Below are 72,089 nucleotides of genomic sequence, written 5' to 3' on the forward strand. Positions count from 1 at the left end.
CACAACTTTTCCATCAATATTTTTTAACTATTTTGCCCAATTTTTATTGAAATATTTTACAATGTTGAAATGTGCATATAAAAAAATACATTTGTCAAGTCTACATCCTTTTTCTACATTCGTAGTTAAACTAGTTCACTACAAAATTAAAACTTGAAAGACTGAGTCCTTTGAAAACATTCATGTACATAAACTTAGATGCATGTATTCTTATTATCTTAGAGATATAGTTTAGCAATTAAATCTGAGCTTAAATCTCAAACAGAGTAATTGTGTGCTTGAATATCCTTTGCTGTAAATAAGACTCTTATTTACAGCAAAGGCATAAACAAACTTCTGGCACCTTAAAGACTGACAGCAGTATTACAGCAGAAAAAATATTGCTATTTTTCTTGCCATTTCAAATTAATATCCCAATATATGTGCGCTAATTTTATGGATGGCTTTTTTTTTCTTTTCTGACCCGACAATATCCCTCTTTATGATTATCCAAAGGTTGGAAGAACAAGTGATCTGACTACATTTACATTCTTCACTGATCTACATAGTGCCGAAGAACCAGATCTATATTGAGTTTGATGGCCTCATTATGCCTACCTCCATATATTATGAGGCATTGGAAGGAAAGAAAGAAAAGAGGAAGGGAATTTAAATTAAAGGAACTGGATAACCTTTTACAGCTGTCAGGTAGCAGTAATTTTACTTGTTGTGGTCTGCACAGGATTTTTAGAAGAATTGCAAGATTTTATATATATAAAATCAGCTGCTTGGCTGAGATGATATTTCACATTATATCATTGACAAGCAAGTCCTTATTGGACCAATTGCAAAAAGCAGATCTGAAGTGAAACATGACAAAATCTTCCTTTTTAAGTAAGAACGATTGACAACAGGCATTGTACATTGCTGAAAATTCTTTTTGACTGGATCTTAGAGATGGACAAGGGCACTGAGCCTGACTTCCTGCTTAGTGATGAAAACCAAATTAAACATTTGACAACTCCAGTGAAGAACGCTCTGGACTTCCTTTGAAAATTCATGGTACTGTAAATTAGTTTTTACTCATTGAAGGTTTCCCCCCCTCCACTCAATATATATAAAGATTTACAGAAAAAGCACATTCTTCCATTTACATTTAGCTATATACACAATTGTTACAATGTTTATAGAATACAGAACACAGAATAATAAAGTTGGAAGAGACCCTGGAGATCTTCTAGTCCAACTGCCTGCTCAACCAGGAGATCCTATACCATTTCAGACAAGTGGCTGTCTAGTCTCTTCTTAAAAGCCTCCAGTGTTGGAGCACCCACAACTTCTGAAGGCAAGCCCTTCCATGGTTAAATGTTCTCACTATTAGGAAGTTTCTTCTTAGTTCTAGACTGGTTCTCTTCTTGATTAGTTTCCATCCATTGTTTCTTTTCTTGCCTTCTGGTGCTCTGAAAAATAGGTTGACCCTCACTTCAAAAGAGAAATGGGTAAGAATCTGTAGGCTTGATTATTATTGTAAGATTCTCAGCTACATCTTTGATTTTTGCTCCAGGGAGACCCTGTACTTCCCTAGATTGAATATCTGATCTGCAGACTGCTGGTTCTGTTCCCCTGAGAATTGAATCTCCTATCACCAACACTCACTTTTTTTTGGTCAGCTAAGGAAAATATACAGCTACTTTCCTTTTAAGAAGTGATAATCTGTATTTGAGATGTTTTTTTAAAAAAAAACCTTAGTTAATGTTTTAGTCCCCTAATGTGGCTTAAAATTAAAAAAAATATATTTCTTGAAAAACAGCACTAAACCCGAGAGAGAGAGAGAGAGAGAGAGAGAGAGAGAGAGAGAGAGAGAGAGAGAGAGAGAGAGAGAGAGGATAGATAGATAGATAGATAGATAGATAGATAGATAGATAGATAGATAGATAGATAGAAATAAAGGTTAAATACAGGTATATAGATTTGAGATCAAATTCTGTGAGTCAGACTCTATCAATGAGAAGATATGCCATATTTGGGAAAGGACTAAATATAGCTTTCACAAATTATTAGAAAGAAGTATTCTGGACCCTGCAAGAATATAGCACTTCACTACTGTTCATTAATACAGCCATCTATGTGCAAGCTGAAAAAAAGAGATATTGGTATAATTAAAGACTTTTTAAAAAGCAACCTCTTTTTTTTCCAGAGTCATGAGTGCTTCAATGAATAGCAGAAAGTGCTGTGTACGCATGAGATCTGAAACACTTCCTCAAATCCATCTTCAAAGTATACATAGTCCTAAGTTTATCTACTTACCTGCAGAACATTGGCACATATCTGAGTACCATGACAAGAAAGGAACCGTTATTTGAATAGCTAATGCAATAAGAAGATGTGTCCTAGTAATGTAATATTGGTCAGATTTTCTAACTCAAAGACATTTCCCCACATTAAGAGAAAAATGTTATGCTTTATTTATATCCCCACATTTTCTGCTCAGTTGACATTTTTGAAATGCACACTAAATATTATTAGTATTAAAAAGTCTTCAGTCAAGCAGGTTTCCTAATAACTGCATGGAGACATCTAGGTTTTTGCTTTTTTGGTAGTAGCCCCAAGTGATTTGCCAATGCTTTCTTCTGCAGATTTGGAATTCCCTTGTGGTTTTTCCTCTAAGTGCCAACATGTTTGATTCTACTTGGTGTAGCAACGTATTAAGACATTAGTATCAAAACAATTAGCAAGGAAAAATGAGAAGACAAAGCTACATCTTTTCAGATTTTCAAAATGGCGAGAGAATGGGGTCAATTCATGATCAAGGAACAATGGAAGAATGTGCAAAATAGATAAACCTCTGCCTTCAGGGCTATTTTCGAACAAAATATTCCTTGCAGTCTTAAAACCCAAACAGGTTTGTAAGAGGATGCAGTTAAGGAGATGGTTAACTGCTTCCTATTAATAGTAGATTTTTTGACTTCCTGGTTCCACCAAGTCCTTCTCTCACTATTAGATACAATCTGCCTCAAGAAACAAGTATTGAGGAGTTAAATAGTTGATTGTACCTTACTAAGCATCTTGTCCACATTTTAGCTCATAAAAAACTGAGTCATGCAGTAATATCCAACAAATCCTGGAGCACTGTGGAAGTACCTGAGGATTGGAAAAGAGCTAATGTGGTTCCCATCTTCAAGAAAGGGAAAAAAACAGACCCAGGAAACTACAGACCAATCAATTTAACATCAATACCTGGGAAGATCCTATAGAAGATAATCAAAAAACAGATCTGCGAACAACTAGAGCAAAAAAAGTTATAACTAGTAGCCAGCATGGGTTTGTTAAAAACATGCCAAACCAATCTTATTTCATTCTTTGATAAAGCGACTAACCTAGTAGACCAGTGAAATGCTGTGGACGTAGTCTACTTAGACTTTATCAAATACCTTCAGTAAGGTATTTGATAAAGTAGATAACAACCTATTCCTTGATAAGCTAGAAAAAGGTGGAATAGACAACATCATTACCAGATGGATTGGTAGCTGGCTGGCAAACCATACTCAATGAGTAGTCCTCAATGGCACTTACCTGCATGGAGAGAAGTAAGCAGAGGGGCACCACAAGGTTCTGTGTTAGGCCCAGTACTCTTCAATATCTTCATCAATGACTTAGATGAGGGAATTGAAGGGGAACTCATCAAATTTGCAGATGACACCAAACTGGCAGGAATATCCAACACCCCTGAAGACAAACTCAAGATCTAAAAAGATCTTGACAAACTTAAACAATGGGCTCTATTCAACAAAATGAGTTTCAATGTGGAGAAAAACAAAGTCTTACATTTAGGCAGGAAAAATCAAAGGGACAAGTACAGATTAGGTGAGACCTGGCTTAAAAACAGTAACTGTGAGAGGGACCTTGGAGTCCTAGTGGACAATCACCTGACTATGAGCCAGCAGTGTGCAGCAGCAGCCAAAAAAGCTAATACAAACCTGGGTTGTATAAACAGAAGCATAGAATCAAGAACACACAAAGTATTAGTACCGCTTTGTAAAACCCTAGCAAGACCACACCTGGAATACTGCAGCCAGTTTTGGTCACCATATCACAGAAAAGATGTTGAGAGTCTGGAAAAAATTCAGAGAAGAGCAACTAAGCCGTTCTTCATATGTTTTAGTCTCCAGACCTTGGGTTTGGCTAGTCTAAAGAAAAGAAGGAATATGGGTGACATGGTAACAGTATTCCAGTATTTGAGGGGCTGCTACAAAGAAGAGGGTGTCATGTTATTCACCAAAACAGCAGAGAGCAGGCCAAGAAACAATGGTTGGAAACTGATCAAAGAGAGAAGCAACCTGGAATTAAGGAGGCACTTCCTGACATTGAGGACAATTAACCAGTGGAACAGCTTGCCTCCAGAAACCGTGGGCACTCCATCACTGGAGATTTTCAAGAAAAGGCTAGACAGTCACTTGTCTGAAATGGTATAGGTTCTCCTGCTTGAGCTGGACTAGAAGACCTCCAAGGTCCCTTCCAGCTCTATTCTATTCTAAATAACATATTCAAAACGGCTAGAGATTGAGCTGCCTGAACTGTGAAATCTAAGTCATGATATAGGGTTTCTCCTGTACCAGAACTGGAATGACTTGGAAAAATTCTACTGTATTGCTTGGAAGTCACTGAAGGGACATTGTGATGGTGGTGGGACTTTATTTTTAATTTTACCATAGAGCAGGTATGCTAATACCTGTTGCCCAATCCCTAATTGTTTATTCTGTGAGATTTGACATGCATTTTGATACACTTTCATTCAACTTCCAGCTTTTCATGCTCTAGCTTCTGCTCATTAAGCTTCTGCTCTGTAGTCTAAGTAGGGAAAATCTTGTGAAGCAAAGATTTCATCTCTGTTTAATTTCAGAAAGATGTAGCTGATGAGACATTTTCTCAAACTTCAACCAATAAAACACCATACTTTTGTAACCAGTTTCTGAATGTCAAACACTCATATTCCCAATGACATAGCTAGACCCTGAACATTTTACTTAAGAATCCACATGATTGTTTCCTAGAGTCTTGTTGGATAAATGCCACAGTTTTATCAATATAATCATGGAAATCATTATTGTCTCAGGATTAAGTGGCAAAATGGACAAATCAAGAAATAAAGTGTGCCAATAAAAATGGAAATGGCACTGAGTATAAAAACAGCACAAATATCCCAATAAATTAAAATCTAATCTAAAGAACTATAAGCAGTAACAGCTGCTTCATGTTTGATAGATACTGGGAGTTCTGTTTTTGAGTCAGGATATATAATGTCCCTACTTGCAAATGAGTTTGTTAGGATATGTCTTAATTTATACATAGAAATGTGTGTGTATGTGCATATATATATATAAAGGGGAAAATAGATCATATTACTTCCCCTTAGACAACCAATATCTTCTGTGTTTGAAGAAAGGTTTTTCACTTTCTTGATGTGCTGGAAAATGAATGATCATAAATGGCACATAAAACAGTGCTGCAAGGCTGTTTTGAAGTACCTGGAACTTACAACCACCCCAACTATTTTTATCAGCTCCATAAGTATACACAGGCAAATAATATATCCATGATTCACCAGTCAATCCAAGCCAAATGACATTGGCTTTAAAAACAAATGTCCCAATCAAAGCAATACTAAAGTCTGGACAATAAATATGAGGTGTGTCACAGCTTAAGAACATTGAAGTCTTTAGACACCACCAAAGATCTTACGATTGTAGCAAGAAAAACAGACCAAATACCAACCAACAAGTTCTGTTCAGAGAACAAAACTTCAAATTATGTCTCTCTCTTCTTATGTTTTATTGTTGAAACTTTGCTTCATGCACAGAATAATAGACGGAACAGAAATTTCCCTAAAGATTTATACTCAGTAAGAGCAATCTAAACTTGCAAAATTACTGAAATTTCACACTCCTTGAGTTTATGCATCTACAAGATGGTGATGATGATGATGATGATGATGATGTGTCATCAAGCCATTGTCAACTCCTAGCAACCTTATTTTCTTCATAAGGATATACCCCTCTCCTTCTCTTTGCTTTCACCTTTCCCAGCAACAAAGCCTTTACCAGAAAGCCAGATCTTTGCATAATGTGTCCAAAGTAGGATAATTTGAGCCTGTTTATTTGTACCTTGAGTGAGAACTCTGGGTTAATTTGTTCAATGATCCATTCACTTGTTTTATTGGCTGTTCACAGTATTCTCTAGATTCTTTTCCAACACCAAAGTTCAAAACCATGAATAACTCTTCCAATCCTACATCTTTAAAGTTCAGGTTTTGCTTCCATAGAGTATCATAGGGAAGACCATGATTATACCATCAGAATACAAATTTTGATTTTGTAGATATAGACACATGACAACATTTGAATATCTTTTCTAAGGCTTTTGTAGCTGCTCTCTCAAGTAGTACCCTAAAACATATTCCTGACTGTGTTCCTTCACTGTTGATGGCAGAAGTTATCCAACACTTTGATATCTCTATTGTCAGTTTTAATTAACAATATGACTAAAGCTTAAATAACATTTTTGATCAAGAAAGTGAAAGGCATGCATCTCTACATGAAAACATGCCATACTTTGGTTTAATGAAATGGAATGTTAACATTGTAACAAGGAAATTTACTTCATTATTCAAGGGTCCTTGAACGCAGGCTAGCCAAAGATTGTAAAATAGCATCAATCCATGGATGGAAAGAAGAAAAAAGTTAATTCATTCATTCAGCACACCGACTGATAATGAGTCATCAAAAGTCATTTGCAACCCAAGAGGATACATGTCACTAGGTTAATGAAGCTACCTCATTCAATAACACTTATTCCCAGACAAGTGACCTATGCCTGAGACCTATGTATTGTGCATGTAAGATAAGGAAAAAAGCAGAATTGCCATATTCTTGCTAACTTCATATCTGGCTTCCACAAAGACACCCTTGGGTTTAATTTGCATCATAATGCCCTATACCTATGAAAGAGTACCTGTGCTTGACAGATAGAACATGCTAAGCCTGCATTTTCTTTCAGCTGAATAAAAAATGGTCACGAACTAAAGCAGAGGCAAGGTTTAACAACAGACACAGGGGATAAAGCAAAGGCAAAGTCCAGAAGTCAATCAAAGTAGCAATGAGAAGTGCCAATTAAGACTAGAGGTTATGCACAATCTGAGGTCATGTTACAAATTTCATTTTTACATATTTGCATCTCTATATCTTATTTGAGTACTGAGTTGTGTTTTTTGCATCATGACCTCATGACAGCAGGGCATAGGTTGGATACAAGTAAACATCCATAAGGTTTGAGGCAATGGATCCAGCATCTATCTGTAGGAGTATATACAGTGAAGATGCCATTCATAGCAATAGGTTACCATATGATGATGAATTTTATCCCAGAAACCACAGATGATATGAATCTCTTCCTTCATACAGTTGGCTTTCATTATCTCTATCAAAAAACAAGCCCACCCAGAATCAGCATTGATCTTTATTCCCAGAAAATACTGTCTTGCAAATGTATACTTCAGCATCCTTCAGTATTTTGATTTTCTATCCCACAAAGATTGTTCTCATAGGCTTATACCTGAATCAAAATTTTCCTCGTCATATTTTGGAGTGGCCAGGTCCATCCTAGTAGGAATCCAGCTGTTCTATACTGGCAGTGTTGGATTAGGTTTCTTGAAGATTAGTCAAGATTGAGAGCTTTGGGACACTCCTCAAGATTAACCTCATTATGTCAATGTTGAGTCTACCATCAAGTTCTACTGTCTACCGGCCATGATGAATGCAACAAAAACAAGAGTCCCAACAAAAAGTAATGAAGGTTATTAAACATTAAAACAAATTAAACTTTCTGTGTTGTTCTCACGACATACCACTCAGCCAGTACAGTATTTTCTTTCATCATTTTTTCCAAGGCTGTCTCATTATATGAAAGAAAAGAAGCAAAGGTTTCACAGTGTAGGCTATCAGTGGTCTTATTTTAGCAACAACCCACAACAGTTCTCTTAAGCTGCTAAATCCAAGGTTCCTGTCTGCCAGCGCATTGTAATACGTAGCTTTAACCTGAACAATTCTACTTTTACTAGGAATATTGTGTTCAGAAAAAAACTTATTGCATTGGTTGTTGTAACAAGACTATTTCCATCAGTTACTGTTATCACTGTTAGGCAAGGGAAGTTATCCAGAAGTATTGTTTTAATAGGACCATGCCAGAGATGGAGAATGACATTACTTCAACTGGAGAATGCTTCAGTCAATCTACTTTCATTTTCTTGTATACTGTAATAAATCCTGATGTTAATGCCACATATAAGTCTTGGTTCAGGTGAGCAATGTACAGCATATGTCAAATATATGCATAGAAGTTCAGCGGAGTACTTGATAAAATCAGAAATTTGGAAAAAACAAAAATCAGTAGGCCCCATATTTTCTTTGGGCACTTTTTTTTCCTTTTTCTAACATGATGATGAAGTGTGTGTGTGTACGTGTGTGTGTAACTCCTAAGGGTTTTGCAAGCTGTGTGAAAAATCTTACATAGCAACCCTGTATTATGATTTTCTACTTCAGCTATGGTTCACCAGGGTAAAACTCTAATCCAAAACCAACAACACCACCGTGATAAAGAAAAGTTTGTTTTACACATAAAGGTCTCACACTGTAGTACCCAAGGAAGAGTTGTGGAAGAGATTACAAGGAAATCTCTAAAGCCATCTAAAGCCCGAAGGAAGAATATACACAAAAACTCATATCAGATTTCTGAGGTCTGTCAGAAGAATGTAAAATAAATATAGATATACTTGCTCCCCTCTAAAAGCGCAGCTTATGCTTTTCCTTATACATTGAGAGGTTGTAGGATTGATGCAGGCGTAAGCCTGGTAGAGGTAATTACATTAATGTCATCAGTTAGTTTTAGGATGCTGCAATGACTCGCATCTCCCATCTCTCTCTTGATTACAGTGTTTTCAAACTTTGGCTGTGGATGAGGAATTTCACCATTGCATAAATAAAACTTTCCATTGCATATTATTATACAATTATTATTATAGGCAGGGAAGGTATGCTACAGATTCCATCAATCAAAAAATTTTGATTGCCAGAGTCTATAAACAGGATCTTTTCTACCACTACCCCTGCACTGTGGAACATCTTGCCCTCAGAGGTGAGGAAAGTCACTGATCTTTTGACCTTCTGCAAAGGGATCAAAACCAGGCTGCATAGCTTTGAGTGGGAGACCCAGAGGGCATGACAATCACCACCACCCTGCCTGTATTAACAAATGTTAATCTTGGAATTCTTCATCTTTCTTCTTCTTTTGAAATGTTTACAATGTTGTTTTATAATTTTAAAATCTTCAATTGTTCTGGTTTTAATGTTCAATTTTACTGAGTCTCTCTCCGGGGGACATGGGGGTTAAGAAATATAAAATATAAATAAATAAATTGTTTTTAATAAGCTATTGGAATGGCAATTAAGTCTAAGTCAGCACTGGTTTAATGTCACCTGGACCACTATCTGCTGAGCCAGACGTGAATTACAAACCTGGAAACTAAAACATATGAAGAACTGTTGCAGGATCTGGGTGTGACCAATCTAGAGAAAAGAAGGACTAGGGATGACATGATAATGCTATTCCAGTAATTTGTCGGCTGCTACAAAAAGACTGGGTCAACTTATTTTCCAAAACACTGGATGCAGGACAAGAAACAATGGATGGAAACTAATCAAGGAGAGAAGCAATCTGGAATTAAGGAGAAACTTTCTAACAGTGAGAACAATTAACCAATGGAAATTGTGGGTGCTTCATCACTTAAGGTTTTTAAGAAGAGTCTGAACAGCCATTTGTCTGAAATGGTATAGGCCAGGGTCTCCTGCTTGAGCACAGAGTTGGACTAGAAGACCCCCAAAGTCAATTCCAGCTCTATTCTGATTGTTTGTTTGTTTGATTGATTGATTGAAGAAGATTCTTCTATTGCTCTGTTAAAAGAGTTCCTGAATCAGCTACAAGTCTTAAAGCCAATCCAACAAGATCTGGCAGAGCTCAAATATAATTTAAAACTAATGCAAGAAAAAAAAATGTTGCTGTAAGGAACAGTTGGCAATTACTCAAGCCCATCATAATATTTTGGATAAATGAATTGCTTTCTTAGAGTCACAGCAGCACAGGCAAAAATTACAGTACATGTGATTGATATTGATGATTCCCTAAGTCAATCAAACCTGGCTGAATTTATGGAAGATTTTTTTTTTTCAAAAAGTTTCTTTGGGGGTGGTTTTTCCAGTTGAGATTCATCCTGTGATTTAACAAGAAGAAAGACTGGAACTATTATTATTGTACTACACAAGAGATGAGATTTTATGTCTATTTCTCCAGGATTCCATGAAGTTTCCTTTGAAGTGGAGTTCTAGTCAAACCAAGCTATCAATTTATCCTGATTTCATCAAAGAGGTTGCAGGAAAAAAAAATTACAAAAGTTTACAAAATCTTCAACCTCATCAGATCAATACAACTTCAATCGTCTTCTGCATTAATTATCAAGATCAGATCCACAGATATTTCTGCAGATGTAGAGGCCTTTAGTCTATCTTTAAAATTTGCTGATGAACCAGCCTGACTGTGTTGTTTTTTATGGAATATACTGTGCGAGAAGTCTGTTTGCCTACAGCTCTGTTGTAAAAAGGCCCAATTTTAAAAGGTTTATTCCTCTACTATACTCTTCTTAGTTTATGTTTTGGCTATATTCAAGATAAAGAATCTACTGGTTATTTTTAACACACAGTACATTTTTTTCCAACTTATAGTGTTTGGAATTGTGTAATTTTCATTGTATGAAGAGAGAATAAATCACCATACCACCCCCTTTGGGAAGTCATAAAGTTCATTTTTCTTGCTTTTATTCTCATACATGTATTTCTCATACTTTTTAAAAATCTTTTTATTAATGACACTTGTCTTTTTTAATTTTTACACACATAATTATGTTTTCTTTCAATATATGTGTGTACATATATGTAATAGAAAGTTATTTAATGTTAAACTGAGTCTTTATGAAGATTCTACATCTGTGAGCAATACTAAAATATGTTAAAATGTTTAAACATAGAAAAATTCATTATTATATATTTGTTAAAAGGAACAAATCATAACATTAATTGGTATTCAGAGAACATTGATAAGTGGTCCAAAATAAAATGTATGGATGACGTTAGTCTTAATGTAAAAGAGTTGCAAGAATCCAAGAAACAAAATATAATTTTAGCATATTTAAAATCATTAGTAATAATAATAATAATAATAATAATAATAATAATAATAGACCAAATGAAGAACAGAATAGAGGCATGGGAAGACAAAGCACTACATGGCCAATACATAAAAAAAAAAAATAGCTGGGAAAGCAGATAATAACAAGACCTGGCAATGGCTAAGAGCAGGAAAATTGAAGAAAGAGACCGAGGGACTGGCTGCACAAACCAAGCCTTAAGGACAAATGCATATAAAGTCAAAATTGAGAAGACAGCAACAGACAGTAAGTGCCACCTATGCAAAGAAGCTGAAGAAATAGTGGACCACCTGGTAAGCTGTTGCAAGAAGATTGCACAGACTGACTACAAGCAGTGGCATGACAAATTTTTAAAACTTTTAATTAAAAAAAAACTTCCAATGTTGGAGCATTCACCATTTCTGGAGGCAGGTTGTTCCACTGATTAATTATTCTAACTGTCAGGAAATTTCTCCTTAGTTCTAGGTTACTTCTCTCTTTGGTTAGTTTCTCCATTGCTTCTTGTCTTGCCTTCAGGTGCTTTGGAGAATAACTTGACTCCCTCTTCTTTGTGGCAATCCCTGAGTTATTGGAACACTGCTATCATGTCATCCTCGTCCTTCTCTTCATTAAACTAGACATAACCAATTCCAGCAACAGTTCCATATATGATTTAGCTTCCAGTCCCCTAATCATCTTTGTTGCTCTTCTCTATACTCTTTCTAGAGGCTCAACATCATTTTTACATTGTGGTGACCAAAACTGGATGCAGTATTCCAAGTGTGACCTTACCAGGACATTGTAAAGTGGTATTAACACTTCATGTGATCTTCATTCTATCCCTCTGTTAATGCAGCCTAGCACTGTGTTGGCTTTTTTGGCAGCTGCAGCACACTACTGGCTCATATTTAAGTGATTGTCCATTAGGACTCCAAAATCCCTCTCACAGTTACTACTACTGAGCAAGGTTCCACCTATATGAAATCTGTGGTTTTTCTTGCCTTAGGACAGAATTGATTATTTATAGGAGACTCATTTAATGGAGACTCCTTCCATTTCTTTTTTAAAAAAATATATTTTATTAATTTTTTACAATAACAATCTTTAATGCTTGATAAACAACGTGTTGTCTGGGTTCATATATTTAGCAACAATCAGTAGTTGTTAATTTATATGATTCCATAATCAACATACTAGCTAGTGATACATTTCCTTAATTTTCTCTTCTTCCAATAATTTTTTCCCTTTTGCCAACATTGAGTAAGTACAGTTCTTAATATTTTCGATACATACAATGAATGAAAACATTTTCTAGTGCTTATACAAATAACATTAACATCAACGTATAACATCCTTTCTAATCAGCTTATGTTTCAGTTGTATTTACAAAGAGTTATTAAATTACTATAGATCCTGCTTTCAAAGTTCTTATTTAAACTTAATTTCCTCTCAATATTCAAAACATTCCTGTCAATTATAATTTTCTCAAAATTACATTTAAATGTCCAGACATTTCATTGACATAAGCCATCCCAGTATTTTTATATTATTCATCTCATAAAAAAATGCTATACTGCTTATAAATCACATCCCTCTTACTATAGGACTCATTTCTATGCAAAATTTATCTATTTTTTTAGCCATATTCAAACAAGTGTTTAGTCATGAAGTACTCCATCTGATAAGTCAAGTCATCTGATCTCTTGAATCTAAGTCTAGCCTTCTTCTTTTGCCAAACAACTTTCTGAGTCAATGTGTTCAGCTTCCCAGGGAATTCTTCCTGTATTTTTATAAATCTTATTAGGAATGGGGAAGACAGATTAGGGTATGTTGCCCATTTATATTTTATATTAAAAAGTTTCCGCATTCCTTTTCCCTCAGTTTCTCTTTTCATTTTTTGTCTCCCAAACTCTGGTGGTTCTCCTGGTGTCTCTATAATCCATTTTGTTGGATCTTGTTTCTTCTCCTCTAGTTTATTTTGAAGTCCTGAAAGATAAGATGCTTTTTCCTTTTCCAATGTTATAACAGAATCTTGCAGATTTTTCTTTGGCTGTGTTAAGCTGTAACTCCTTTTATTTGTAGCCTCCATCTTTGGGTCACTTTCCTCTGATTTGTGTTTTATTGTCTGATGTATTTGTTCATTTTTTATCATCATTTTCTGAGAATTTTTTAGTTGTGAGCTTAAGTTAAAGATGTGCTCATTTATGTCATCTAAATTATTTTTAATCTCATCATAATTTGAATTAATTGTGTTTTGAATTAGTTGTGACATAGCATGCATTTCCTCCTGGAAGATATTTGCCTTGTCTTGAAGTATTACTCCTGCAGATCTCTGATGTTTCAGGCTGGGAGTTTCAGAAAAGAATCTTGGGTGTGGTTTCCTATCACTTTTAGTTAGGTATGAAACATCCATTTTATCTCCCCCCTCCAAATGATCTTTCACAGGTACCATTATCCCCGTATATTAGTTTCATCCAACCAACCAATCTTAAAATCCAAACAACAAAGTCTTGTATAATTCTTATCTTTATATATGTATGGTCTTTATAGTCCAATGTGTTTCCAATTGTCAATCCACTACTGAAAGCAATATTTTATAACAGTTCTTCTGCTCAGAGGTCTTACAATTATCACTCAGCCAATATTTGCAGTCCAGAATGCTCAACCACCTAAGAGCAATTCAGGAGCTTCTCCCCCTAGAAGAATACCCAAAAGTCTAAGTTTTCCTTTCTCTGCAAACAATGCTTGAGCCTAAAGATCATAGCTCAGTAAGTGTTTATAATCCAAAAAGGTCAGCAATTTTTATAGTTCTCAGTCTGTAGTAAATAGCCCAGTATATTTTCTCTCCTCTATTCCCAGTGTTCTTTGTTTAGCTGAAAGTCACTGAAAATCAAAGGGACAGGTTGTTATCTGTTTCTGGGCATCTTGCCAGTTTCTGAGCCAAAACAGATATAATTTTATATTCTAATCCACCACTAGATATCAGTAGCTAATCATTTTCCAACTTTTAAAACAAAAAATTGTTTTCTTGTAATTTCATCAATACTCTTTCAAAGGGAAGATCTTAACAATTTCCACAATTTTCAGGTTTATTCAGACTATAGCTTTATATTAAATTCTATTTCAATATATTTCTGTTCCTCATACAAAATTAGAGCCACTTCTATCTATGGAAGGGTGGGGCGATCCCCTTCCTACTCACTTTCAGAGGATTTTTGCTTCTTGGGGAACTTTTCCAGGAAATCAGTTGCAAGATAGAAGAGACAAGATCAATATTCTCACCCAGTTTCCAACACGCTGTTCACAGTCTGTTCTAGTTGGTGCTTTTGGATTTCGGCTGCCAGTAGCTTGGGCTAGTCACCGAGGTGCAGATAGCTTTTCTCCTGTTGGTTTGGAGGGCTTCCCCCAGATCAAACTGATCGACTGCTGTCTTTCCGTGATCAACAGGGGCTCTCTCCTTCTTTGTCACCTTTCCAGGGTGATTTTAGACCCATTTAGGGTCCCCAGGCAGGATAAATTCAGTCATGGGGTGTGGAGTTCCACAATCCCTCAGCTGCATCACTACAACACAAAAGCAGAAATCCTTCCATTTCTTCTTACAATAGAACTAATGTAAATATGAAGACCAGCAGATCCATGGCTAATCTTATAAACACCTACTTTGATAGGCTGTATTTGAATATGATTTTTGAGCAAGGTATGTATCCACTTAATATCATCCAATCTGCACTTAACAAGCTTGCTAATCAAGATACCATTTTATTAAAAGCTCTCCTGAAATGAAGATATATTACTGTATATCTATAGCATTTCCATAGCCTAATGAAAAACCTATCTAATTAAAAATAAGAGAAGATTAGTCTGTCAAGATTTATTCTTGAGAGATCCATGCTGACTTTTCATAATTCTCTTTGTGTTCAAGGTGCTTTCAGACACATTATCCACTCTAGAAACTTCCCAAATGTCTGTGTCAGATTAACTGATCTTTAGTTTGCTGAATCATCTTTTTTCCCCCCTTTTTGAAGGTAGAGACAACATTGGCCTTCTCCAATTATCTGGCACTTTACCAATTCTCCCAGAATTTTGAAATTTTTCACCAGATCATTATGCAGTACCACTAAAAGAATGTCCTTCATCTGGTTTGGTCTGGGAGATTTAAACACATTCAACATAAAGATGTCTTCTGACTTTGTTTCAATCTCTCTCAAATGTCAGTCATGCTCCTTCAGTTCTGTCACTCACAATTTTCTATGACATACCTTTTTGTTGGAGAAGACAGAACTAATAAATAAACTAGAAGAGTTGTTTTTTTTTTTAAAGTTCCAAGAATAGAGGTGGGAAAGAGAAGGAAAAAATCTTCCTTTTAAATCAATGAAGTTCAAAACAGAAGTATACCATGAAAGGGGATATGGCTACAAATAAATGTGGATCCTGATATATCACACAGGTATTGTATTTTAGACTGTCTCACTTTCATTCCTGACTTTGTCCTATTCTAGCCATTCTTCTGGAACATCTGATATTCTACATATCTTCTTCTACTACTGTAGCAAATAGTTTCCATTAAATATTGTTATCTCTTCATCTGAATAACAGAGTTGGAAGGGACCTTGGAGGTCTCCTAATCCAACCCCATGCTCAAACAGGAGACCCTGGTAATACTGTAATACTGCTGGTAACACTGTATTCAAGTATGGGTCTGAGAGAAGAGTTACTCTGTAGAAAGATGAACATGATTTTCCATGTAACCCAGGTTTGTTTCACTTTCTAATAAGAAAAGATATGCTTGACATTTCTGGATATGCAATATTCTCCATATATGAAATTAATAAAGATGGGATGTGACTTGCTACAATTTGTTTGTTAGCATGCCTGCAATTACTCCTGGTTCTCCAAGGACATGGCCTGATAGATGGTGCTTCAGGGGAAAGAAATGTAAGTTTTGTTACTCTCAGCATCTTTTTGCATCTTAATGAGCCTGAGAAAAGGAAGGTGGGGGAGGAAGGAAAGAAGGTGGAAAGGCAGGGAGATAGAGACAAGTGGGAAGGTTAAGCTGAAACTGGAGTGTAAGATTTGCCTCCAGGCCACTCATCAGGAACCTAAGCCCATAACAATTATATTGTTTGTTATGGAAATAATGAAAGAAAGTAATTAGGGCGATGCTGCTAAAATTACCTGCTCTATGTAATATATGTTTCCTAAATTAGTTTGGCAAGTGTGCTTTGTAATAATCTGAGTCTGTACTAAAAACAACCAAACAGTGGTAATTAGGTAACAGGCCAACGATATTGACAGCTTTTTAGTGGGGCTTTTATTTTTAATTTGAAACTGGACAGGTCCCACAGTGAACAATAATCTTGTTTAGTGATTTTGGAGAATGTGATGACGTTTAGCAATTAATTAAACAAAAAATCTTTTTCTCCCCCTCTCCTGGAATCAAGAGTTATAAATGCCACTTTTAAGTGGAGTCCTTTGTGTAATTAATACAGTCATCAACTGAAGAATTTATCAAGGAGTAATTAAAAAAACACACACCTTCTTGTTATCATTTTCACTGTGCTCCCTTTGAAAATGGGTGTGTGTCGGGAGAATTCAATGAAACTATTATGCATATAAAATACATACAAAAAATAATTTAGGGATTGCACATCAAAACTCTGTAGATTTTGTACATTTGGTGTCACTGACCCTACACTTATAAAAGCTACACTAAAAATGTTCTCTTCAAAACTCCCTTTTCATTTTGCCAGGTATAGTAATACTTATACATATTGTGGTATTGTAAACTGCATTTCCCCAGATGCTGTAGACCAGTGGTGGCGAACCTATGGCACGGTACCAGAGGCGGCACTCAGAGCCCTATCAGAGCCCCAATCCTAGGCCTTCAGCTGGGTTTTATAAAACCTTTTTGCTCTAGGCCACCGCTGCCATGTGCAAAAAGAAAAAAAAGGTTCAATCAATCAGTCAATTTCAACTTTTTGCGGCGGAAAAAAAAGATCTTGCAAAGTTGGAATTGATTGATTGAACATTTTATCCCACCCAGTTCTGCCATTACCACTGCAGCCATGCCCACTCAATGGGCCACACCTACCCAATGGGCCACGCCCACCCAGCACTCAACGATGCATAAGTGGATTTTGGGTTGCAGTTTGGGCACTCGGTCTCTAAAAGGTTCACCATCACTGCTGTAGACTATAATCACACCTTCTGTTGTAAATTTCTGTTGCAAATTGTGATAAAGATAATGATGCCCATAAGTCTAGATTAACTCCTATGACTTGCCTGAACAGGTTTATTTTCTTAGCACAGTATGGACGTAGCTTGCCATTGCCTCGTGGAATTAGTTTTCAGCTTGCCAGTCTAGCCAACAATCCAGAAAACCTGATCCAATTTAACTTCTTAATCCAGAGAAATGCCTTCTATATATTCTCACCTACTGAGACAACTATAAGAACTTTAAGAACTAACTATAACAAATGCTGAATGGAATAACTTAAAAAAGGAAAAAAATACAGAAGCACAACAATTTCTATTTTGCATAGAACTAGATAACACTTGGAGATAGTTGTGTCCTGCCTGCTAAGATAAACAGTATGGATAGGTAAATGGATAAATTCAGTGATCCTGTTATATAAGCACTATTCATGAAATGATCTCAAAAAAATAAAAATTCACCTGAGAAAAGGCGTTCGATTTGAAAAGATTACCCAGAGTCTTCCACTGTATCTGTCACTGTAGGATGTATGAAGGAGCTTTGTTGGCATGGTGTAAATCAGACATGTCAAACCCACAACGTCACGTCACATCACGCAACGTATCAGGACGGTTTTGCCATTGCCAGCAATGGGGTGGGTGCGGCTTCCGGATTATGCATCCAGCCCCTGGTGTAAGTGTAGATTTGTGGTTAGCATTATTGTTTGCTTTTGTCTTACTGTTACACTACAAACTGCCCAGGTTCACAGAGTTATTGTATATAAGTTGGGGGATATATAATTATGAATAAAAAGTCAGCCATTCAATTCTTCTTTCTTTTCTATAATGTTTTACAGGTCATAACAATTGGTTGTATTCTTTTTCCAAACATGTGGCCTATATTTAGCACTCAGAAGTACCAAAGTATCCATGAAGTCTTTGATACCTTCACAGAAACTTTTCATGGACTCTGAGTTCAATTAAGACTGATGTATATCCCAAATTGGTCTCTATATGAGACCATTGCAAAACCAGCTCAACAGGTCTCATTTGAATACATTAAAAAATGTAGTGATGCATGACCCCCAGCATGATGTCCTAGAAAAATAGTATGAATTTTATTAGAAATATATCATGTTTCTGTGAAATTCCATGGATGTTTTGTTTCTGCCAAAGAATTTACAAATCAGTTCTGACTTTCCCTTCAAGTGAGGGTCAGCTGGAATCCAAAAAATATTGATAATCTTGCTGAAGTGGTATGTCTTGCTGACAAACTTTCAGATATATGTTGCCAAAGTGATATAGATGAAAAGCAATTTTGCTTGTAAGCTCACTATTTCTCAATCAATACTTGATTCTGGTTTTATGTTCCCTTTGATCATGTTTTACATTTTTATGATATAAATGGAGTTATGGTGTTGTTTTGGAATCTAAAATCTAAACAGAAAGAAATTAATAATAAATGATTAACACATCAGAGAAACACTAAATGGTGGTGGGAACTGACAATACCTTTTGAGACAGTCTGCTTTTATGAAAATCTCTTCCAAACTAAGTGGCAAGGTGTGCCAGTTGGTTCAGTGATGCCAGGTTTTTCTCCTCGGTCAATACTACATTTTGTTGTTTGTTCTGGCAACACTATTGTTGTCCTTTAAAGGGCAGCTTTAAAGATACATTGTTGACATTATTTTTAGATTTAATGTTGGCTTTATGTGGGTAGGAAACTTAGCCCATTTTCTGATGATCACCCATTGGTATCTTAAATCAATAGTTTTGAAATATTTGAGTCTTAATTCGGTTTTTTCTGTTTTTTTTTTTCTCCTTTCTATTGTGAGGTTATTTGTTCTGATTTTGGAAATAAGTATATTATTTAGCAACTTTGGAGAAGTAAAAGAAGATAGTTTTGTATTTAATCACAATCAATAATTTCCCAAATGGGTGAAAGAAGAAAATGAGCATCTATACTTTCCATTGCAATTGCCTTTAAACTTGTGGCATCTTAAACAGAAAAAAGGAAAGCTTGCGGGACAACAAGGTCAAACTGTATTCCATAGTTGCATCATCTCTGAATATATGCATGTACTGTACATAAACACTATTTATACCCTTCTGTTGTTCAGGGACCAAGAGGCAAGCTAGATCTTTTCAGTAAAAAGTGCTAAAGTAAAAGGACAGGAGAAGTGAGAAAGAAAAAGGAAGACAAATAACAAAAGGAAGGAGATGATAACACACACACTATTAAGACAAGTTATAAAATAGCAGAGCAGTGGCATGCAGAGAAGATGAAGGACTGCTGAATATTTAGTTTGCATAGTTAGATTCTCGTGAAGTTCACAGAATTAAAAGAAGGAAGGAAGGAAAGAAGGAAGGAAGGAAAGAAGGAATAGAATAGAGCTGAAAGGGACCTTGGAGGTCTTCTAATCCATCCCCCTGCTCAAGTAGGATAACCTATACCATTTCAGACAAGTTACTGTCTAGCATCTTCTTAAAAACCAGTGATGGAGCACCTATGATTTCTAAAGGCAAGCTGTTCCACTGGTTAAGGAAGGAAGGAGTCAATAGCTATTTGTTTAGTGGTTTTGATTTTGATTGGGTCAACTCAGTCCACTCCTTGGCTTTGTGAAGTCACTTGGTTCCAATTCAGAGGACAGGGGCTGATATACTGTTATTTGCCTGATTTAAACCCAACTAACCAGGCTCTTCTACTGCTGTGAAATGCAAAGTGCAGGAATGCAGAGGAGCTATGCTCCTGAGTTTAAAAGCATAACACACTACTGGGTCTAAATTTGTTCTGATCAAATTGAGAACTTCATTACTATTCCTTTTCTAGAAAAGCAGACACAGTAATAGAGTTGGAAGACATCTTGGACGTCATCTAGTCCAGGACTTTTCAACCTTTTCCCTCATTGTACCACTTTTAGGATATGGCAACATCCAAGTACCACCAGCAAAGTATCAAAAACTTGAGGACCAAAAAAAAAAAAAAAAAAAAGGAAAAAAAGTAATAAAGTGCAGGTAGTCCTCGACTTACAACAGTTCGCTTAGTGACTGTTTGAAGTTACAATGGCACTGAAAAAAGTGCCCCCCAAGCCACAGCTGAGCAAGACACCTGCCTGCCCGCCCGGCGGCGCTCTTCCTCCTGTCCATGGTTTTTATTGTTGTGAGCATTTCTGTTGAGGATTGGCAGCAGGGGTGGGGTGGGGGTGTTTGGTTTTTATTCCCCCCCCTCCCATCTGCTGGGTGGTTGCAGCAGGTTTTGGTCACTTCACATGACTCTGGGACATTGTGACTATCATAAATATGAATCAGTTGCCAAGCATCTGAATGTAAATCACAAGACCCTGGAGATGCTGCAACATTCCAGCTGATTGGTGCTTCTTCAGGGCTCAGCAGAAGCACCAGGATCAGTGCTGAGCTTCAGCTGGAGTCTGGCTCTGATCCTGGTGCTTCCACTGAGCCCTGACAACCCCAAAGAAGTGCCAATCAGCTGGAAAGCCGCACTGATCCTGGCGCTTCCGCTGAGCCCTGACAGCCCTGCAGTTCCAGCCTTCTCTCGCTCAGGCTTGTGCAGTGCTGTCACCGGTTCAGCTCATTCCCCTCCCCCACTACCACTTTTCTAGGATGGTCGCGTACCACCTGCCAGGTGCCAATGTACCACAGTTGGTACCCATACCACTGGTTGAAAAGCATTGATCTGGTCCAACTCCCTGCTCTCACAGGAGACCTATACTATTTTTGACAAATGGCTGTCCAGTCTCTTCTTAAAAGCCTTCAGTGAAGGGCACCCACAACTTTTGAAGGCAATTTGTTCTACTAGTTAATTGCTCTCAATGTTAGGAAATTTCTTCTTAGTTCTAGGTTGCTTCTCTCCTTGACTAGTTTCCAAGAGCAGCAACTGTATGCAAGTAATTTTGATGAGGGGAAAAAAGAAGATCAGTTTGTAACTGTTGTAAAGAAGATCGGAAGTTGATTCTTTCTGTATCTTTTCTATTGATATTTCTTTTTGCACTTTTATTATTTTTTCCCTTCACATTACTCTTTCTTTTTCTTGTCTTTCACCTTAATACAAAGGGAGATTTCATATTTATCTTTTATCTCTCATTTTAAAAAAAAATGTTAAAAAGAAAATCAATTGTATGCAAAGCACAGAAAAAAAAATGGACAGTAGAGACCAAAGAAGTTAAAAGCAAAAAATCAAAAGAAAGAAAATCTTACTAAAGCTAATTTATACCAATACTATTCATCATAATTTATCCAACTCCTTTTCTCCTTCCAAACCATTCAGCTTCTACCATGTATGTCCATATGCTACTTCAAACATCACCATTTCATTGATTCTGGATAATAAGATGCATTTTCTATTTTGCACACTTTTGAGGTTCCTTGACAGAATGTGTGTCAGTCACACATAGAGAAAAATCCCTCATTTATGACAAATTTGCAAATTCGACAAAAACAAATGTGAGGTTTCAGCTGCAACTAAAACTCACTCTTTCAGTCAGATTCCTGTGATATGAATGCTTGTTACATGATTAGATGTGTATCACGTATAATGAAAAAAAGTCCTGCATTTATAGAGATATACTGAACCAATCAGTTCAGGAAAGATTGGAAGTTTTTTTTTTTTTTTAAAAAAAATATTACTAATGATTACTGATAGTTTGTGCCAAGAAAAGCCTTAATGGCTCTAATGAGGTTTTACGCATTGAACCTGTTCCCATAATATCTCTGAAAAATCCCAAAATCAGATTATTTGACATTACTTATAGTGGCTATTTTTTGCATTGTGATAGTGTATGTTCACTGCAATGCCCTCATGTTTCACTCAGCCATAATTTTCTGGTCTCCAGACTTAGTATCCTATTCAAGAATTGGTTTACCTGACTGAAGACTGATTGATTTGACTCAACAAAATAGATCTCCTATTGTAGAGGATTATACCATATCTAATCTACACTAAATATAGGCACCATGCCAGAATAGGTGATTGATGATAGATAGATAGATAGATAGATAGATAGATAGATAGATAGAGACAGACAGACAGAGAGACAGACAGACAGACAGACAGACAGACAGAGCTATAATCTGCACTTCACATATCCAGATTGCTAAGAGATCAACCCTTAGCATTGGTGGTAAAGCTTTTCACATATTTATAGCAGATGGGCATTTGAATATGTATACATCTTATCAACATCTTGTTATCTCCAATTTCATTATCTTTAGCTGACTGTGTTCAGCAGGTCAGCGGTTCGAATCTCACTGGCTCAAGGTTGACTCAGCCTTCCATCCTTCCGAGGTCAGTAAAATGAGGACCCAGATTGTTGGGGGCAATGTAAAATATATATACATTGCTTACTGGTGTACACCGCTTAGAGAGTGCTTGCACTTAAAGCGGTATATAAGTCTCATAAATAAATAAATAAATAAATAAATAAATAAATAAATAAATAATCTGTAGATGTTAGGCTGGACTGGAATCCCATGAAAAAATACATAGACAAGCAGATGTACACATGTGTATCACTGTATAGAATATATATCTACAGGCCTCTATACACAGACATACAAACAAATTTGGAATTGAACTTTCTGGAAAGCTTTCCTTGTCGAGACTTTTTGAAAAAGATATAATTTAATGCTAAAGCCCAAGAATACATTCAGTAATTGTTTGTCATAGTTTTCTTTACAGTTTTATGACACTGAATGACTCATTCTTTCTCACTGCAAAAACAGAATTTTGATTTCCTACTTTTTGTCTGTCCAGCCTACATTCAAGGCTGTAGAGACCTTCACTGTCTGCATCCTATTATATTCCATGTACAGCCAGTAATACAATGAAATCCTGTCTGTATAGTAAAGTGATGATATGTCCCAGAAACAAGAAACCTGAATGACATAGAAGGCTGGGAATTCAAAGATCAAAACATCACTCCCTGTTACCTTACTAACTTAGATAATTTTCAAAAGAGTTTGTCTACATCATGGATAATGTATCAATCAATGGTTATTAATCCTGAGACTCAAAGTTACTTCTGAGTTTGGGATAGCATGCCTTAAAATAAGAGTTATGGGAGAATAGCAATGAGAGAGGAGTATGTTTCTCTCTTATCTGGCATGATCTGTTTTGACAAACCCAAGTCAAAAATAATAACATAAACTTTTAAAAATGGGTCTTTGTACCTATTGTACCTAACTATCCACCAGGTTTGTAATGCTGTTTCAAACAGAACTTGACATAGACAAAGAAAAAGTTGAAGTAAATATTTTTTTTCCCTAAACTCAAAGATTCAAAGGGATGATGTTTGGGAGAATATGGCAGAGCAAATATTCACATTCAGGGGAATCTTGCTAATGGAAAACTATGTAACTGTTAAGATTGTAATTTTCCAAATTCTAACATATGACTGTGAAAGTTGGACTATCAGAACGAAGAAAAATTGATATCTTTCAACTGTGATACTGGAGAAATGTATTGAGCATTTCTTGGACCACAAGAAGAGCAAATCATTCAATATTAGATGAAGTAAACTCAGACTGCTCCCTGGAAGTGCAATAAATAAAACTAAATCCTGACTATTTGGGGCACATACTGTAATGCAGGGTCCACCAGTCTGCAGGACATGCTGGCTAGTGCGCACACTCACCCCCACTTGTGCTAGAACGCACAGACCCATTTGTGCAGCAGTGGCTAGTGCTTGTGCACCTACACAAATGGTGCCACTAGCATGCATGGATTGTGCTGCCCATTTGTGCATGCATACTGTGCTAGCAGAGGTGGCAATTAGCGCATGCACACATGTGAAAATGGGACTGATAGACCCATGCGGGTGCGGCCCTGTTCAAATTTTACAGCTGCTCTCTTTCCCTCCGGGCCGCCAGCATGAAAAGGTTCGTGGCCACTGCTGTAATGCAATGGCAAAGTCATTGCAGAAGACTCTAATTTTTAGAAGAATTGAGGATAATCAAAACAGCGATTGACAGAAAGTGGCTAGATTCTATCACTGATGACATAAGTTGCATTTTTGAAGAACTCAAAAAGCAATTACTGACAGACAGCCCTAGTAAAATAATGCCTATTGCATCCTGAAGTGCTAGAAACAATGGAATGATTTAACAGTGAACATGAAAAAAGTCTACCCTTACTAATTTGTAAAAATTCAGAATTGCAACTACATTTTAAGGTGGGATCACTGAAAGAGTAAAGCATAACCCCATTTTTGTTTATTTGTTTTACATAAAGTAAAGCAATTTTTTAAACTTTTTAAAAAATTTAAAATTTTTAAAACTTTTAATTAAAAAAAAACTTCCAATGTTGGAGCATTCACCACTTCTGGAGGCAGATTGTTCCACTGGCCAATTGTTCTAACTGTCAGGAAGTTTCTCCTTAGTTCTAGGTTGCTTCTCTCTTTGGTTAGTTTCCATCCATTGCTTCTTGTCCTACCTTCAGGGGCTTTGGAAAATAGCTTGACTTCCTCTTCTTTGTGGCAACCCCTGAGATATTAGAACAATGCTATCATGTCCCCACTCATCCTTCTCTTCATTAAACTAGACATACCCAATTCCAGCAACCATTCCTTATATGTTTTAGCCTCCAGTCCCCTAATCATCTTTTTTGCTCTTCTCTGTACTCTTTCTAGAGGCTCAACATCTTTTTTACATCGTGGTGACCAAAACTGGATGCAGTATTCCAAGTGTGGCCTTACAAGGCATTGTAAAGTGGTATTAATACTTCACATGATCTTGATTCTATCTCTCTGTTAATGCAGCCTAGCACTCTGTTGGTTTTTTGGCAGCTGCAGCATACTGCTGGCTCATATTTAAATGATTGTCCACTAGGACTCCGAGATCCCTCTCACAATTATTACTATTGAGCAAATGTACTAAACCTGTACATTTGGTTTTCCTTGCCTAAATGTAGAACCTTACTTTTTTCACCATTGAATTTCATTTTGTTAGATAGCACCCAGTGTTCAAGTCTATCCAGATCCTCCTGTGTCCTAAGCCTGTCTTCTGGAGTTTTGGCTATTCCTGCCAGTTTGGTGTCGTCGGTAAATTTGGTGAGTTCCCCATCTATCCCCTCGTCCAAATCATTGATGAAGATGTTGAAGAGCACTGGGCGCAGAACAAAGCCGTGGTGCATCCCACTACACACTTCCGTCCATGTAGATGCGGTTCCATTGAGGACCACATGCTGAGTACGGCCAGTCAGCCAGCTATGGATCCATCTGGTGGTGATGCTTTCTAACCCTCATTTTTCTATCTTATCAAGAAGTAGGTTGTGATTTACTTTGTCAAATGCCTTACTGAAGTCCAAGTAAATTATATCCACAGCACTGACAAGGTTATTCTGACAAGAATAATAATAATAATAATAATAATAATAATAATAATAATAATAATAATAATAATTAATAATAATATCAACAACAACAACAACAACAACAACAACAACAATAATAATAATAATAATAATAATAATAATAATAAAGTTGGAAGGAATCTTGGAGGTCATCTGGTCCAACCTCCTGCTCAGGCAGGTAACCCTATACCATTTCAGATAAATGGACGTCCAGTCTCTTCTTAAAAACTTCCAGTGTTGAGCATTCACTGCTTCTGTACGCAGGTTGTTCTACTGGTTAATTGTTCTAACTGTCAGGAAGTTTCTCCTTAGTTGTAGGTTGCTTCTCTCCACTGACAAGGCTATCCACTGACAAGGTTATTTTTAGTGTTCATTACAAAGGCACATAAAGACTAATTTGGGGAATTTTTGGGCATTCTCAATTATCCAGCATGCATCAGAGATAATCTTTTGTTCTCTGTCATCTTTTTAAAAGCCAATTTAAACATCCAGTATTTTTTCCCATGTAGGAAAAAACCTATGTGGGATGATCCTAAATATTACAGTAACTGTAACAGAGTTGGAAGGGAACTTGGAGTCATCTAGTCCAACCCACGGCTTTCACAGGAGACCTATACTATTTCTGATAAATGGCTTCCAGTCTCTTCTTAAAAGTCTCCAGGGCACCTACAAGTTTTGAAGGCACTTAGTTCCACTAGTTAATTGTTCTCATTGTTAGGAATTTTCTATTTTTGGGTACAAATTTCTTGAAAATTGAGTGACTACCCCCAGACATCTGGCTTGATATGGTCCAGAGGTAGAACAGAAAGGACCAGAGTTTTCTGGAATGCTCTGCCTTTTGACCAGAATGTTTGGTACATATTTACTTGCATACATTTATCAGCAAACATTTTCCTGAAATACATCTCTCTACCACATTCCCCCCCCCCCAGTCTCAAGATAATTTTATATATTTATTGCTGACTGCTGAAGTTTGTTGAGGGTTTATAAACATATAAAACACATAACCTGAAGAACATAGCAGATTCTTTTCTTTCCTAATCTTTATGTTTTATACTCCTTTGCATCAGTAACTTACTTTTCTGGAGCTGATCTTATTGCTGAAGTCCACTCCCTGTTACTTTATTTTTGTAATGGATTTCCATTTGGTCAACAAATGCTATAATTTCAATTGAAATAGGATTGATTTAAGAAAATTTTAAAAAATGCTGATGTTGCTGCAAGCTACACTGAACATCATATAGAGAGTAGTAGTAGTAAATTGATGATTCAGGAGATACCTACTTCTTGAAAGAAGAATGTTTATAAACTGAGATATGGGAAAACTACAATTGAAGAGCTGGATCTTAAGTGTGATTAAATATGCAATTAAGAATTACCATTAAAATGCATTAAGAAGTAATGCAAACCAGAGATTTTAGAAGAGCCTTTGGTTAATCCATTAACTGGAAATTGGAATATTGCATATTCATGATAATAGAACAATAGTTTCTAATTTAGTTCAAGGGTACTAAATGAGTCGTGGTTAACTTTAAATATTTTTTTCTGGGAATATCAGAGAAGAAAGACTTTGCAGATTGCATGTGTTCCTACAAATGATTAATCATAAGAGGTAAAGATCTAGTACATGCATATAGTAGACAAAACCTACTTTGTTTTCACAGTTTATTGCTTCATATCTTGGCATATTACACAAATAAAAGAAAATGATTCTCTTCAGTAGCCACTGTTATGTGCAAGTTGGTCCAGTTTCCTAACTGGTTATTCCTACTGGCTATTTTCTATTGGCAGATTCTTAATTGGTTATCATGAATAAATATATGTCTGTTTTGTGTAACAATCTGCTTTGGGACAGATTCCTGATCTTATTAATGGTATCTATCTATCTATCTATCTATCTATCTATCTATCTATCTATCTATCTATCTATCTATCATCTTGTACAGCTGTCACATGTGTAGGCTTTATTCCTTAACAAATCCCACTGACACTGTAAGAACCAGTAGTGAAATTATGATTGCCTTATATTTCTGGAGTGAATCCATCATTCAAATCCATAGCAGAAAGAAGTTATAATAATTTGTCCTCCCCACAAAAGGCATATATTTAAATAAATCTACACAATCTAATTTAGTGGTTTAATGGACAACACAAAGGTTTTTTTCTTTATAGACTACCTATATTTTTAGAGTTCTTGTTAGCTCACAATCACAGTCAAAATATAAATACATAAAACAATAAATTATTACAACTTAAATAACTTTTCAGTGTATCTTATAGTAGTAACTGATGTTGGCTGGGTTCTAGCATCCTGTTGGCATGGGTCTTTCAATGATGGACAATTAGAAAACCCCTCTTGATATTCCTTCTTAGAGTTTTTTAATTTGGATTTAGACAGGACGGACTTCTGAATTGAAAATTCTTTAATACAGGTGGCTGTTCTTCTGCCAGGATTCCAGATAGGTAAAATTCTCTGGTAAATAGGTCAAACTTTTGTCCATTCTATCCATCCATGTTTATTTATTATTAGAGATTCTTCTTGCATCACAGCAGGTCCTAGGTAAAGCAACTGAGTCAATCTAAATAAAAGATAAAAGCTGAAAATGTTCAGAGCGGTTGTTCTAGTTTTAATTACTTTTGCTTTGAAAATCTCTCATGCTTGCTCTATCAGTCTGGCTATACATTGTGTAATTAGATTCTTTTAATTTACATGAGATTTTTTCCCCCTTCTTCTTTTTATTCCTTTGGTTTAAAAAAAGTTCTACTTTAGTGTTTGCCTTACCTTAATAAGAGATGTAAACATCTTGCGAAAGAAAAGGATTGGCAAATTGGATTCAAAGAACAATGGGCAAAACCTTAAATGGAATAAGGAAGCAAAAAAGCAATCAATGATCCTGAAATAAAGGATTTATGGGAAGTGGCAGAAACGTGGAAAAAGAAAATTAGTCACATTCTTTTTTTTTTTTTTTTTTTATTAAAAGTTTTATAAATTTTACAAAAAAAAAACAAGAACAATACAGAACAAAAAACAACATATACAAAAGAGAAAAAAAAAATTAAACAATACATATAAAAAAAAAAACCCCCACCCCACACCCCTCCCAAAAACCCTCCCTTCCCCCCCCCTGAGCTTCCCAGAGCAGAATATAGGCTTAAGAAATAATAAAAAAAATAAAATAAAAATTAAATTAAAAACTTTATATTTATATATATAAAAAAGATATCTATAATATATATAAAAATAAAACTTATGAAAAAGCTATATGATATTTTTGTATACCCAATCTAAATTGTATAAATTTTATCCATTTGTCCCAGATAGCAAAAAACTTCTCTTGCGTTTGTTGCTTTAAGAAAGCCGAAATCTTTGCCATTTCCGCCAGATAAGCTACTTTAAAAAACCATTCCTGCAATGTAGGCAAAGATTCCTTCTTCCAATATTGTCCAACTAACAGCCTCGCGGCTGTGATCAAATTTAACATCAATACAACCTCCTTTGTATCACAATCTGTAACAATACCTAACAAAAATAATTGCGGAGTAAATTTTACCCTCCTTCTAAAAATTCTCTGGATATTCCACCATATTTTAATCCAAAATGCTTTTATCTCTCTGCATGACCACCAAATATGATAATAGGAAGCCTCCTTATAACCACATCTCCAGCATTTAGGTTGCACGTCAGGGTACATGTAAGACATTTTTTGTGGATCAAGGTGCCATCTATAAAACATTTTATAAAAATTCTCCCTTAAATTCTGTGCTTGAGTAAATTTGACATTTCTCACCCAAATAGTTTCCCAGATGTCCAATGAAACTGGCTCACCAAAGTTCTGCGCCCATCTAATCATACAATCTTTAATTAGTTCCGTTTCTGAGTCCAATTCAACTAAAACCCCATAAATTCTCTTAATGTGGGTTTGTCTTTGATCCCTCAGTTGCTTAATAAGATTTTCATCTTCTCTAAGAAAACCCACCTTACAATCCATCTTCCATCTATCTAGTAGTTGCCTATATTGGAACCAAGAATAAATAAAATTTTCTTGTGCTAATTCTTCCCGTGATTTTAATTGCCAGTTTTGTCCATCCCATTTAAGTAACTGTCTATAAGACACCATATCCATTTTAACCCCTCTTTTTATTCCTTCTATCGCATGCCAAGGTATAGCCCATAATGGTACTTTAAAATCGCTTTTATAATATTTTCTCCAGATCCTAAGTAAAGAAATTCTTAAAATATGAGATTTAAAAGCCCAATCTATTTTTTTATTAAATATTAAATAGGCATGCCACCCATAAAGTAAATTAGTCACATTCTTGATAAGATATCGTAAATTGGGACTTGAACGGACAAAGCAAGTGAAAGATTCTTACTGGAGAGAGCCATGAGCAAATAAGAATGCAATACATAAAGAACTTTAGTTACAGCTTTCCATCTCTCTGCATTCTATTTTTTTTTTTAAATAGAATGTTCTTACAATAAGAAAATAACAGGATAGATTTGGAACTGTCATAGTGACGAAAGAAGTTTGTTAGATTATATCAATTGTTGAGAGTTATTATATTGATTGTTGATCCTACATATATGGTGGTACCTTGTTATTCGTCATTAACTGGCTCCAGGAGGCACAATGAGTACCAAAAATGATGTGAATCAAACACATTTTTCCCATAAGGAATAATGTAGTGAGTCAGAACGCAGCTGACACCAATAAGTTCTAGCTTGTAACAATGAGTACAGGGACAAAATTTTCACATCAAAATGCACTGAGTACCAAATTCAATGAGTTTAGAAACAGTTGAGTACCAAGGTACCACTATATATGAAGTGCTTGTAAGGTCCACAGTGCAAGGAGTGATAAGTAGAAATGTATGTATTTCTACAAGCCATCATGATATTCCTTTCTACGTAAGTAACATTATGAGAAGAAACATTTTTTTTTCCTTCACATTTCTTTCCTTTGTCTCATAATCTACTATTAACTGCAGAAACTGAATTCTGGCTTTATGGAAGACTCTGTAAAGATATAACATGATTACAGGACTTTACAATTTATGACATCTTTTTAAACTTTGAGCTTTGATTCTATGGAAACTTTTGCCACAAAATTTAAATATATCTCCAGATGGTTCTCAGGTTTAAAGTCACTGAGTTGCACCAAAGCCTCATTTGGGTGGCAAAAAATAGCCTGATCTAAGTTAATAGATAAATAAGATGTAGAGAGAAAGAAGAATTGACAAGTATAGATAGTTCTCAACTGACAACAGTTTATTTAGTGACTGTTCAATGTTTCAAAGACACTGGAAAAGTGACTTATGACTGATTTTCATAGTTACAACCTTTACAGCATCCCCATGATCATGTGATCAAAATTCAGATGCTTGGCAACTGGTTCATATTTATGATTCTTGCTATGTCCCAAGGTTGCCTTTTGTGACCTTCTGACAAGCAAAATCAATGGGGAACCCAGATTCACTTAACAACCAGGTTATTAATTTAACAACTGCAGTGATTCACTTAACAACTGAGGCAAGAAATGTCATAAAATGGGGTAAAACTTACTTAACAAATGTCTCATTTAACAACTTAAATTTTGGGCTCAATTGTGGTCATAAGTGAGGATTACCTGTACTGTGGATCTTTGCTTTCATCTAAATTTCAACTGAAATTTAGCATATTACAATAAAAGTCCATGAGGTTTGTTATCGTAATCAAGATTCAGAGCTTTGTTTGTTTGTTTAGCTTATTTTCCTTATAGGAAAAAAGATATAGTTCAGACTGCAGATCTTTATAAGGTTTTATTATTATAATTTCCTCTTCTACAGGGATGGGGGGAAGAATTGGCTAAGAAATTTAGATTGGCACATTAACATTTTGTTTTCCAAACAAATATAATTAAGGGTGTCTATGAGGTACAGGTTTATATGTATATCACCCAACTGGCAAGTATCCTTGAAATGATTCGCAAACATATGGAAGCATATTCAAGTATGTAAGCCAGCAAATTACAAAATCATTATTTATTTAGCCGTTAAGAACAAAGCAAGGGGAAAAAAAGAAATTAAAAATACACACATAAACACACATGCAGAAACATACTGTTTCTCTAACATCTTGATTTCATAGACATCACATAAAATGTGCATATTAAGTAAATGCTTTCATACCATTCAACTGTTTCTTTTCAGGTAAGTAACAATATACAAAACACTATATTTTACATATCCATTGTTAACAAATATCCATTGATTAGTATCTTCTTTTTATCTTGAGTATTTCTTAGCAAACTTTGGAGAAGTCTCCCAAGTGATTTTATTTGTTTGTTTGCTTGCTGATTTGTTTTTTTAATTCATTCATTCATCAACAGCCCTTTTTAGATATTATAGAAACCAGAAAAAGTGCATTCAGCAGGGAAAAATTTGCTAATTCTTTTTCCTTTACATCATTTTCCATAAGTAAGGACAAGTTTTAAGGATAACTTAATCAGTCACTAGACTAGAGACTCTTTATGTGGTTGAGATCCTCTGTATAATGATCACACTGAATGTGCAAGAGGCACCTGTAGTTCTGAACATCTAAATAAAATTTAGACAGAACCAAACTTTCCTAATATTGTAATGGATCAACTCTCTTCAACTTGATTATCAGTTTTTGGCTTCTGACAAATTCCTGCAATTTCACATCCAGGAAGGGAAAAAAAAACCTCCAACCAATTTCAATCAAGCTTTCATCAACGGAATGTGAGGCTCATGACCTTCTTTAGTTATGAGGTGGCTAAGTTATAAACCTCTTTCTTTTCTGCTGCATCCATTGTCTTTGTGGACTTTCTGCTCAGAAGAGCTCTTCCAGCCACTGGGTTGTCAAATTACTGATGCTAATTTCCATTGAAAAGGTATTGGAGAATTTCTCTTTCTCCTGGAATCTGATAGCACCTTTTCTGACTATCAGATTTGACAGAAAGCCATAAGCTTACAGCTCACTTCATCAGAAGTATAAGCTGCAGCTCCTGAAATCATATGCTTTTAATAATAATAAAAAAATACTAGTCAGATAAGATGCTTCTAGACTCTTTTTGATTTTTTCCTCCAGAGGCTACCATGTATTCTTCCTACCATGTCCTTCTCTTAGAGAAATTCAGAAAGAGACTCCAACAAATTTCTCTGTATTCAAATGTGGTACAGAATTTCCAGAGATTATTTATTGTCATCTCTAGCATATGATTGCCATTTCTGAGTAGCAGAAATCCAGAAGACCATTAGATGAGAGTAAAGATTTAAAATGTTCTATACCACTTTGCCCCCTTCCTCCTTAAGACTCTGTCCTCATAGTGAGAGGGGTGACTGAAAATACAGTCTGGATATTGCCTGGTTTATAAAGATACATGGATATATTTTATATCTACTTTATTAATTAAGTTTCTCAGCCGTTTGGATTTATTCTATGATGTTGTTATTGTCAATGTAATTTTAGTTTCTTTCATTCAGTGAGATCATTTATATTCATTGCTTTGTTATTGTTATTTATTATTGCCTTTTTAGCTTCTTCTCTTTTGAGAAAAACTCTGATCAGTGATCATAATAATGGGATGGTTGACTAGTCATTGGGGGTATGCCTTGCCCATTCATCAGTCCACAGCAGTCCATTCATAGTTAATGGAAAAATATCCTTCCTCTTTGTTTTGCAACCCATTAAGGGAAAGCATTTTACTCTGTGGGCCACAGCAGAAAGAAAGAGAATTGGTATTGGTGGATGGAATTTGTGAAATTCCTTATCAAGGAAGTCTCCAATGAGCAAAACGCTTAGCCTTTGCATTGACAAAATTTAATTAAAAGAACTACTCCTGAAGGATTTTTTTTTTTTTAAATGTCTAGCTTAATTAAATAGCAAAAAAAGTTAAATCTTAAGAAATTTAGTGCTTTGAGTTCAGATTTCTGTTTAAAATATATCTAAATATTGCCCAAATTCTTTTTCAATCCTGTTTATAAAGAAATGCAGGGGGAATTTTTTTTTGGGGGGGGGGCATTTCTCTGCAACACTGGCAAAAAAATCAGAAGTGACTAGCAATCTTCATCACATGCAACTCATGAAACCTCATTCCTTTTAATAAAAATTGTTACTTTCCAGACTCCTGATTTTTTGCCACTATAGATTAACAACTACCATCCTGCAATGTATGCAATCACCAGCCAATCAAAACCCGTAAACAACCAAAACATAGATGCCTATGTCTGTCCTAAGATGAAGACTAAACAACCTAGAATCAGGGAGTCTAGGCCTTACATCTGGAAGGGAAGTGAAAAACAGGGACACGCAACAGCAAGTAGTTGGACTTGGATACAGTGGCAATAGGTTCACCATTAGAATATCTGAAGGACCATTTGGGGACAGTGTAGTCATTAAGAGTCAACACCAACTTGATGCACATAATCAGTTAAAAGCATGCATGATGCAGGCTTGACATAGTAGAGCGGTATAATCTGTTCTTTTGTGGAATGAATTGATGATTCTCATTCAAGTTATGATTAGTGTGTCACCAAAAATTATTCTGCGTTATTTCTTCAAGCATTTTGATAAAGGAGAAATTAGTTTCACCCTTTCCCCTATGTAAGAAGAGAATTGCAGGGAAATTATAGTAAGTGTAGGTTTCTTTGAATTTTTCTTAATGATGATGTTGCAAAATAAATTCATTAAGTCTTCTATTTTTTGTTGTATTTTCATCGCTCCAGTGATCTGCTTCCACCCTGCTTCCTACGCATTAGTTAAATCCTGGAGAAAAATATCAGAAGGAAACATCTACCTAAAATGTATTTTTTATATCAGGAAGCAAAGACACCGAAAATTACAAAAATATGCTTAACTAGAAGGGGTGCATATTTGATACCTCACAACAATAAAATGAACTCACAAATGCCTCCCCAAAAAATTAGAATGCATGCTAAAGAAACCTTCTTTATAGTGATGAACATGTCAGAAAACTGGAAAGTAGTTTTTAGCGTGATATTAGTTTCTTTAGATTATATACAAATTTATTATAACTCTTTCAGTCATGACGGAGATAGTGCTTTTCCCCTTGAATTCTTAGTCTTCAAAATTCTCAGTCTTCTTTTCATTTTAAACATTAAAAAAAGTTTTATAAAAAAGAATCTGACAGAGATGGGGGAAAAATAAGATCATTGTTCAGAATTACATCTATTTACAGCTTTTTCCGAGAACAGGGAATGTGCAACTTATTGAGGAGATAGCAAAGTGTTTTATTTAAAAAAAAAGGTTTCTGTGCTTGATATAACAAATGAGAAATAAACAATCCTGGCAGGCATTATTATTTCACAAAAACTGCTAATTTTATGAGTATGAAATGCAAATCAGAAAAGGATTGCATGTATTAATTAATTACAATCAAGGTAACAAAAATCATAAAACAAGCAACCTATACTACAGTTTCAGTGATATTTATGACATTTGAGACTATACATCTGTGTTCATTTTGACACATTATTATTGTCTATATTCCACTTAGCTAAGAATATTGCAAAGGCAATTTTTGTAACTGAGATAGCTTTTATTTTAATATTGACTTCATTGATGAACCTCCAAATAGTCAAGTTCACTGTTAATAGGTTTTTCTTTTATTGTATAATCACTTTTAATTTTCTGCTCTATTGATTGCTGGAATGATGGAATTTAGATACTTTTATGAAACAGCTTCTCATTATTGTGCCATCTTGACTAGAATGCAGTACTGTACAGTTTAATTTTCCATTTGTGCAAATTAATAAAAATCACATCTAGAATGTTAAATTCAACTTTAACTTTTTATCCATTAAGGCAGGAAAGGTAAAAGAAAGAATACATCTGGAATACATTATGTCTCCCTACTATCATTTTGCTTAGACCTGTAGTTTAAGAAAAACCTCTGAATGGCTCCATCATGAAGTGGCCAAGACTGAGCATTGCTGAGACAGATATAATTCTAGGATTATATTGTTTATCTTTGTTTTAATCAATAAACACATTATTGTCTTATTTACTCATACATCATTAAAGATAAAGATACTGAAGGCCAAAACATGCCAACAAATTAATTAATGTGGTTTCTATATCAGCACATCAAAGTCTTCCGAATAGCATTTTAACATTCTTTGATAGTGTCACCAAACATCTAAAAGGGTGTGATTCCCTAGCCAAGTTTCAAGTGCTCTTAGACTTTAGTAATTAATTAAAGGACAGAAAGGAGAGTAAGATAATCAGTGGATAATTGTCACAACAGATATATGTCACTAATAGGCTGTACTTAAGTATGTATATTGGGGCAGTCTGCCTTTAACCCATTCATAGATTATTTGAAGACAAGAAGAATACTGAGGTAACCACATATATCAGCCAACAGATATATTGTGTGATATTGTGTTTCTGTTAAATAATAATCCTACAATCATTCTATAAGCAAAATTTAAGAAATATTGTTAGATATTCAAGATATAACAAAGCACAGAATTGGGAATTAGATTGTTCAATACATCCTTGCTAATTGAACTACTCTTTTGATAACCATAAGACATATTTCTATAGATTTAAAATTAGAACTAATTAAGCCAAAGTGATTATTTCTATGTCTGTACAAATTAGTCCAATTTGAATTGGGGATACAAATTTGAAAGAGGACATGATTTGATTCAAAGACAAAGCTATTTGATTGAAATCAAAGTGGCACAGTGGTTAGAATGCAGCTCCTTCTGCTGACTGCTGGCTGCTGGCTGCCAGCAATTTGGCAGTTCAAGTCTCACCAGCTCAAGGTTGACTCAGCCTTCCATCCTTCTGAGGTTGGTGAAATGAAGACTCAGATTGTTAGGGGCAATATGCTGACTTGTAAACTGCTTAGAGAGGGCTGTGAAGCACTGTGAAGTGGTATATGTCTAAGTGCTATTTATCTATAGTACATTGGGGGGGCAGTCACACATGGCTCCTTCATTTTTTGGCATCATGGCTTGAAAATATAAGTTTAGAAGAGAAGGATATTAACTAGGCATTTCCAATAGTCTGTTGCAATGCATTTTAAAATATTCCCTCTGAAACTGATTTAAAACAAACATTGCAGAGGGACAGAAAATTGTCCAGAAAACAGCCTATTTCAGCATTTCTCAACCTTTAAGATGTCTGGATTTCCACTCCCCAAATTCCTGCACTAGCATACCTGATAGGGAATTCTGAGAGGGAAGTACAGACATCTTAAAATAGTAAAGGTTGAGAAATAGTGGCCTACATTGCATCATATCAATATAGCACATGAGCTACGCATCCAAATAAAAATACTTTTTTATTTTTTCACTTACCTTTCTGGGGGGCTCCAGCTTGATATTATCTTGAAGACAAACCATTTGTTTGACTTAGTAGGGCAGGGGTGTCAAACTCACAATGTCACGTGACACATCACGATGTATCGCGACTTTTTTTCCATTGCCAGCAATGGGATGGGTGCGGTTTCTCCATGACACATCCAGCCCGTGGGCCGGCAGTTTGACACCCCTGTAGTAGGGTGATGTGCTCTGATCACCATGTTTTGTACAAACATTGGCTTGTAATAGGTCATTCACATATTTAGCCTCATCAATAATACTTGCAATAATGATGTGGCTTGTTGGAATTATTATCTCATTTAATTAGCAGAGATAATAGAAAGATACTAACACACTAAAATACAATGCCACAAAAAGAGCAAACCACAAAGAAAGTTGTTGATTCAGGAAAAAAAAAGTATTTTCGGGACTGTGTGTGTATGTACATATCTTTTAGTCAATTTTGACTCCTGGCAAATAAGTAGACAATTCCATGCAGTTTACGTGACAGTATTTTTAGAACTGTCTTCTTCCTAGGGTTGAAGCCCTAGGAAGCTTAAAGTCGTTCAATTAGGTTTGTGCCTAAGGCCTTGTCAGCCCTTGAGATAAAACAGACTAGAAAACCAAAGTCAGACAGGGCAATACATTTTTTATTATAAAATTATAGTAATGCATTCCCTCATCCCATTCTTTTATCTTCCTGAGAACGAGGGTTTTGTCTGAGATCCTTCTTCAACTTACATTTTTTACCTGGCCTGAGGTTTTTTTTTAATCTGTTCAATGTGTTGGTAGAAGATGTTCCTCCTGTCCCTAGAGGTCATTCCTTCTGCCCATTGCAGGCCCCCACTGGTGCTTAATGTTGCTTGGTAACATTCTTAGCTGGAATTGTTGGAGGAGGTGTTGCAAGGGAGCTGCTTTACTTTGCTCTGCTCTTAGTAGCAAGATGGCCAAAACACTTAATAAAACAAAGCATCTGTTTGAAGATTTGCTTAATTCTCCTTAACTGTCCTTTGTTCCCTTCTAGGTTCCTTCCTATTTGTTAATATTGTGGTTGTGAATGCAAGGTTTCAACTAGAACTCGGTCTCCTGGCTTCTAACCCAGAGCTTTTATCCATTACACCAAACTGGCTCTTTATTTGTAGCTTTATACCCCTACAATAAATGTTAAGCAGTATCTTTAAAACTTACCTTGGAACCCGTTCACTGATTATTAAGAAACTTATAATCTTACCCCAAATGTGGGACATTTTATAAATAAGTTTTGATCCCAAAGTACATCTTTAGTAGACTCTCTACATCTGAAAGGAGTGTGTGTGTGTGTGTGTGTGTGTAGTTTAGAAAATGCTAAACTAATAGCATTTAGTGATAACTGATGGTGAAAATTCAAATTGAAAAATAATATTCTTCCTAGTTTCTATTCAGGACATCTAAAAATAATATTATGCCACATAATTGAGTCTGGAAATACAATGATTTTAAATTATTTTAGAGGACTTTAAGAAGAGTTTCATTCATGGGAGAGAAGGCTTTCAGTTGCTACTAACCAAAGCAGTTTCTTATTACTTCAGATGTTAGAAGCAATGGACCTTAAAATGCTAATCCTGAAATATGGCAGTCTGTATGCTGTTATGCTCTGCTTCTGACTTCCTATAATTATCTAGCTGATCACTGTTAAAGCTGAATGTTGTGTTAGATATATTAATTTATTAATGAATTAATAAAGAGTAGAAAGTGAAGCCTTATGTCTCAACAATTTATAATGACTGTTCATGCTGGAGCTGTATTGTGTCTACTACTCTAAAAAATTAGCTGTGCATCAGCCAATGGTGCAAGAGAAAGTACAGAACCTTAAACATATGAAAAGATATAGAGTAAAAATACTCACTCAGTTTAACATTGTTAAATATGTCATGTCAACATACATAGGGCCAACAAAGTGATTCCTTTCCAACCTTCACTTTTGTTATGAGTTGAGAATTAACTAGATGCTAACCAGATTATGAACTATCCTCACCTCCTTCTCTTTCTACATGATAGAACAATATTTTCCATAATGTAAATATTGATCAGTTTAGACTAAATTTACCTATGTTAGGTAAAAGGCTAAACCAGAAAAGAATATAGGAGTTGTAATGCTTCCTTTATTCTTTAATGTTGAAACTCAAGCTTATCTTTCCTAGCTAAAGACTGTTGATTAACGATCAAATTTCCACCATTAATAAAATAAAAGGGACAGGACCCAAGCTGTAGTAACTTCTAAAATAACTATCTGACAGGCTTATAGAATGGAGGAAAAAAAAATATATGAAAGCTTTCTTAAATGGACCTGGAAGTCAGTTCTGAGCTTCCAATGAAATAAGATTTTAGAATTAGAAGAGGTCAACATTTCTCAAGAGAGTCAAGTCTGTTTGACTCCAAATTGCTGGCATAATTCCAGGACTGTAGAGCACAAAACCATACTTTGTCAATTGAGTCAACACAATTGATTACCAATAGCATGTGACTAGAGATGTGGGGTGGATAATAGCAGTGAGGATCAGTGGATACATGTTTTATGAAGAGTGCTTGACTGCTTCTGTATACTGCAGTGCAGAATCAGGATTTTTCACCTTGCTTTTGCTGACGCATCCAGCACTGTCAAGGTAGTTGCCTGCTCAGCACAGAGGAAATCATTTATATAAGTGTGGCAGAAGGAGGAGGGGGAAAAAGAGAGTGACATGAGTTTGAAGAGAAACACGAAGCTTAGATTATTAGCAGATTAGATTTTTAAGTAATTAAGGGATGGGTTGTACAACATCGATCTTTAAGGAGCTTGTGAATGAGTCAGAGTTCATTAACTCCAAGGATATTACCAGTATTGATAAGATCTCAGGTCCTTCATTATTCAGTGGCAATGAGTGCATGGAATGAAGTAAAGTCTTAGACTTTATCAGAGGCAAGATAATTGCTATTCTAAAAGAACAGGATAATTCCTGCTACAGAACATATATGGTGATCATTTCGGACGAAGTAGGAAAATTCTGTCTTCTCCAGCTGTTTCTGAAATGGAACTTCTACCTCCTGGTCACTGAGAGAGCTAAACATGTTGTTTCAGGGTTTTTAGAAAAATACCTAATTCATCATTCCAGATTTAGGACATTGTAAAATTAAAAAAAATAAAAATAAAAACCAGCATGGATTATTAAGATGTTGAAAACTAATTCTCAAAGTCCAAGCAGACTGAGGAAGTGTATAAATTTAAATAAATAAATATAACTGTACACTAAATTGATACATTTTAATGGCCATTTCAACATCAAGACCAGCTGCATTAAAGCAGTGGTTCTCAACCTTTTTAATGCTGCGACCCCAACCTGTCATAAGTCGAGGACTACCCAACTGGTCATAGGTTGAGGACTACCCAACTGGTCCTAAGTCAAGGACTACCCAACCGGTTGTAAATTGAGGACTATCCAACCGGTCCTAAGTCAAGGACTATCCAACCAGTTGTAAGTCAAGGACTTTCCCTGCCCGGGAGCAATGCGCATGCGTGGTGCTGCCCCCTGCACCGGCCGAGGTGTAGCTGGCAAGAGGCAGCAACGGCACAGGGCGACCACCAGCTGGGCCACCAGCTGGCCCAGCCCAAGGGAGGTAAGGCACCCTCTGGGCCCCACGCATGCCAGCAACCCTCCCTTCACTCGCCGGCCTCCCACCTCCTATCCTTGGCCCTCTTTTACTTACATTTTTAGTAGATGCTCAGCAGGGAGGGGTGGAAGCTTCCAGACAGCTCGCCTTCACTGCAGACAACTTGCAGCACCATTTGCAGACTGGGGCTTTTGGCGGGCTCAGCAGGGCAGAGACAGCCTGGACAATTCCTGTTGGTTTTTGAAAGCCAATAGAATTAGACTCTATTCAAGAGAGTCTATTCTATTGGCTTTCAAAAGCCAATAGAATAAAAGGGAGTAGCACAGCTAAGGAAAAGGGGGAAAAGATGGCTGACTGCATTGTTTGGCGACCCCTGTGAAATGGTCATTCGACCCCAAATGGGGTCATGACCCACAGGTTGAGAACCGCTGCATTAAAGGAAAAGATTATATGGAAATATTTGACAGGATAGTTCTATATCATGTCTGCATTACTGCTTTTGCAGAAGCAAGCTGTGCATTGGCTTTGATTATTATTTATCCAAGAATTTCAGAGCTTGACTGCAAGGGATTGAGTCAGTCTGGGTTGCATCTGGATCAAGAATTAATCAAGAATTTCAGTATTAAGTGATACTGTATTCTTCCATACCACAATCCCACCAGTCTATAAACAGCAGGAATATGTAGCAGAACCCTAACCCTTTAGTAAAACTAAAAAAGGGTACTGCTGACACATTGGTAAATTGAGCAAGAGTCAGCTCATATGATATCAGGAGGTTATACAGTATTGATTACAGGAATGTGCTTTGAAGAATGAGAACAATATCACATCAGATCCAGTATAGCCAGCTCTGTGTTCAGGGTCTCAAAAAGGATCTTTGTGGCTCCATAGTTTGAAATCTTACATCAATAGACTATCATTGACCGATCATATTCTGGTTCAAGAGGTCAAACAACAGGGCTGCTTTTTCTATTTTTTTTTAAAGGAAGAGGCTCCTAGTTCTGTGCAAAAACATGTGATACATTATCTCAAAGCAAAGCCATACCTTCAAAGGTGTGCTGAAAGTGTATTAGCATTATTGCTATCAGATGGCTCAAGATCTGTGAATGAAGGCAGATATACCAGTCTCAGGATAATGTTGCAGAATCCAATCTGGGTTAGTCACCAGGACCAGAGATTTAGTCTTCCGAGCTTTCAGACTGGTGCTTAAGCCCATCCTCATGGAGCTTCTCTCTAGCACACTGTGTAAGATAGACAAATTGAATCCTGCAGAGATCTGTGAGTTAAACAACAATTAAGGCAGTGCCTCTTATCATTTATTTGATTTATATTCATCCTTTATGTCCATTTTTATTAGTATTTTTGCCAGATATATATAGATCAACAATATTATACCACAACAAAACCCCCAAATTAGAATGACCTATTTCATTTAGTGATACTGATTATGGTTATGATTTTGGACTTTCCCTCCCCACTTTTGGTTAAATAAATAAATACATGTTTCTTATTTAAGGGGAAGGGATAAGAAAAGAAAAAAATAAACCCTAAAGTATGTGTCAAAAATTGAGAGTGATATTATTGTACCTATAAGAAATATGTCTCGGTGGTCTTTAAAATGTTGTTTGTATATAATAACCTTTTAAAGCAGCACTTCTCAATCTTGGCAATTTTAGGATTATGGACTTCAGTTTCTAGACTTCCCCAGTCAGCTGGTTGGGGAATTATGGGAGTTGAAGTCCACACATCTTAAAATTCTCAAGATTGAGGAACACTCCTTTAAAGACTCACTTTTAAAAAGAGTTCTATCTTAAATGCAGAGATAGAAATCATTGCTATCTTGGTGGAACCTTATAATGGTGAAAGTAAAAGGAAAGGATATAAAGTAGGTTTATTTGATCAAAGTTAAAATAACTATATGGTTATTTCTAGGAATCCTTGATGGGCTTTTGCTGACCAAGACTGAATGACATGGTTTTAAGGATTTGTTTATAGATAAGAGATGAGACATGGGATTAAAAAGCTTGTGGGTTGTTTGTTAAGAGAAGGTTGTAAGTGGTAAAATTATTTTATACTTGTTGTGACAAAAGGGAGGTTACTTCTTTATATATTTCTTTTTTCTTTCTTTGCTATACTCTTACTTTTTTCCTCTTTATATTCTTTTATTTTCTTTCTTTCTTTTTTTCTTTTCTCTGAACTATTTTTCTTTTATTTATTTATTAGTTTTTATTTGCATAAAAATGTTATTTAAAAAAATCACTATCTGCTTAGGAGAAATACTCAAATAGCCTGACTGTAAAGAACTAATTACCCACTGATTCACCAAATTTCATGAATTATTTAAGAAAATAAAAAATTGATGAGATCCTTTTTCGCCCTTCAGAACTTGAAGTAAAAATATACAGTTTCCCTTTTCAGGGAAATTTGAGAGCCAGCATTTTAAAGACAGTTTACTGTGAATGATGGCGTTTTCATTGAGGCCATATGCTTTCAACAAAATCTTGTACTATGTCAGGAAATCTTAAAAATTAGATTTACCAAAGTCAGTGATGTTTCTAACATAAAGCAAAACAGAGAGTAAGAAGAAGAATGTGGAAAGCTGTCACAATTAGATAAATAAGATGATGTTTGTTTAACTTTTTTTATTTCCCCTTTCACAGGAAAGGTCATTCAATCCAAATTCTTATTCAGTACAAGCAGCCAAATTAAAGCATATCAAACAAATGCTAATGTCTAACCTGTTGTATTTACCTAATTCTCAAGATGTTTGGGTATTTTTAGTTATCCCGTATTTGGTTTCTAGGGCTTCTCAATCATCAAGTAATTCAATGTAGCTTACACAGAAGTTTACAAATATATAAATGGAAAGTCAAAATAGTAATAAGACACCATTTCTGGATTGTTGTTGAACTCCAATTCTAAGTCCCTTTCATTACACATAAGTAACATAATGTAGTAGTAAAGAATAAGCAATTTTGCTTCAAGAATGAAAAGATATGTACATTTGGTTTTGGGAACAGCAAACCATGATTTTGTAGAATGATGAAAGATACCTAATAAGATCACAACACAAACTCCATCCCTTGGATACTTGTGTGTGATATCACAATGCACCTAAAAAGAAGCAAAGTTTGTGTTATAACAACACAGGTTGTCTGTATAGCTATAGGAAAATAAAGCTCTTGGCAACAGGAAACTAGATTTTCATAAGGATTCTAATTGTAGTAGATTTATGGTAAGGAAACATGAATGAAGGCAAATATATGTGTCCCAGGATAAAGTTGCAGGATCAAATTTGGGTCAGTGACTGGGACGAGCAGTGGTGGGATTCAGCTGGTTCGCACTGGTTTGGCAGAACCAGTAGCTAAATTTTGCTGCATTCAGAGAACCGATTGGCTTCTAGAAGTCCAGTCTAGGCTCAGAGGCCTGGAGGAAGTCTCCCAGGCCTAGAACGGCCTGCCGGAAGTGTGTGGATGCCACTTCCGTAAATCCGTTCTAGGTGTCGGAGGCCTGGAGAAGGCCTCCCAGACCTAGAATGGTGCACCAGAAGTGCATGAATGCCACTTCTGGAAGTCCGTTCTAGGCCTCGGAGGCCCAGGCCTGCATCAAATAAGAGAACTGGTTGTTCAGATATTTGAATTCCACCACTGGAGTATAGGTTTAGTCTTTTGAGCTTTTGGACTTTATCTGGAGCCCATCTTCACATTCTCACCAGAATGTGATTAAAAGGTTACAGCAATTGTCAGAACTGGGTATTCTCACTTTAGAACTCATAGATATCTAAGAGGGAAATATAATTTAGAAAGTGGGCTTCCTCATTCATCAAAGTAATTTTCCCAAACATTTTCCTTCATTAATCAGAAACACTTAAAAGAAAGTCCTTTTTAACCAACATAGGTAAAACATTTTAAGTCATTTTAAATATCCTTGTTGAGATTGGGTAATGGGTTCATATATCATTATCTAAACAAATAAAAAATAAAACATTTTTTACCCAGTTTTAGGTAACGTACCCAGGTTTAGGAAGCATTACCTTGTATCGTGGGCATTTTCCTTTTACTTAAACTATTATTGAAAATCTTGATCGCACAGAAATATTATAAACTACAATGCCAGCAGCTGAGTAGGTGTGTATAGAGAGTTTTCTGAAATGTTAACAGCATTGTAGTTTCAATAGGATTCTTTTGAAAATGTTCCACACCACAATTTGTACTGAGCCCAACTCTTGAAATTATAATCAGATTCTCAAAGGTCCAGGCTTTTATTTTGAGTGTATCTTGTCACATTTATTTCTTGCTCATTCCCATCCAAATCTAAATTCTTCATTTGATCCAGGATGAATAGACTTGTTGAGGTAACTGAACACTGCAGCATCAGGAAAGCAACACAATATGTGGCCTTCAGCATGACGCACAAATATAACAAGCCAATGATTTAGAAGAATGAAGGTGTGCCATCCTTTCCTACTGAAAGTAGAATTCTGTGAAAAAGCTCATAAATATGGAGCTGGTTCTCAAGTTTGCTGGCTGAGGTACAACCGAGATCCTAATGTTCGTAATAAAATAATTTTACAGAGGCCTCAGAAATAGGTTTGAAAGTACCTTCCCAGCAGAGCTACAGCAATTTCAGATATTTCAAGATGAGTCATCTGATTTGATCTGAGACAAGAAATAGTGTTTGCAGCCCTTATAACAAGAATGTGACTAATGCTACTTGCTTCTCATGTCTTGTCCAGAACATAAGACACTGAGATACCTGGAACAAACCCCACAAGAAGCTTTGTAAGCCTTCATTTTCAAACATGACACAGAAGTAAAAGGCAAAATGTTCTTCCTTCATTTCTATCTGTGGATGCTTAGATGGTCTTTATTTTCTGCTATAAATTTTAATCAGTAGAAAGAAGACAGACTTGAGCAAAAATGAACAGACTTTGGGTCGCAAGGGATATGTTTAACATTTTAAATAAAGTAGAAAATATGAATAATGCAACTGAATGTGCGACTAGCAATATAGTCAACCACAGGATACATCCTGTTGATGTAATTTTAAAATTGATGTCCGTATGTTTCACTCCTTACCTATTTTTATTTAATTTCACTTCTCAGTCTGCTTTCAAATATTTAGCAAACAAGATTTTTTTAAATCATGTTAAATAGGACTTGCAAAAAGATCTCACAAAGTTTGTTGAACTTACCTGTATTTACTATAAACTACATAAATTCTTATTTGTTTGTTTGTTTGTTTGTTTTATTTATATGCCATCCATCCCCCTTACAAGGTGTCTCATGTATCTTTGATTTCAAATATTGCTTTTTAATTGTTTAATTGTTTGATTCATTTTATGTATATATTTCATTATAGGTTTGGGTTAAGTTCAAGGTTATTTATGCATTTCCATGCTATATTTTTCTGTAATGTTCGTCTTAGTTGATCATTGTTTTTAATGGTTTTTTTTTATGTTTATAAATAATAAGGGGGAAACAACAAGCGATCCAGTCTAGTAGTTCAGCTGTTGGACTAGGCAAGGGGGAGACCCAGGTTGAAATGTACCTTCACTAGGTACCTCTGAACCAATCACTGTTTCTGAGCTCTACATAGTTTTTGTTGTGAGGAAAGGCATTCTCTATGGTGCCTAGAGTTCCTAACTGGACAGCCATTTGTCCGAAATGGTATAGGGTTTCCTGCCTGAGCAGGGGGTTGGACTAGATCAGTGGTTCTCAACCTTTTTAATGCTGTGACCCCCAACCGATCGTAAGTCGAGGACTACTCAACCGGTCGTAAGTCGAGGACTACTCAACTGGTGCAGCACCGTTTGCAAAATGGGACTTTTGGCGGGCTCAGCAGAGCAGAGACAGCCTGGACAATTCCTATTGGCTTTTGAAAGCCAATAGAATTAGACTCTATTCAAGAGAGTCTATTCTATTGGCTTTCAAAATGTACAGCTAAGGAAAAGGGGGAAAAAATGGTGGACTGCGTTGTTTGGCGACCCCCGTGAAATGGTCATTCGACCCCAAATGGGGTCCTGACCCACAGGTTGAGAACCACTGGACTAGATGATCTCCAAGGTCCCTTCCAACATCATCATCATCATCATCATCATCACCATTATTATTATTATTATTATTGACTAGCTATACATTGAATAAATATATAACTTTTCACGATAACCATTGTTTCCCTTTACCGGCTTGTACTGTTTCTCCTACTTCAATTCCTTTTTTGAATGATCTCATTTATAACCCCACATACTTTTTCTGGTACTTGTGAAAGAACTTTTTTATTGAAACACTCTACTGTTTTCAGATTGGCTCCATCTTAGCTCTTCTAAGATCTAAAGTACCTCTCACAGTATTTCAATATCCTGTTTTTGCTTTCAATCTTACATTTCAGTTTTATATTTATTTATTTGGTTTGGAGTTTAATTTATTTCCTCATTAAATGGAAAAGGGGCAACCAATTTTAACTGATTTTGTTGATGTATATAAAGGCCATGATTAGGAAGCCCTGTGGTGACAGGTTTGGTTAAACTCTGAACCGTAGCAGTTGGAACTATGCTAATATCTACTGGAAATACATGTTCTAGAATAACCTGATTATGGATTACATGCCATCACACCATTGTCAAATCTTAGCAACATATGGATTTTCTCCATGATGATTTGTTCCTATCCTGATCCTGTATCCATCACAACTGAATCCATCTACTTTGTTGTGGGTCCTCCTTTTTTTTCTCTTTCCTTCTGCCTTTCACAGCCTTTTCCAGGGAGCTGGGTCTATGCCCAAAGTAGGATAATTTGAATCTGGCCATTTGTTCCTCAAGTAAGGAGGAACAGATGGAAACTAACCAAAGAGAGAAGCAACCTAGAACTAAGGAGAAATTTTCTGACAGTTAGAACAATTAATCAGTGGAACAACCTGCCTCCAGAAACTGTGAATGCTCCAACACTGGAAGTTTTTAAGAAGAGACTGGATAGCCATTTGTCTGAAATGGTATAGGGTTTTCTGCCTGAGCAGGGGGTTGGACTAGATGACCTCCAAGGTCCCTTCCAACTTTTATTATTATTACTATTACTATTATTATCATCATCATCATCATCATCATCATCATCATCTCCTGGTTGATTTGTTTGATGATCCATCCATGTGTTTTCTTGACTCTTCACAGTATCGTATGGAGCCTGTCTCAGGGAATATCACGGTTTGCACAGTTCTGACTTTTGTAGGTCTATACACTTCATGTCACTTAAAATAAGAACAGCTGCTATGATTAAAGCATTAAAAATAACATCCCTAATTTAAAAAAGGGAATAAAGTCTGATGATGAGAGATACATGCATGTTAGAAGTCCTGCAGCTTTGTGTTGAATACATCAGTAAATTGGGAAGAAATATGGATGGATTCACACATAAGCTTCTTTACCACTTCGTGGTTGAGCATCTGATGGGACCATGAATGGATGAATGAATTATTGCAACTCAAACCTTCAAGAAAGAAACACTGGCACAATGCCATTCCCCTGCATCCATTTATACATTCATCTGTGAACAATGAAGCTGTGCATGCTGTGCTTCAGAATCAGAAGAAAACTTGTTTTGGAATACTGTATGTAAAGAAGTGCATGTAGAATTTGTCTGGAACTTCTTAAGGCAGCCGTGCTTATTCCCAACTTATGAGACACCAGCTTTATTATCCTGGGGAAAGCTATTGATTAAATAGCTCACGCTCCTTGGAACTAAACTGACTTCCCTAGGGAATCTTGTCATTTAAATGGGGACAAGAAAAAAATAACAGGTTTGTTTCTTTCTTTTTGCTGCTGGTACAAGCTGAATACTTGGGCAGCACTCTGCTCCCCTGTCCCTGGCTTTTTCCCTTCTCTGCCTGCTACTATAAGGATGGGCAAGCTTCACCCCCCACCTCTTTTCCCAGAGATGCCAAACTCAGTTAGGCCTTTGTGAATTTTGTTTTACATGATTTCTATAAGTTAAAAGCAAAAGTAGCAAGAAATTACAGTTTCCCAGGTGTTTTTGTAGGAGCTGTACCTGTTTGACTGGGATTTGTGACTTTTTAACAACGGATTGGCAGTCCGGGTTAAAGTCACAGTATTGGCAATGATTCCAAAAATTATATCTACCGGGGTGACCAGTCCCCTGCCCCCAAAATAAAGATTGATTGATTGATTTATACATACATACATATATTCATTCATTCATCTTCTATATCCATGCAACTCAACCAAGTGCCTCTGGGCAGTTTACAATTCTAAAATTATAAAACAATTAAAAAAACATTAAAACAATAAAAAATATTCACAAACTAAATAAGTACAAACAACAGCCATGATGATTAATCAATTAGCAATAGCAATAGCACTTAGACATATACTGCTTTACAGCTCTCTCTAAATGGCTTACAGAATCAGCATATTGCTCCCAACTACCTGGGTCCTCATTTTACTGACCTCGGGAGGATGATGGAAGGCTGAGTCAACCTTGAGCTGGTCAGATAATAATCAAGCAATGGGGCCCTTAACACATTCTGAGCCCCAGAATATAGTTGGGTATATAGCTAAGTTTTTAATGTTTTGTGAAAAGCCAACAGGATTGTGGCAATTCTAATCTTCGAGGAAAGAATATTCATAAGACAGGAGCTACAACATAGAAAGCCTGTCTTTCAGTTCCATGCCAGTTGACAGATGGTGATAAAAAAAAAAAATTGAGTTGTGACATCATGGCCACCATCTTGGACAGCACTTGGTGAACAGTCTCCATTGCTGATTTTTCCCTTGTGCACGCTATTGGTGCATTCCCTAAATACTGTATCTCCATAGTGTCTCCTGTTATGACCTCTTTAAACCATGCTTATCATTATTTGTCCCTGTTCTATTGTTCAATTTAAAGTGGGTGGGGAAAAATATTTTGTGTCAATTAGAATATTTAAACATTATATGCTTTTTGAATCTCAAATACCCAGCATCTCCCCTGCTGAGATAGGAGAATGAGTGCTGACATTTAACACATGTAAGTCTGGGAGAGGGCCCAGTATAATTAGCTCTCTATCATTGACACAAGAATGCTGTGTGTATCTGGATGCTAACATTTTGTGCCCAGCTCCGCCTGGGATCTGCCACAAATTATGCCATATTGCAGGAGAGAATATCAGCCAGCTGAAATAGTTTATTCACATATGCAGGAAAAGTAAGAGGATTTAACAGGGCTAGAACAATAGAATTCATGCTCCAATTTATCCTTCCTAAGTTACATTTGCATTCAATGGAACAGAAATCACAAGAGTGTCATTTCCCTTTTAAACTATGTGAGATTGGAAGTAAAGCACTTTACCTGGATTATAGGAATTTTTTTTGGAAAGAAGGTAGCCTGATATTTAGTTAGGGTTAACTAACTAAACTAACTAAAGCCAGTGGTTTGTTTTTCTGGATTAATTTGTTTTGGCAAAAAGACCAATAATTGGTTCATTTGATATCATTCAGATGGGCTTTTGCTAATAAAATAGAGATACCCTCTGTTCTTTCTGTACCTCCTTACAGATCTCCCAGACATGTTCTGGAGGATTTTTCCAATCCACCAGAACAGACAGATTTAAGAGGAATGTGGGATGCATAGAGAATCTGATGATCTATGATCAAATTGGTTTGTTCTGCAAAATGGAAAAAAACACACCAGTAGGTATAATTTATTGTCATTCTGGTGTGATGACTTTGACTTGTCCATTCAAATTCAGTATGAATTTAGGTCTTTGCATGGATATAGATGTGAGTAGCTAAATAATTGAGAAGGAAACATTGGACATACATATCTTTGGCATGCAGAAATTCTCAGATTCTTGCATCAGATACTTGGCAGTTAAAATATTCCCAGAGAGGTGTTGCAAAAGGGTTAATACCAGCCAGAAACAACTATAAATTTTCTTAGTATGCTAGCTTTCTGTGTTGTAAGAATATACTGTAAGAGTATCAAACATCACTATGGAATTTTTCTTGTGTTCAAGTATGTATCAACTGTCAAGTTAATTTAACTTTTAACCAATCTGTACATCCCAGATTGGAGAATGAAAATCAATTTCACAAGAAGAGATCACTTCTTTTCAGCCTGTAGCTTCTTACCTAAGTAGCGTTTCTTGATGTTGAAGATCTAACTGAGCCAATATTAGCACTATTTTCCTATGAAAGGAAGTATATTTTTTAGCTGAAATATACCTAGCAAATGTCTAGAAGGTCTTATATTCCTCTCTAACAAGCTATATAAGCAGCTTTATAAGAGGATGAACACTATATAAATTCCTCCTCTATCTTCCATCCTCTTTCTGCATCTTTTCATTGGTTCAGAATCTTCATTTAATTCTGAGCAAAGTCCTTGTCCTTACACAAGCCCCCTGTTTAAAATGACACAAATATTCTATAGAGATACAAAGTAGAGATTTAAACTCAAGGCTGAATCTCATCACTTGAAGCCTCTTTTCTTCACATTTAGCAAGGTGCCTATTTTTTCCAGCTATTGGTACTAGAAAAATGAATGGTATTGGAGCATTATTGAGCTCTTTACTATGGTCTGGATGTTAAGAAAAATTTCTGACCTGTTTAAGAGAAGAAATGGGATACAGGTATTTTTCTTCTAGTGGGGGCTCTTTTCCACCCTCCAGGAATGAAAACATCTTTTCCATTCTGAAGAAGAAAAGTTGGAAACTATTCTCCCAAGAGCCTTTGGCCAGATGTCGAAAAGGAAGCCAGCAAATTTGTTGCCTTCACTCAAGGCTGGAGGTGTTACTTCTATGGTGAACAAGAAGTATGGGGAGATGTTATATCCCTTTTCTACTGATTGCCCATCTCCTCCACCTCCCTAAATGTGGATCCTACCTGAGGGGAGAAATGGATAGGTAACTAAGAAGAGAAAGAGTCTCATCCCTGCACCTTGCTTCTCCAAAAGTAGATTAACATTTACTCCAGGAAGTTCTCACAGAGAAATCTCTTATAATCTCTTTATTAGCATGTCAGAAATCCTGTTTTAAAGTTAAAGGGAGTGAAGGTGAAGGAATAGCTAGTTTCCTTTCAAATAAATACTAGGCCCATGAGTAGCAGTTTGATTTTGCATTGACAATGATGCTCTTTACTAGGGCTATGAATTGAGACAATTTATTTCAACATCAATTCACATCCTCACCAGTATCTTCAATAAGCAGGTCACTTAACTTTGCTCTTTGAGGTAAAAGTGCTGCACTGTTTTGTGAAACAGTGGAAAGGAAAGCTTTATTCAAGTCTGCCTGAGAATGAATGCATTTGAAGATCTGTACAGTCCCAGTAAATGCCGTATTTGCTTCTACAGCTTCAATTCTCAGAAACATTGGCCATTGAGGAAGAAAAATGGTTTACAGTCAGCTTTTGTTATATTGCAAATAGAAGAGTACCTCTGAGTTCAGCTTCACTTCTGGGGACCACATCTATGCTTTGGCAACATTAGAAAAGTGTATGTGATTGCCTACTTCTAGGATATGTTTTCAATTATCCAGTTTTGTCAGCAGCTCTAGGATTTCCAGGTAATCCCCCATCCAAATCTTGATCAGATTTGGCTGTAGTTTGTTTTTGAGATCAGCCAAGTTCAGTTAGATGTATCCAGCTTGATGCTGCTGCAGAACTTGAAACTTTGCTTCAAACAGAATATTAAAATAAAATCAGATAATAGTTTATTAATTGATTGGCTTTATAATCATATCAAAGAAAATAAAATACAGGATTTAATTCCAGGGTAAAATAGATAGTAAATACAGTAATAAAATACATATGCAATAAATACAAAGAATCAGCATTCAGATAAATGAATCACTTTTACATAACAAAACAATCTGTTCAATATGATGGGTTCTTAGTTGAACTGCCACACTATAAAATTAGCAGCTCACAATTGTGTACATTAAAGCCCACGAGGAAATAAGAGAGTCTGTGTGGGCCGCTTTGTTTTTCAAATTGGAAAATAGTTTAATCAGCCAACTTAAAGATTTTTTTTTTTTTGCCAATAATTCTGTGTCAGTTTGGGCATTTATATCTAGGACTCTCTTTTTAAAAATGTCCCTTGCTTGGGAGGTAGATGAGACTAAATACTGGATTAAAAATCAATGCTGTGAAATAACTTTGATAAATTGGGTTACTCAGTAATTGGGTTGAGCCATACTTATTTATTCCACCAAGCATATTGTGGATATGGGATCTTCTTCCCGTATGAGAAAACTTTAATTATTGGATTATTGGATATGTATGGAATGGAAACCTGTGTTTACTCTGACCACAGTGGCTGTCATGTTCTTATCAGTTCCCAGTATGCTTCTTAAAAAAAAGGAAAAAAACAAAAACAAGTCTGAACTTGTTCAAATGGGGTAGCTTTGTAAGGCATGACTAAATATGTGTATATTCCAATCCTGTGAACTTTGTGATCTGTGGACTTCAACTCCCAGAATTCTAATCCATCTCCATTCTAATCCTTCAACAAAACAGGAAGTACTGAGCCAAGCCACAAATTCAATCCAGAAAGAACACTGCCATAAATTATTTGATTTTTAGAATTAGAATAACAGAGTTGGAAGGGACCTCTAGTTCAACCCCCCCCCCACCCAAGCAAGAGACCCTATACCATTTATGACAGATGGCAGTCCAGGCTCTTCTTGAAAGCTTCTAGTGATGAAACTCCAACAACATTTGAAGGCAGTCTGTTCCATTGGTCAATGGTTCTCACTGCCATAAAATTTCTCCTTATTTCTAGGTTGAATCTCTCCTTGATCAGTTTCCATCCGTTATTCCTTGTCTGGTCTTCAGGTGCTTTGGAAAATAAATAGATTGATCCCCTCCTCTCTGTGACAGCCCCTCAAATATTGGAAGACTACTATCATGTCTCCCCTAGTCATTCTCTTCACTTTTACTTGGATCCATCATCATCATTAGTGCAATTTTTTCCAGAGAAAGATAAATCCTTCAATAGCTCTGTTGAAACTGTTAGTCACGGTCAAATGGATATGGACTCATGGAAATCCTGTGGATAGTTGTCTTGAACAGTGTTCAATCTTCAGTCAGGGAGCTAACCTTCACTAGAGTAATAGGGTTGTTATTGTATTCATCTGCAACATTGTTGGACTTGTTCTTTTCCATTTTCTTTCAATTTTGTCAAGCATGTTATCATTGTTTAATTATCTTCCTCTTTCTGCTTATGTCCCCACTCCAATATACTCTAGATTGATTTGTTTCCTGGACAACCTATGGTACCTGCACTATCCTTCCCCAGGACTGTCATTTAAAAGCATTTATTGCCTTCCTCTTATTTCTCCACTACCCAATTTTCACATCTATATGACATTTTTAAAAGCACTCTGTTTTTCTCTGAACATGCTGGTTGTTTGTATAAAAAGAGAGATCTCTGCATTTAAAGATCGTGTTTAAGTGCTTCATAGCCATTTCTCCAAGGACTTTTTATCATTTGATTTCAGTGTTTATTACCGATTATTAATCCAAGCTAGTATTCACTCCTTCATGGATCTGTTACAGCAAAATATTCAAATTCATTCCCACCAGAATCCATAGTGGAATTCCTTTTAATTCTTATTAATGGTTCCATTAATGGGAAAAGAATGGACACACAGAGAGAAAAATAAGAGAGAAAATTGAAATACTGAAAGTTCCAAACTTTCTCTTCTAAACTAAAGTTTTTCCATTTTCCAAGCACAACATTTCAACCTTTGAAAATTAACTTTTTCCAATTTGATTCAGGTCATTCAGTGGATCATGTCTAAAACATATAACATCCTAATTAATCTTGAGAGGAAAAAAATATCAATATTTATTTTTGTACCTCTCAGTACATGATTTAGTGGAGGGGATATTTTCCCCATTTTGGATCAATGCAGTAGAGCACCTCCCATGCTCTAGGTCAAGATCACATTATATCTCCATTCTTAATCATATTATACTTAAAATAAATGTTATTGACTTTGTTGAGATTTACATGCAAATAAATGTGCATAGAATCAGAGACCTCTGATGGATGACACACATAAACTAAAAATAATATTTTGCCAGAGGGGATTTATTTATTTATTTTTGTTTTCTGTATTGTTCTCATATTCTCTAAGTTATCTTGACTTGGAGGCTGAATTCTTCAGTCCAATTCAGTTTTAATAGACATTTTTATCTACCTTTAAGCCAGAGATGATGTAATTATAGGGGGCATAAGATCTCAGGAAATTATATTTCAATCATGGATACTGCAAAGTTGATATAAACTGTTGCTCAAATACTCAATTACAGACTGAAAGCTATTCTGGAGAGTATTCAGACCAGAAATGGACCTTTTGCAAATGGAATGGAAAGCTAAAAAAAAAAAAGATAGGATGAAATAAACTAGCCAGAAAGCATTATACTTCTGCAGAATATATTTGCATGATATTATGGCAGAGCTACATCAACTAATAAAAAATTAAAACCAAACAATAATGTGCAACAAAATCCTCTCCAAATGATTGAATCTCAAATATAGTTGGCCTTGTTAGATTTTTTTAAAAAATAAACAATAAATTGCAAATTGCTTATCCTTACTTGAACATATGTGGACATTTAATTTCATAAAATTTACTCAGCAGGATTGAAAATACATTTTGGTTGGAAATCTACTCAAATAGTAGACTTTTTAAATAAAATAGCAAAAAAAAAAGAACATTCCTGTTGCGTCATGTGAGAAAACATTTCTTCTTCCATGTAAATATTGTAATGGATATGAAGCTGAGAATTAAAATAATAATTTTTGGGGACTGATGCACATGACCAGTTTGCCACAGTGCAATGCAAACTACTGACCATTTCTCAAAGTTGGGAACTCATAATATCCTCTACCTGTTTCCAGCCAACCGGGGAGGCATTTTTTGTCTGTTGTTTCCTGCTTGAAGAAATCACCATTGGCTTGTATCTCTGGGATTCTGTTCTCAAGGAAAACAATAAAAGAAATACATTTAGGAAGCAGGATAAATGGGAGACTTAAAGAGTACTAGTTTCTGAATGAGAAAGATCATGAACAAACACCACCAAAGCTGTCTTGGCATTGCATCCCAAGTTAAGTCCAAACTAAAAGAGATTCAGATAATGTGCTTCTTCCAGGACCCTTTGAAGCTGCATGCCAAACAATTTTTCCTAAAAAAGGGAAGGTTGTAGATAGATTGAAAAGTTGTCCAATTCCATGGCTTTTGACCGAGAGGATGGGCCACCCTTTACTTTGAGGTTGGAAGGATCACCTGCTCTGTCAAGGAAGCATTTACCATTTCATTGATACATATACCTCTTTCTGGAAGCTTTGGCCAACCAACACTGGTACCTCTATGAAAACAAAACTGATGTGATTAGTGAATTCTGGAAAATTACAAGAGAGAAAAATAAAAAATCACAATGCAATATAGTATTTTTTTTTATTTGTGACCAGTGTAAAAAGAATGTTCCATTTCCATATAACATCACACCTCTGTGGGTCACTCTCATGACAAGATGCCCCTGCCTGAAAACATTGCTGTATGAGAAAATGATTCCTGTTTAAGAAGCCAACAGTAGCTTGGCCTTTCAACTACTTTACAAGCTTGTATTTGTAAATATCAGCTGCATGATATATTCTATCAATATTCATGATATGTAAAGCAGCAGAATACTGCCTGAATGGATGGTGTTATAATTATGAATACTTTAAGATAGATTTTTTTAAAGATCTCAGTGGGTCAAATTTTATATATTACCCATATTAAGGTAGCAGTACCCCTGGCCAGTGGTGGGATTCAGCTGGTTTGTACCACTTCGGCAGAACCGGTAGCTAATTTTTTGTTGCCCAGGCCCAGAATGGTCTTCCGGAAGTGGCATCCACACAAAGAACTGGTTGTTCACATATTTGAATCCCACCACAGCCCATGGCCCTTATGTTATGTTTGCCCAGTCCTTGGGTATGTCTAGTTTAATGAAAAGGAGGGGTGACATGATAGCAATGCTCCAATATCCAAGGGTATACCACAAAGAAGGGGAGTCAACCCATTCTATCTTGTCCTAAAGGCAGGACAAGAAGCAATGGATGGAAACTAATCAAGGAGAGAACCAACCTAGAACTAAGGAGAAATTTCCTGACAGTTAGAACAATTAATCAGTGGAATGACTTGCCTCCAGAAGTTGTGGGTGTTCCAACACTGGAGGTTTTTAAGACGAGATTGGACAACCATTTGTCTGAAATGGTATAGGGTTTCCTGCTTAAGCAGTGGGTTGGACTAGAAGACCTCCAGGGTCCCTTCCAACTCTTTATTCTGTTATATGACTAGCAGCATTTTGAAGAGATTATTCATGGGTTAAAATACTGATATACAAAAGTTTATCCATCAGGATTCATCAGCCTGAAGACAAAAACAAATATCTGCCTACATATGGAAGAACTAATGCACAGATAAGTACATTGAGCTACAATAATAAGATATAAACAGGGCTATAACAGATGCACGCATATTTCTGAAGTCACAATTATAACTCATAAGAAAATTATTTGATGGGTGGGTGAGAAATCCTCCTGAATCTTTTCAAATGTTCACATAAATACTAAGCTTATTGCAAATTTATTTGACAAGAATCCATGTATCATGAAATACAGTCCATGTTTCTATCAAGACCTAAAATTTGTGATGCTGACAAAGAAATAAAGCATCCCAGTAACAGAAGAAAAATGTGATTATTTTAAACAATTTAATCCATCACATAAAATAGTTTTAAGTATCCACTTTCACAAAGAAATTATTTCAGTTTTAGATATTTTATAGTTGTTTTAAGCACATTTTCAAAATAATAAATATGTTTTGCTTTTATTTTTTCTCACTATACTAAGCGTTAGGAAGAAATACCATAGTACAAAATATAGTTTGAAACCTGCATGTCTAAAGGATTGACTATTCCCATATTAAGCTGTCCACTTATTAAGATTAACTTTCTTCTTTGCTCTAACTATGAAGATTAGGAAAGCGATCCTGATTTCTTTCTGCTGGCATCTCCCGTATCTCTCATTTTCTCTAGGGATGTTTGCCTAGAGTCAAGATTATACTTGTTCTTATATGTACATCATATCATCATATCATGAAGATTGTGAACTGCATTTCTATTTTGGTATAAAATTACTATGTGCTATAACGTCGGTGTTGGCTCTTAGTGATCACATAGGTAGATTTTCTCCATTATGATCTGCCCCAACCCTGATTCTTTAAGTCTTCCAATGCTACTGTAATTGAGTATTTCCACCTTGTTCATCATCTTATCTTTCTTTCCATCTTTATCAGCATGAGCATCTTCTCCAGAGAGCTAGGTCTTTGTACTTTGTACAATCAATTTTTATTATATTTTGACAATTTTATGATGTTGTAATGCTGTTCTTTATGTCACATTTCTTAATGTCTCTATCTTGGTTGGATATAACTTTACCTTTTTAAACATTAACATGTAAAGATGGAGCACCTTCTTTTTAAATAAAATTAAATCACATGTAAATCAAAACTTCAACTCTGTAGTACCTATACTATATGACATTTCAGAGAATGTAGGTTTAATTAAATCTTCTCCAAGAAGAGATAGTACAAAGTGGAAAATCTGATACCACCTTTTTATTTCTTTGCTGAGCACTGAGTTTGTCTCTTTCAACTTGAAAATTCAGGTAAATCGAATTTCAAAAAAGATAAAGAGAGGGTCTAGCAAGGGATGGGCAGGGTACGTTGGGAGTGGCTATAGGTCTGAAGAACCATTAAACTTCTTGGCTCATTTCTCTACCCTTAAAATCTTAGCATAGCCATGAACAGTCATGGGACATACAGCAGCAGGAAGAAGAAGCCAAGATAAGGGTGTCTGTCCTTATACCTAGCTTAGCAATCTAGTTTCTTCAGGGTACAGAAAATTTCAGAGATATTGGCAGTGGAGGCCTCAATCTTTGGATTGCCCAGTAAACATCTAAGGAAACAAATGCATTACATAATGGGAATAGCATCAAACTTCCTTTAAGCATTCTCTTTCTCATAAAATAGTCTTTCAAAATTGTACCTGGCAGATGAATAAAAAAGGTAGTTTGTTTTGTCTTACTATTCACTGGTGCTAGGCTGATACAATTGCTCTTCGTTCTTTGAGAAAATAAAACAATTCATTGCAGGTTTCTTTAAATGGCAATTAATGCCTTGCCCCAAATGGCTGAGGCCAGGGCAAATGAGAAATCTTGGAGGACTATTAAGGCTGAAGAGAAAAGTCCTAAAAATATCACAGCTTGACAGAGCAGAGACATTTTTATAGCTAAAAAGTGCCCTTAAGATTTGAACATAAACTCAGCATGCAGTAAAGCAGAGTATGCATTCCTGAATAGGCTGGCCATACATTGACAGGGAAAAAAAGGACTGTAGAACTATATTACATTGCCTAATGCTGAGAGCTGCACTTTCTGATTAAGGAATCTAAATGACAAACATGTACAAGATCACTAAAGAAAGCTAAGAAACGGTGGGACGTTTCATTAAAAGTGTCACAAAAAATTACATTGAGAAACAATCAGATATTATGTTTCAACCTCTAAAAAAACAAAATGACAGAGATTTTGGTCATAAAGAGAGCCAGATTTTAAAATATACATGTTTTTCTTTTTCTTTTCCTACATACATCATTAGGATTTATAATAGACAAAAGTATACTGGACCACTCTCACATAATGCAACTGTCTTGCTCTTTTCTCCTAAAATCCTCTAATAGACCTCCCTCACAATTCCTTCCTTCCTTCCTTCCTTCCTTCCTTCCTTCCTTCCTTCCTTCCTTCCTTCCTTCCTTCCTTCCTTCCTTCCTTCTTTCCTTCTTTCTTTTTTTCCTTCCTTCAAATACAGTCTAATCTGGTAACAAGAAGATGTAGGCAGCTGCTGCTAAAATACAGAAAAGTGAAAATCTTGAAAATATAGAAACCTTCTCTGGTATTAGCAGTAAGAATGGAATATATGATAAGCTGTGCTTTAGTGTCACCCCAAAATCTCTTTCTGATTTTGCACAATATAGGCCAGATAAAAAGGTGGCAGGGAATACAAACTCTTCAAAATCATTGTCAAGTTTGAACTTCAGCGTCATTTCTTGGATGGATACAGAGGTGTAATTTAAATTATGCAACAACCACATCTCTAGTCCTCCTTCCCCATTCTTAAAAACAAAGAAGGAGGAATGACTTTCAGTAGAAGACTGGAAGAGCTAGTTATACCTTTAAAGAACATTTGCCTATTTCTCAGATTTTTTTTGGTGTTGATTCCTATCCTAGAGTGTATAGTGACTGAACTCAGAAAGGAAATTCTTGTTCCATGATTGAAGGATTGGAGCAAAAATGGATCCTCCATGATCAAATCGCATCTTGATTTTGCAGAAAGTAAGTGGGATAACCATTGTAAGAAATTTTTTTTGGGGGGGGAAATAGGGCAGGGAGCCAATGCTACAGGCTCTCCCCATCTCAATGATTTGGGATAAGGGAATAGCAATAACAATAGCACTTAGATTTATATACTGCCCCATAGTGCTTTACACCACTCTCTAGGCAGTTTACAGTATCAGCATATTGTCTTCAACAACCTGGATCTTCATTTTACCAACCTCCAAAGAATAGAAGTCAACCTTGAGCCCTTCAGGTGGGCAGTTTGCCTGGAATCAACACAAAGCACAATCTGTCTTGCATCCCCACTTTTTTTCCTGTTGACATCCCCCTCTTCATCCTGGAGTCCTGCTACAACTCCTGATTTGATTCCAAGAAGCATTTCCTGTTCTTCTACACTGGCCAGTAAACTGAATTTCAGTTCTGAGTTTTAAAGAAATCCAATGAAAAAAATAAGATGTAGCCTCATTCCTGAATCACTTTAGCACAATTTTGACTCTAGCTGTAGTGAGGCAGCTAGCTGGGGGGACAGCCAGCATAAGAACCAAGACTGGCAATCTGGCCTTGCTACTGGAGATCCATAACCCTTTGCTCAGGTTACTAGGCCTATTCTTCTTCCTCAGAAGAAGAATTTAATAACCATTTCCCACAAACTATATTGAATTGGCTACGTAATAGCCCTGGACTGAAAGCACTTCTCATCTAACCATTGAGTACATTTGATAGTCCATCCAATATGTATGATGACTGATGAAGCCTTAATAAATTGATTTTCTGGAGCAGTGAGAGATGAGATTATAAGCACTGCAAGATCATCAGATATGGTTAGTGGTTGCCTTCAACTTATTCATGCATCATTACTTATTCTGCCACTTTTCAACATATTCCTCTGTGTTTAGATGGGTAATTATCACCAAGTGCTGCATTTCAAAACTTCCTAATTATCTTACCAACAATCCATCATAACCTCCCCTTTGGTAATGCTACAGGATAGCCAATGATGAAAACATCAGAGCTCCTGCGTCATTAATTGAACAGAAAAAAGGTTTTCAGCAGAAGGCAAAAGTGCTACCCTTTTTCCCAACTAAAATAGACCCAAGATCCCTATCTTCTTTTGTATCTGCCTATCCTAATTTCCCCATCACCCCTTTTTGTCCAGGGAAGCCAAATGTCCAGAGAGCCACATGTGTGTTCTGTTTTTCTGCCCATGTTTCTAAGCAAAAATATTCATACCAGTCCCTAGAGACACCAGAATTTCTCCCATTTTTCCTTTATTATAACTATGCTTCTAAACTTTTGAAACATGCTTTTGCTCCTGCCTAACTGAAAATTCTGGACTAGTCAGACTGTGATAGGCTGTGAGCTCTTGTTTTGTTCTTATGCTTAAAAGTTTCCTACAGGCCTCAAGGATAATCCCCAGCTGTTAATTGCTCCCTCTTCTGAAGATAAAGTTTTTAATTGGGTAGCAGCTTGTAAGGCCAATTTTTTGCACTGCAGTACTTTACTTCACATGATGGAGGCAACGTGATCCAGTTTGTGAAATATTAAGATGACTTGAACGTTACCATCTTGACTTGAAGTCTCCCCACATAGAATGTATATGCACAATACTGTCTTCATTTGGTTGAAGCAAGCACTATCATGCTCTACTCCATTAGTTCAACTCAGGGTGCAGTATTGTTTTTTGTCATGGTTTCTGAGGGGGTAAGCTAATTGTTCCTTTGAAAGTTCTACATGTCTGTCTGTCTGTCTGTCTGTCTGTCTGTCTGTCTGTCTGTCTGTCTCTCTCTCTCTCTCTCTCTCTCTCTCCCTCCCTATCTATCTATCTATCTATCTATCTATCTATCTATCTATCTATCTATCTATCTATCTATCTATGGAATGAACTATATAGAAGTCTAAGCTTAAGTGCTATTGCTATTGCTATTTTTTATCTATCTGTCTATCTATCTATCTATCTATCTATCTATCTATCTATCTATCTATCTATCTATCTATCTATCTACTTACCTACCTACCTACCTACCTACCTACCTATCTACCTACCTACCTACCTACCTAATTGTAGAGTTTGGAGAAACAATAGAAAAAATAAATCAATGAAAAATTTATAAAATGACTGAATTTCCAGCCAAGCATTATTGGTTACAGCAGCCTCCAGTATACTGTCTGTTGGATCATCAACAATCTCTATTGGAGTTTCCAGAATATCAGTTGTTGGCTTGACACCTTTTTTTTTTTTTTGCAAAGGAGTTTTGGAGATGGGTAGATTTGAAAATAATAATGGCAACAATGACAGTGTAATGAGTTTTTTGGCTGGCAAACTTACTGCTTTCTTGTGAACTATAATGGCTTTTTCTTCACAATAATGCAGTTGTAACATTTTTTTCTCCTTCAATCCTCTTCTATCCCCCTCCCACTGTTTCAGCTTTTGCTACAGAAAACGAAAATATATCCGTTCCAAGAAATCAAGATGTGTGTTCCTATGCGTGATTATATTTGCACATATGCATATAACAGATGGCTTATCTTGCTGTTATTTTCTTGTTTATTTTAATAATTCCATCTTTACTTGTGAAAATAAAGTTTGTAAAGTGAAGCAGTCTGCCTTGAAACAGGGACTAGAGAGAGGGGGCACAGTCACAGGGATGCCATTTTTCATCATTTAATTGGAGACAGTTACACCCCGAGGCTGAGACTTGATGTTAAAAATAATGATTGCACAACAAAAAGATACAATAATCTGCATTAAGGATCAATTAGCCAGGTTTTCCTTGACACCATTAGGAAAGAAAGCAAAAGACAGAAGAAGTAAACATAAATGTTCTCACTTTGTTTTGGATCCCCTATTATAAAGATGATGTTTTTCTTCTCCAAAGTTGTTTTGTAGCCACATAAATGTCTGTAATGAGACCTCACAAGGATCACTTGCTTTGTAAGTCCTACTATCATGTTTCAATTGGCACTGGATGTCTTCATGAGTTCCTTTTTTTAAAAAAAAAAATATGTTTTATTATTTTTTTAACATAATCACCTTAATATTCGGTAAGCAGTGTGTTGTCTGGGTTTACATTTAAGAAACATTCACTAACAGTTGATTTCTATAATCTATAATCCACATAATAACTTTACTTGATTTCCTCTTTTTCCCTAATGTTCTCTTTTACCAACCTTAAGTTAATGCAGTTCTTGTTGTTTTAATGAATGTTGATTGAGTATAAAGGTTTTTTAATATTTCTACAGATAATAATCACATCAATATAATATTCCTTTTCTATTTAGTCATTCTGGTTGTCTCATCATAGATCCTGTTTACAGTTCTTGTTTATATTTGTTTTTCCCACAATGTTCAAAACGTTCTTACTGGTTAAGATTTTCTCAAAGTTAATTACATTTGAATATTTAAGTCTATTTTTTCTCATGTAAGCCAACCCAATACTTTTACCTTTCTTAAGGAATAAATAAGAATAAAAAAAGAAAAAAGAAGAATAAGAATTAAAAAAAGATAGTATGCTACTTAAAATCCCTGTTTTCTATAAGCTAATACATATTTATTTCCAAATTTTGTTGTTCTTTTTACCATAATTAAAAATGTATTTAATCTTTAAATATTCCATTTAATAAATCTAGTCCTCTAGTCTTTTAACTCTTATTCAAAACATTTTTAATCCATTGTAATTTTCTTAAAGTCAATCACCTTTAGATATCTAAAACATTTCCTTTATATAAGCCATTCCAACTCTTTCATATTACTCATATCAATAAATAAAATAAAAAAGAAGAAAAAGAAAGTACTATGTTACTTGAGGGGCTTTTCCCTCTTAAAGTCAATTTCACATCCAAACCTTTTCTATTTCTTTAACCATATTCGAACAGATGTTTCTTTTTTAAATATTCTCTCTGATTGTTGTTGTTGTTAATTGCGAAGTCGTGTCCGACCCATCGCAACCCCATGGACAACGTTCCTCCAGGTCTTCCTGTCCTCTACCATCTTCTGGAGTCCATTTAAATTCACACCTACTGCTTCAGTGACTCCATCCAGCCATCTCATTCTCTGTCGTCCCCTTCTTCTATTGCCCTCAATCTTTCCCAACATTAGGCTCTTCTCCAGTGAGTCCTTCCTTCTCATTAGGTGGCCAAAATATTTGAGTTTCAACTTCAGGATCTGGCCTTCTAAAGAGCAGTCGGGGTTGATCTCTTCTAGGACTGACCGGTTTGAATGCCTTGCAGTCCAAGGGACTCGCAGGAGTCTTCTCCAGCACCATAATTCAAAGGCCTCAATTCTTTTGCGCTCATCCTTTCTTATGGTCCAACTTTCACAGCCATACATTGCAACTGGGAAAACCATGGCCTGGACTATACGCACTTTTGTTGGCAGGGTGATGTCTCTGTTTTTTACTATGCTGTCTAGATTTGCCATAGCTTTCCTCCCCAGGAGCAAGCGTCTTTTAATTTCTTGGCTGCAGTCCCCATCTGAGGTGATCTTTGAGCCCAGAAAAATAAAATCTGTCACTACCTCCATTTCTTCCCCATCTATTTGCCAGGAATTGAGAGGGCCGGATGCCATATTCTCTCTGATAGGCCCCATCATCTATTTTTTAAATTTTCACTTTAGCCTTTTTCTTTTGCCCAGTATCTTTCTTAACCAATATGTTCTTCTGAGTCAAAGAATCTTTCCATATTCTTGTAGGTGTTACTATAGATATAAAAGGTAAGTCAAGTACAATATTTTTGTGAGAGGCATTTGCTCATTCATTTTTATTGAAAATCTTTTTCTTTCTTTTTCTCTCTGCTTCTCTTATCATTTTTTGTCTCTCCAGTTCTAGTATTTTTCCTGGCATCTCTACAGTCCATTTTGTCCAATCTTTTTTCTTATCCTCAAATTTGTTTTGTGGTATTAAAGTATAAGTTATCTTTTCCAAATCCAGTATGTCTTGTATTTTTTTTCCACTTGGGTTAAATCATACTTCTTTGTTTTGTTAGGTTCCATCTTAAGTCTCTATCCTCAAATTTGTATTCAGTTGCCTGTTTTGTCTGTTCCTTCTCTGTTGTTGTTTCCTGGGATTTGTTGTTGTTGTAAAGTTAAATTGGAGATGATTGGTTTATATTTTCAAAGTTATTTTGGATTTCTTTGTGGTTTGAAATCATTATTATTTGAATTAGCTGCAACATATCATATGCCTCCTCTTGAAAAGTAGTTATTTTTTCTTGACAGGTTCTTTCTATAAATCTCTGATTTTCCATGATGACCAAGAATCCAAATTTTTTTTCTCTGCAAATAGTTTTGGGGTCAGAGTTAAATAGATACTTGTAATCCAGAAAGTTCAAAAAAGTTTTTTTTTTTTTATCCCCTGAAGTTTATAAGTCTCACTTTTTCTGCAGCCCTGATTGTTTTCTTTTTTGTCACAATTGTTCTCTATTGTTAGAGCTTTGAAGGTCACAAGTAGAGATTAGTTTTTTCCAGATTTTGCCAAGTCCTGCATGAAAGGCATAGCTGTTGTAGTCTTCATCCACCACTAGATGTCAGCACCGGTTTATTTTTCAAATTTTCAAAATGAACAAATTGCCTTTAAAATGAGAATCTTAACTATTCAGTAATTTCAAACTTATCGAAATTTAGGTTTTATAGTCATTTCATTTCATTTCAATATGTTTTGGTCCTCCATAAAAGTTTAATTTGCCACTTCCGTTAGTAAAAGAGTGGGGCAAAAATCCCCCTCCTTCACTTTTGGAGGTTTTTTGCTTCTTGGGATTTGTTTTTTCCTTCAGGAAAGTTGATAAGTAGGATAGAGTAAACTGATGTTCTTACCCAGATTCAAACACACTGTTTACAATCAGCTTAAAATAGTTTGGTTGCTTGCAGGTTGGGCTAGACTCTGAAGTTAGGCTAGCCTTTCTCCTATTGGTTTCTAGAAGGTTTCTCCTGGACCGATTGGGTCGACCTCCATCTCTCCAAGGTCCCCAGGACTTCCTTCCTTCTTTGCCACCTTTTCAGGGTGGCTTCTGGCCTATTTAGGGTCCCCTAATTGGAAGAAACTTAGAGTCCTGAACCCCTCGACTGCGCAGGACCGGAAGTCCATGAGTTCTTTTCCTACTATCTTCTCTTTCAGTTGAGACCTAGTAATTACAGAATTATATAGCTGGAAGAGGAGGAGGAGGGCAAGGCATTTATTTCACAGATTTTTTTACTTGCCTGCCAAGTCCAAAGAAAATTGCAATTTATAAGCACACCCCTTCCTTGGCAATCTTTAATCTCTGCCCAAACAAAATTGGGCAAGATAGAGCAGAGTTACTAAAGTTTCAGAGCAATAAACTAGCAAGGTCATTTAGAATCCCAGCCCTAAACAATGAAACTTTAAAATTATCTTCTACCACACATACCATCCCCTGAAAAAAAAATACTAATTAAAGGAATATAAACATCTTGGCAAGAAGAAAACATTTTAATTCATTGTTTACAATATGGATTGTCCCAACTCATGAAAATTAATATTTACACAAGTTAAGATTTGGAAAGCATGATTCTGATAACAAATTTGTAGAGTTCCCACCCTGGCCCTATTTAAACAAGCAATTAAAAGCTGGCTGGATCCCCAGGTCTTGGCTGAGAATGGCTGACAAACCCTATGTGTGATGTTTTGGTCTTTGAAATGCTTGGTGATCTTTTCTGAACTTTCTTTTTTTGATGATGACATTCTTTGTTTTTATTATATTTACTGATGCATTCTATAAGTTGTCCAGAGTAGGAAAGACAATTAATCCCACAAATAAACAAACAAACCTATATATACACATACACACAGATATATAAAGCTGTGGTTAATATAAAAATGGAGCCACACATCAGCCCTTATGTATTTCATTCAGCTCATGGAGCTTATAAATAAGATATTTGGTTGGTAGCAGGTAGGTAAGTAAGTAGGTAGATGATAGATAGATAGATAGATAGATAGATAGATAGATAGATAGATAGATCAAACTTCTTAGCTGCCTATCTCCCTCATAGAGGAAAGAAGGACATAGAATAAGGACTCAGATATATTCAAAATAAAACGAAGAGAAAAGAACAGTGTCCCAGCTGCTTAGCACAGATGACAAAACTCTTACAAGCTTAGAGCTTATCATCAACAAAAGAGGCAGAAAACTATTTCTGGAAGGCAGAAATAGGCAATGGGTGACTCCATCAATCCTACACTCACTATCAAAGTGACTTCAAGGTGTCCTTCTTTGTTCCACTTATGAAATAAAGGGAGGGACGAGGGAAGTAAGGAAGGAAGTAAGGAAGGAAGAAAGAAAGGAAGGAAGGAAGGAAAAGAAAGAAAGAAAGAAAGAAAAGTAGGAGGCTTGCAAAGCAAAATAACATTCTTAAAATGTTTCTTCAGAATATCAAAGCAGCAAGGTTTGACTTATGAGGCAATGGTTATGCTGAGTGTGCTACTACGCCTCAAAGATTGGTTAAAAGCATCTAGAAACATATACAATAGTAACAAAATAAAATGTCCATATTTTTCTGTCTTGGACAGATTTTTTTTGAAATATGGTCTTTAATTCTGATAGCATGGTTGGAGAATGATCCAGAAAAATGATTTTGATGCAGAGAAAAATAGCAATAATAATAGGAAATTAAAAATTAAGCCCTGGAAGAAGGAACTGGAGGAATTGGATTTCAGAAAAACAACAACAAAGGAGAGATACAAGTATTTTTCAAATATCTGGAAGGACAGAATATAACACAGAAGAATGCCAAAAGTATTATTATCCCAAAGCGCTGGACATGGCACAATAATTTTAAATTATAGGAAGTAGTATTCCACTTGACGATAGGGAAAAATCATGTTCAGAATATTTCCTTGGTTGTATTCAAGTAAGAGTTTCAATAGCTTTTAAATTAATTTTTGTATGGAGTAGGAAGTCGAACCCAGTGTCTTAGATGCCCCTTTCTGATTCTATGGTGTTATGATTCTGTGATTCTCTTTTCTAAACTCCAGTTTGCAGACAATAAGACCATAGCTAGATGACTCTTAGATGAATATAGAAAGTATTTCTTATAAAATACCATGTTAGAATGCTATCTGTGTAACATAGATGGTTATACAGAAATGAGTATTATACTCATTTCTTTTACAGTTATACTCATTTCTTATACAGTTAAAATCTAGATATCTAGATTTTAACTGTATCTTAATCTAATGATTAAGATGATTATTTCAGATAGGACTGAAGCTGATTTTTAACCTTAATTCTAAGAAGAATGGGAAGAAAAGACTGGTGAAATTTAAGAATCTTGTGTATTGTAAAGAATTTCTGGTCTTTTCCAATGGGCGGGAATTTAGTTGTACCAACAAATTACTTAACAGAAATGCTTCTGTAGTTGTATAACAATTGTATAACATAATGATGCAGTAGGGCTCCAAATAAGGCATAACTATAACTACCAGGGATCTGAAAGCTACTTCTGGTGTGGTGTAGACATTGTGCTAATACTGAGAAAGAAAAAGGAATATCTCTAAACACAAACAATCAAAAGGTAGGAAACCCATTACAGTTTAGCAAATAACTACTATGCAATCATACCAGAATAAAGAGTCAAAGACTGTGAAGATTTCCACTTTAGTGAACTCATTAATAATGGAAGCCAGTCCTCAAGATTCCCCCCCCCCTCCTCCTCCTCCTCCTCCTCCTCCTCCTCCTCCTCTTCCATTGATACTGGCTTTATAGTCAAGTAGCATATTTTCTGAATTCCTGATCATGACCCTTACACATAGTATTTCCAATGATACCTTTGAAAGTTTTATTCTAAAGATTGAAAGTAAAAAATAAGGACCTGGAAAGAGCATGTTTGATAATATTGATCTCTCTCTCTCTCTCTAAATAAATTCAACTCCCTTAACAGCTTATGTTACTGTATCACTGTCTGAAAAACAAGATATTTCTTAAGCTCAGGAAATACCATTTTATGGAGAAAAACAAAGTTAATTCCAAATTGTACTAATTCCTTGCTCTAAGAGCAAGCATCAAAGAGCTATTCAGTACCTTTGAGGATTAACTTGTTCTGAATTATCTTTGTTTTTTTTTATATATCTACTGTTCATTCCCAAGATAATCCATTTGTAATTATTAAATTTGTCTTACTGTCAATCTTATTTTTACAAAGGATAGAAAATCTTTGGCTTTTTTTGTTTTGCTTTTCTACTATCTTCTCATGGACTTTTTTCAATTTATGTTGGTGGAAAGCAATTACATATATTGCTTTTTTATTTATTTTGAATGATCAGGATGAGTTCATGAACTCTTTTTAAAAAAAATCAAAAAATGGAAATCTAAAATCACACATCCCAACCAACTTAAAAATCAGCCAATCTGATCAACAAACTTCTTGTTACCCAGACTCATTATTTTATTTATTTGTTAAATATTATTTTATGGCCATCTAATCACAAATAAGTGACTCAGGATGGTTTACAACATTAAAAATCCACAACATAAAAACTCACGCCCCCTCCCCCGCATGGCAGTAGCACACAATCAAATCAGTCACTTGATTGGCTCTATCTCCATTCATGGTCCCCAGGTCCATGTATTTATTTATTTTGTGTCCAGATCAAACCTTAAACTGTCAAAATACCCTTTTTGGCTGTATCAGTAGCCAGAAACAAATCATTTTTGGTGCATTCTACTGGTAATAATCGACAGACTAACAAATGGGCCAGGCTCTGCATCTGTCCACATTCACACAGTGTGTTGTTATCTGCCAGCAACCCTCATTTGAGAATATTGGCTGTATAACTTATAATTCCCACCCTCAACCTATTCAATGCCCTCCAAGTGACATAGGGGAGATCAGATCCCTTAGCTACGTTCTCTTCTGGGATTATTCCTTGTATCATTAATTCTCTCCTTCATCTTTTAATTTGGTTTTGCTCCTGGGTGCCTTCAAAAGTATTTCTTTTTGCCATAAAACTCTTCCTAGATCTAAGTTGACAAGTTTGGGGAACATATCCATTCAGAGGGTGCCAGGGATCATTCTCTTGTTTGGGTCTCTCAATATCTGCTGCTACCCAGGTCTACTAACAAAAAACACATCTTCAGGGCATTTTGGAAAAGCAACAGTATGGTATCAATCATACCTCAGGGGGAACGATGCTCCCTGGAGAAGGGGCCACCATCATGAAAAAAAAAAGCCTCTTTTTTGTGGTCCCATAAAATCCATCCTTAATAGATGAGACTCACAAGATATTCTATCTTCTTGTCCTTGTGGGCTAGGTGACTCATAAGGGAAATATAGTTATCCTGACAGTTCTAGATCTCTTAGAGTTTTCCAGCACAATCAATCATGGCGTGGTTTTGGATTGAGTAGTGAGATTAGGTTTTGCAGGAAGAACATTGCAGTAGATCCTTTATGTTAGGCCATATCCTGAGGAAAGTGGTTGTCAAGTGCCAGAGGGACTCAGGAGATTCAGGCAGTTCAAATGAGTATAAAGTTTTATTGCAAGTTTAAACTCTCTTTAAGAATCTGATTAACTCGCTGTCAAGGGAAATGTGTGGGAGAAAAGAAATGCATTCAAGGTGGGCTGGACTTAGATCTCTTGCAGATGCACAGGGACTCATGATGATGACACACTTGACCCCTCCCTCGGGCTCAATGTTAGAGCACTAATATGCTGCTTCATGAGGTTCTCTCTTGCCCTCTGCAGTTTAGTAATTTGAAATTTGAAATCAGCTGACAACAGTACAAAATCCATGGATGAAATAAGACCTTGATTTACTATTCCTAGCCAGTACATTAAACTGTACCAATAAGGAAGATGTTTTAATTTTTTTATATACCGTGTTTCCCCCAAAATAAGAGCATTTCTTACCTTTTATTTGCCTCCAAAAGAGACACCAGGTCTTATTTTTGTGGGATGTCTTACTCACCTCTGGCACTGATAGCCCCCCCAGCAGATCCACTTCTTCTGGGACCGAAGGAGCAGCTTCATTCTGCAGCTACATTCTGGCCTGCATTTTGCAGTCAGATCTTTCTGGAAGGCCTATGCAGCTGAGTATCAAACTATGGATTCAATGGATTCTTGCAGAACCAAATTGGTTCTTGGCTGCACAGCCTTCTGGAAAGGCCTGTGACTGTAAAATGCAGGCCTGGCTGCAGAAGACGCCACAGAAGTGGGCTGGTGAGGAGAGGCCTGGCTGCAAGGTAAGTGGGTGAGGGGCACATGGGGCAGCTCCACACCCCTCTCCCACCCTAGCTTGAGTTTTAAGTGTGGGCCTTGCCCGAAAACTAGGGCTTATTTTGGGGTAGGGCTTATATTAGGCCCAAGCCAAAAATCAAGCTAGGGCTTATTTTTGGGGTAGACCTTACTTTCAGGAAAACCTGGTAGTTTAAACATTCTGGTAGTATTTTTTTTTTTTTTTTTTTTGCTTGCTAGCTTTCTCAACTCATGCAATGGCATAGTTAGCCAAATTTAATCCCCACAAAACACATCTTGCAAATTTTGAAACCTATCTAATGTAAGCCAAGTTTATTCACACTTCTTCTCTACTCTCCCTGTAGTTGCTCTTGCCAATCTTCAGAACGATTTTCTATTTCGCAAAAGTAAGACAAAACATGCATACCAAAATGGACAAGTCTGTGATTTGCAGTGGCATAGTAGACCAAAGCATTTCTCTAAAACCAAATCAAGTACACTCTGAATACATCAAGGTACAGAGTTTTGAAAAACCTAGTGGAAAATTAAAAACTCATGAAGGAATTTTCACAAACCACATCATTAAGCTAACAGGGTAGCACAGATGTTCCTTTCTCTTCTTTTTTTAAAGGAACTTTATCAAAAACTGAGAATAGCGGTCTGTTTGCAGTATTTGCTGAAATGAATCATTTATCTTA

Source organism: Crotalus tigris, unplaced genomic scaffold (assembly GCF_016545835.1).
Source record: "Crotalus tigris isolate CLP2741 ecotype Arizona unplaced genomic scaffold, ASM1654583v1 scf7180000017834.3080900, whole genome shotgun sequence".
In the NCBI taxonomy this organism is placed as follows: domain Eukaryota; kingdom Metazoa; phylum Chordata; class Lepidosauria; order Squamata; family Viperidae; genus Crotalus; species Crotalus tigris.